Genomic DNA, 72089 nt, shown 5'->3' with positions numbered 1-72089 from the left:
AAATAAGCCATGAAAACACATGGATGACATTTAAACGCATACTAGTAAATGAAAGAAGTCAATCTGAAAAGGCTACACACTCATTATTTCAACTATATGACATTCTGGAAAAGGCAAAACTATGGAGACGGTAAAAGAATCAGTAGTTGCCAAAAGTTTGGGGGAGAAAAGTAGAGCACTGAGGAAATTTTGGGTAGTGAAACTATTCTGGATGAAATTGTTACCAACAAAGCTGCCCCCACCAAAAAAATGGGGTCCTTGCCTGTTTGGTGCCATGAAGCCAATATGCAAAGCCAAAAGTGTCAAGCAGTGCAGGCTTTATTTCATGGCAATGGAATGGAGAAGTGGGAGCTTGGCTCACAAATCAACTGCTCTACTAGTGAAGGGTGAGGAAGTTAAAATATAGTTTCTCTAATGAATAAGTGGGACATTAAAAGCAAGGGAAGGCCGGGCGCAGTGGCTTATGCCTGTAATCTCAGCACTTTGGGAGGCCAAGACAGGTGGATCACTTGAGGTCAGGAGTTTGAGAGCAGTCTGTCCAATGTGGTGAAACCCTGTCTCTACTAAAAATACAAAAATTAGCCAGGCGCGGTGGCACATGCCTGTAGTCCCAGCTACTCAGGAGGTTGAGGTAGGAGAATTGCTTCAACCCAGGAGGCAGAGGTTACAGTGAGCCGAGATCACACCATTGCACTCCAGCCTGGGCAGCAGAGCAAGACTCCGTCTCAAAAGAAAAAAAGCAAGGGAAAAATATTCATGTGTTCTCTGGAAATGGGCAGGGAACTTCCTGGAACCGGAGTGTTGCCATCCTTTCTGTCCTTTTATTACTTCTTCCAATTATTGTCATGGAGACTGTCAACTGTCATGGCACTGGTGGTAGTGTCATTTAGCATGGAAAAGAGATTATAATGAAGCCTGAAGTCTTTTCGAAGCTGTTCAGTCAGCTATCTTGGTTCTAAGCAGTCTCAGTTGGTCTGGTTACAGGGGAACTTTTTATTGCAGGTTTCCTGTTTCTTAAAGACACAGTTACAGCAGGGTAGAAATTTAGTTATTTTACATAGGCATTACACCAGGTAACAATATGACAATTATGAATACATGTCATTATATATTGTTCAAAGACACAGAATGTACAACACCAAGGATGAACCCTAGCAAAAACAATGAACTTTGGGTGATAATGATATGTTAATATAGGTTCATCAATTGTAACTACTGTACCACTTTGCTATGAGATGTCCATAGTGAGAGGTTGTTTGTATGTGGAGACAGGCAGTATATGCAAACTTTCTGAACTTTCTGCTCAATTTTGCTGTGAACCTAAAACTTATCTAAAAACTAAAGTTAATTAAAAAAAAACTGAACCACCCCCAAATGTTGTCAGTCTCACTTCTCTGTGTTAAACATTTGCAACTTCCTTGAAAACTCTCCTATAGCAAATTCTGTTGGCTATAGGACTCTCCTATAGCAAACTCTCCTATAGCAAATTCAACATATATGTTAAACCTGGCTCTCTCTCACTGCTATTGTAACTACCATTCCAGCCCAAGACATAATCATCTGTCATCTGAACTAATACCATGTCTTCCTAATGGGTCTCCCTGCTTCTACGTTATTCTCAATAGTCTATAATTCACACGACATCAATGATACTTTTTAAACAAGTCACATTATGTCCCTTGTTTGCTTAAAATGTTCCAATCTCACTCACTATAAAATCCAAAGTCTTCATCATTGTTCACAGCCCTAAGATTCTGTCTCCCTGCTTCCTCTTCGACTCTCCTTCCGCCTTTCTTTTCCTTATTCAATTCCTTCCTGACATACCAGTTTCTCCACTCTTCTTAGGACCTCCTCAGTCCTCTCCTGCCTTGGGGCTTTGGCACCTGCTCTTCCTTCTGCCTGGAATGTCATACCACCCATAGTCACATGGACTGCTTTCCTCCTTGTGTTCTTCAGGTCTCTGCTCTAGTGTCATCAGAGAAGGTTTCCTTCATGACCTCATAAAAAGAAAGCACCACTGTCACTTCCTATCAACCTTACCCCACTTTACATTCTCCATTGCACTCATCATTACTTCCCCTTTCTTTGTCTGTTAATCTCTTTCACCTAAAAATGTAAGCTTCATGAGAACTGGAGTTTCATATTTGTTTCATTGCTATATCCATAGCTTCATTACAATGCCTGGAACACAGTTGGTATTCAATACTAACATTTGTTGAATCAGCCTCATAGAAAAAAGAAGGAGGGTTGGAGATACTGACTTGAGCCTCAGATATATGGACTCACCAAGGGAGAGGAAGTTTACATTGAAGAAGGCTGAGTGCAGATTATTAAAACCTTTGAGAGGCTGCAGAAAATAGAATAATGAGAATGTAGCAAAGTTTTCTTTAGGTGTGTCTTTCGTAGCATACTTACATGCCAAACTACATACCCAAACAAACATTCTTGAAGGAAAGGAATAACACCTACTAATTCTTTGAATAACTGTTTGGGGAGAAAGAGTCATGGGAACAACTAGTCTCTGTATATATACTATATCCAATTTGAGCCAGCTCTCCAAAACTAGGAGAGAGAAAGAAGAGGGGTGGGGTAAGGCTAGTTACAAAGAAAGCATTTATGTGCCTTTGTTGAAAGGAAGACTCTAGGATTGAAAAATTTGCATGATCGTGGGGATAAAGACTCTATAAATGCAGAAGTCTGTCAAAGTCTGGAGAATAGGTAGCCAGACAATGAAGTGCATTTAGAAGTAAAAGGAGAAGGAAACAGATGTGAGAAGGAATCATGAATACTTGAGCAGTCCAACCTGATAAGAAATTGTGTTGGCTTTGGTGGTGGAAGAGGAAGAGTAAACATGTATTTATATTATAAAAATAAACCTTATCTTTTAAAAATTGTAGATCCAGTGAAAAGTACTTCAAAGGGTCTCTACTAATGTGTGAGATTAAGTCTTCTGATTACCATTTTGTACCTCCAATAATGTTAGTGCAATACATTTTCAAATGCTTTATGCTGCTAAACCCAACAGAGTAGCACTCTTAAATAAAATTTTGTTCCAACCTCCAAACTTTCCTTAGATATATTTATTGACTATTAAAATGTGGCGTCTAGGATCTGCTGAGAGTGAAAAGTAAGAAAGGAAGGCATCACACATTTAAAGCAACAGTTTCCAGAGGTTTATAGTAAGAGGAATTTGATACAGTGATTAATACTATTTGGAAGTTAATGGTTAACCAAATCACTGCCAGCCCCTGAGAGTTAGTTACAAAATGAATTAGAAAAGTCTTCCTGAGCAGTGAAAATTAGGAAACTGACAAAAAATTTATTTTTAAAGAATAGTGAGACAAACTGGAGAAAAATATCATTTTGACTGTGGCTTCAGGAGTGAAGCAAAAAATAAAATAAAATGAAATAACATACACTCAGAGCTGAGTTCACTCCATTATTACTCTGCATTCTTTCCCTAATTCATGTGGTGAGACAGAGCAGAGGCTAAACCCATTTTATTGTCACCACAACCTAAGCATAGAACTAGCCACTGAAGGGAGGCATACAGCTCTGGGACATCTCTGTGCTGATTAGAAATAGTGAGCAAGCTCTATACACACACAGGACCTTCCATAAGACATACACAGGCAAATAGCTAACATTCTATCTCAGGCATTTAGCTTTAAACTTCTTGCAAAGTCTAATAAACTTCTTGCAAAATCTACGTATATGCACAGCAAAACTGAATTAACCACGTATTTGAACTTCTCTTCACCTAAAAATATTATTGCAGTTTTATATGCATTAGCAATGTTAATTTTTCAGGAAGCTCCTGGGATGACCAAATATGTCAATATGTCCATGTGGATCCTGGAATCATCTGTAAAGATTACTGCATAAGTATAATTGAATTTTTCCCTATTTCCAAGTGGACAATAAAATTCCACCCCACCCCCTTCCTCTTTTAAATAAATAAATGTTTTTAAATGAAGTACCTTCTCAGGAAGGTAGACAGGAGAAGAAAAAGAGAAGAGTTTAAATCAGTTTATTTGATTTTCTATTCACAAAACTGGGTTCTCATGAGTTTAAAGGAAAATGGTAAGAGTAGCAACTATGTGTGGGTTTCAGTTACCCACACTATCCCTATTCCTTGCTGTGGCTAATGTTTGATTAGTGATTTATTAAATTAGCTGGGGAATATCAGAAAAGGAGTTCATTCAGCTTCATTTCTGATAATTCTTATCCTTTTATGTAGTTTATTTACTGACATAAAATTTGGCAATTTCCTCCCAACCTGATCCAACACCAGAGTGGGAGGAAGACCCCATCGCCAATGTGACTTCATGCAAAAACCTGACATCTGTGTGCTGTTTCCACAGAACTCCCTGAAAACAGAATAGACCAAATCCCCATGTGACTGAGACATTCCGTAGCCAAAGGACACCCCTCATGAGATGAATTTGGCATACCTTTCACACTGATGTCTCCCAGAAACTTCAAAACCTCCTGGAACATAACCCAGGGAGCATACATGTCAAGCAAAATAGTGTGGCATTTCTATGACCACAATATATATACATTTGGTGGATGAAAGCCTCATGTTGTAGTCCTCTGATCACACATTGGCAGGGCCTGTGTTAGGTGTTTAGAACTGGCTTGACCTTACCTCAGAAAAGTTGTTCTTTCAAGAGATATCCTTTGCTTAAGACCCAATAGAATCTCATGCAACAGGGCGAATAATACCTGTCTGACTATAGTTTCAATCAGTGTCAAATATAATCTTTTTCCCCTATCCCACGTCAGTTATGGAAAAAGAAGGAAAGTCATGTGATTTAGTGCCTAACCAAGCTTTAGAATCATGTGGGAGATTTATTGAAAATATGGATTACTGGTACCCAGAATTACTTAATCAGAATCTCTGAGGGATAGATGAGCCTTGGAATCCATGTGTTTAACCCTTGCCAATGGGTGATGTTGCTAATTACCCAAGTTTGGGGAAGCTCAGTCAAGTAGAAAGCATGTGACACGTCAGTGGAGAGAGCCTTCACAGCATCTTGCCCTCTGGAGGTGTGGCCTTCACCAGGTCTCAACTCTCCAGCCTGTGAAATGGCAATAAGGCTGACTGCCTCCTTTCCGCTTCATCTCACTGAGATGTTGTTTAGACTAAAGAGAGGCAGACCTTAATTTTCTGATCTGTGGATCGGAGAAAGCAGAGGCATGCCCTTCTCATACCTACGCAGGGCTGAGGGTATGCCTCATTTACCCGCATGCAGTGCCCAGCTTGTATGCTGCCACTCTGTTCCCATGTTTCTGGAGTGGCATAGCCTGGGGCAGACAGAGCACAAGGATGAATGAATCTGGCAAGTCTGTGGACAAGCTGATGATACAGTCTTGCTGGGCCTGAATGGTCTGACCCCCATCCTTCCTCCTAAGTCATCCCTCCTGAGAAAATAATAATCTCTACATTATCAGGAGTATAGTGTTATCAGCCACCTGGAGTGGTTGGGGATGAGCTTGGCCCCCTCAGAAAATATTATAAAAGAGACAGCCAGGGAAGTCTTTTTCTGTCTGCATTTTGGAGATGTGGTTGGGTATTCTAAAAGGCAAGAACTGGTTAGATGGAAATAACTAATAATGATTTTTTCTTTCAGAAATCTTTGTGGACGGTAAATGTGCCATCTTTGGATGAAAAGACCCTCTACCTAGTTAAAGTCCAGTTAACACTTTAGAGAGCTCATATGAGAATCCTTGAATATTCAGTGATAATGAGCTGTGGTTTTTAATGCTTACCTATTTCTATTATAGTGCCTGCACAGGTTGGACACATAGTAAGTACTTAATAAATACAAGTTGCCTAACTGATTTTTACGTCTGTCCACAGAGGTGCTGGGATTTCTTCTAGGGATGTAATAAGCCAAATGGACTGTGTTAATAATGCCCCTGTACTTTGGAAACTAGAGAAGGCCTTTTAAATACAAAGAAACCAGATGCCACTAGACCCTTGCATTTTCTTGGTCTCTTAGGCAAGACCCAGAGGGCCATGCTACTGCCATGGATATAGTCCCTAATGAAGTATTTATACTCAGAGACTCCAGTCAGCTAGGAGAATATTTATGCGGCAGTAAAAAACTTTAACAGAAAGCTGTTTGCCTCTAATAGTTTCAGGTATTTCTACACATCTCTGCTCACCATGTGTCATGTTGAATTATATTGTGTCCAGCATGTGACAGCAGCAGCCTATAATGGAATCTATATAATGGAATGGCCTGAGAGATGGAGTGATAGGGTAGCAAAAGAATAGGGGAGGGGAGAGAAGAGAGGTAAGAAAAGAACTTTAAAGAGAAATATTTCTTTTACATTTGGTTGTTTGATTTCCAGATTCAGAAGAAAATGAAGACTGTAGGAAGAAATATATGTGTAATATATATATATATATATATATATATGATGGGAATATATATGGATAAATTGAAGGCAGCGTAGTGTAGTGGACCAAAACACAAATTCTTGAGCCATACTTTCTGAGTGCAAATTCCAGCTTTGTCATGTACTTAGCTCTGTGACCCCAAAGCTACTTAGCTTTTCTGTGCCTCCGTTTTCTTATCTGTAAAATGACAATGACAATAGTAATACTTCATGGAAGTTACTGTGAAAATTAAATGATTCAATATTTAAGTATTTAGAATACCTGACCCATAGTGAATGCTATATAAGTGAGATATATGTGTGTATATGTGTATATATAGTTTTATATGTATACACTTATATATACATTTATATGTATTTATAAGTATATATACAGTTTTTAAGTCAAGCACCCATTGTGTACCCTGAATTGAATGCTGCAGCAGGGGGCACCAGTGTAGAATCTGACTTTGGTAGGTGTCATTCAAACCATAAATGAATATTCTCCAGAGAAAAAAATTCGTTTTAAGCTTGGACATGTAATTTCCCTGGTCATTTCCCTTGGAGAAAAATGGCAAGCCTGTGCAACTCTTACTAATAGATACTTAATACTGAATATGCTGATCACTATAACCAACAATTTTCAAGGATTATCTAATTTCAGCCTCACAACTCTATGAGTTGGAGCATAGTATCCCCAATCCATAACAGACAATAATAATGGATAATAGGCTGCATAAGGAAAAACTGAGACACAAAGCTACGCAGAAACATGCCCAAATAATGGTGAAGCCAGTGTTCAAATCTAGCAGTACAACCCCAGGGCTCATGCTCTGTGAACCACTCTGCAGCCAGTACTCTAGAAGGAAAATATCACAGGAGTCGTAAGTTTAAATATTCAGAGAACTGGTCAAAAAGGGAGCAGAAAATATAAGAAGGAAGAACCCTTCAGTAATTCATAAAGAGAATCACCAGTTCATTGCAGCCATATTTGTACTTCTGGCTTAGGTGGCAGGGAGGACAATATAAAGCTTTCACAGAATACAAGAGAAAAGTCTGAGTACATCTTGCTAGGCTTCATAAACTTTGAACCTGTCATTCTGTGTGAGTCTGAGAAACAGACAGAAAAAGAATAAAAGCAGTACTGCCAGCTGTTATTATGACAGTGCTTCCAGATTGATTAAGCACTTAACACTGCACCTGATCTAAAGTGAAAACGAAGCTACATTTTGAAAGCTTCTCTTGCAGAAACTTTCTGGGTGAATCGCTGGTTGATACTTTGACTTGGGCAGCCTCCTCTGTTTCTTCCTTTCTCTGTCCCACAGAAAGTCATCTTGATTTTTTTAAAGATGATTTGCATTTCACCAGATATAAAAATTTAAATTTCACATGTCCACGTGCAGTTTGCAAAGGAACTTTCCCCTCCACTCAACTAACCCAAAACATCACCATCTTGATTCTTGAAGCAATTTATTTTTTCCCTTTGTGGGCCTGAACAAAGGCAGGGGCTGCTTAGGCAGTAACATAAGGGCATTTACAAAAACAACTCTACTAACTAGAGAACATCTTGTTTAGTACTTAACGCTACATGATGAAGAAAAACTTCATCCTGGAGTGTGCTAGGTCTACTTTCTCCCACCATTTCCATCTGTTATTTGGCTGTGATACCGCCAGCAACTCAGATGGCTAAGTGCTCATCCAGGGCTTCTAGATTAGGGTCCGTCTGTTAACCCATGAGTTTTGATCAGTCACTCATAGACTCCATTTCTTTGATGCCTACAGAAAAGTTTCTTAGGTTGGACGTAGTTAACAAAACAAAGCATTCTTTTTTCTAAGAAAAAGGAAGAAAATTACCATATCTCTCCTTTTCCAGTGACATCTAGGGGTTCATGTTTACCACCACTAAGTCACTACGACCCCTTCCAAAAGTATTCTATCTAAAGTAAGTGTCTTTAACCAGGCAGAGTGGCTCATGCCTGTAATCCTAGCATTTGGGGACACCAAAGTGGGAGGATTGCTTGAGGCCAGGAGTTCGAGACAAGCCTGGACAAAAAAGTGAGACCCTGTCTCTACAAATAATTTTAAAAATTAGCCAGGTGTGGTGGTGCATGCCTGTAGTCCTTGCTACTCAGGAGGCTGAGGTGGGAGGATTGCTTGAGCCCAAGAGGTCAAGGCTGCAGCGAGCCATGATTACACCACTGTACTCCATCCCAGTTAACAGAGCGAGACTCTGTCTAAAAAAAAAAAAAAAAAAAAAATTAAGGCCAGGCGCGGTGGCTCATGCCTGTAATCCTAGCACTTCGGGAGGCCAAGGCAAGTGGATCACCTGAGGTCAGGAGCTTCAGACCAGCTGGGCCAACATGGTGAAACCCCATCTCTACTAAAAATACAAAAAATTAGCTAGCTATGGTGGCAGGCACCTGTAATCCCAGCTACTCGGGAGGCTGAGGCAGGATAATTGCTTGAACGCAGGAGGCAGAGGTTGCAGTGAGCCGATATCGTGCCATTGCACTCCAGCCTGGGCAACAAGAATGAAACTTGTCTCAAAATAATAATAATAATAAATGTATTCATGTAATATGTATAGATTTATAAATATATGGGCTTATTTATAGATCATTATGATACATACACACAGAGCATTGAAAGGCTATTCACCAAAATGTTCACTCTGGTTATTTTTAAATGGTGGGATTATCAGTGTTTTTCTTCATTTTATATAATAATATTTTCTAAGCCTTCTATAATGATTACATATTTCTTATGAAGTAAACAGAAAGGTATTTAAAACTAAAAATTAAATACCTACTGTTTCTCATACTTCTAAGAAAGATACAAAACTGAACAGAGAAACTAAGACATTTTCCCAGGGTACTCCATGACCTTGATAAATTAGAAAGCCAGGTCAAAAGTAGTCTAGTTTTGGTTGAATCCAATCATTTTCTGCTGCCTTCCTGTGAGTGCATGTGTCTTTGAGAATTTCATCTGGCTGTGCTGTCCAATATGGTAACGACTAGCCACAAATTGTATTTAAATTTGATTTAATCAAATTTAAACATAACAAAAATTCAAAATTTAGTTCTTCAGTCTCACAGGCTATATCTTAAGTTCTCAATAGCTACATGTGACTAATGGCTACCAAATGGACAGCACAGAAACATAAAATCACATCATTGCAGTAAGATTTATTGGACACTGCTGGTCTAGGCGCTAAGCTGCTAGCTGAGCACAATGTTACAATCAGCCATGAGCAGCTCTTGAAAGGGAAGGCCTCTACACATTTATTTGAAATAGAAAGCATGACTCTACTTATACCTGTTTCTTTCTCACACTGCATCAAGAGACAGTGACTAGAAGTGTACTCAAGGGACCATGTGCTTAGTACACAGGGTTAGGCCATAGACTTCAATTTGAAGAGTCTCTGGGCAACTATAAAACCTAAATAGAAAATACAGGAGTCACAGAGGTTCCGGTGGAAATCCAGACCATCTGCCAATGTCAAATTATAAGTGGCTTTCCAAACAGCTTAGATACGTCTTAGCAGTGCACAACAGTGGAAGCCCAATCCCATCTCCATGTAGTAAAATGCAGGGAAGTTTTCATGCACAAAGAAAAACATGCAGTACCAGCAATGGGCAAAAGCACAAGGCACATAAACATCCTCAGTGATTGCTATACCACAGAGATGAGAAGAGAATCACTCTTTGAGCATACAGGAGACATACTTTGTACTTAGTAATTAGAGCTCAGCTTATTTTATATCATGTATCCTTGGACTGTCATTTTCATTCTTGCCACACAATATGTGATCCTTGAACCAGCAACATCAGCATCACCTGGAAACTTAGCAATGCAGAATCTCATGCTCTACCCTAGACCTGCGGAGTCAGGAACTCAAACCATCATTCTTAGCAAACTATCACAAGAACAGAAAACCAAACACCGCGTGTTCTCACTCATAGGTGGGAACTGAACAATGAGATCACTTGGACTCGGGAAGGGGAACATCACACACCGGGGCCTATCATGGGGAGGGGGGAGGGGGGAGGGATTGCATTGGGAGTTATACGTGATGTAAATGACAAGTTGATGGGTGCTGACGAGTTGATGGGTGCAGCACACCAACATGGCACAAGTATACATATGTAACAAACCTGCACGTTGTGCACATGTACCCTAGAACTTAAAGTATAATAATAATAATAATAATAGTAATAATAATAATAAAAGTACCTACTAGCAAAGTTAAAAAAAAAAAAAAGAGAGATCCCAGGTGAGTTATGGGCACATTAAAGAATCAGGGTCACTGATTCCTCTTTTTCTTACTTAACTTTCAATTTCTAGATTGAAAGAGAAGACTCAGATCTTCCAACCAAATTTTGTGCAGTACCCTTGATCTGGCGAACAGCATAAGGTTTAATAAACATTTATTGATTAACTGAAAATCTGAGGAATTGACTTTCAGAAAACAACAAACTAGCATACTTTGAATGAGGTGTCAAAAATATCCTTAAGAAATCATGTGAGCATTTTAGTATTTCATTTTGGTTTAAAATGCAAAAAATAGATTATCATATAGTAATACCAATAAGCAAACGAACCATTCACGATTCCTTTGTTCTTTACATTGCTGTCTATAAGGGCAATCATTTTTAAAAGCTTTTATTGGATAGCTTGTGCAGAATCATGCCCTAATTATAGTCTTCCTTTTTATTTGCCATTGAGAGGAAATGCACCAGATGAAGCTGTTTGAGACTCTATGGTTTGTTCAGCTGTATTAAATGCTTCTAACTGCTGACTTTTATCGTTCTTAACAAGTCAAGACCAGACTGAATGTCTTTGAGGATAATTGTTTTTATTCATTTCCCTTCTGTATTGCTAAAATGGAGGCAATATGTAAATTAAGGAAAGAGACTCGGATTCAGTACTGCCCAGACCTCGGCTGGTACTCAGAAAGAAGCAAAAGCAAATCTCCTCTGCTCAGTTTGTTTCATGCCTCCATGGTCAGTGGGTTCTCCTGCAAAATGGACAAAATTTCTTGATTCTTCAAGGTGGTCACCATGCCACTAAGTTGCATAACTGATGTGTGTATGGAGTTCATGCTAAACAATTTTTTTAAAAACTGTGCTGCTGTATGTCAATGCTTCTAACATTTCATTCATATCAGTGTAGTCAATGATGCAATTAGTAGGGTTATAGTATGGCAATTACTAAAGGCCAGGATTCAGACTCTCTGGGTCTTATCCTCAATTCTACCGTTTATCTGTGGGATAACCTTGGGATAAAGAAATAAAAACATTTGGCAATGTCTGGAGACATATTTGATTGTCATGAGTTGAAGCAATGCTGCTGACATCTAGTGCATAGAAGCCAGGAACACTGCTAAATATCCCACAATGAACACCCCACAACAAAGAATCATCTGGTCCCAAATGTCAGTAGTGCTGAGGAAGATCAACCCCATACATAAAGAGCCTATTATCATCACCATCATTCAGCACTGACATGCTCAAACAAAACTCACAGTCTACCAAAACACCAGGGACTTTGAACTATGGAATCCTCAAATCAATAAACAAGGATTCACTGAGTTCTTACTTTATGCTCAGCACTGTTTTAGGTACCGTGGAAAACACAATTTCTTCCAGAAACTTGAAATTAGAATAAACAATTCAGGCCTAATAGGACAATTCCTCATTGATCCATTCCAGTAATTTTTTGCTGCCTCTCGACATGGTGCCCCGTCTAATTACAGGATGACTCCCTATTCCCCTGGGATGCCACTTTTCATTCTCATTCACTTCCTTGTTCTGAAGGAACAGCAATTTGCCACTGAATGGTTATTAGCCTTTTTCCCTTTAAGAGACTAAGAAGGAAAAAAAAGCCCACAGGATAATTTTAAAAGTTGTTGCTCCAGTTTTTCTCCAACTTTAGAAATCTCTGTTGGCTTTTAATTAAGAACTTGCATTTAGACTGTGAGATGAACCAGATTTGAAGGATTGTGGGTTTTTTTCTTTTAATGAAATGACACTCGTTTCCCTAGGAGGGGTTTTCCCCAGATTCTCATTGTTCTACTAAAGATGATTTACATGGGCATCTGTGGAAGTAGCTGAATCTGTGATTGGAGTGGGAGGCCAGGGTAGGCACACTGAGCCTTCCCTCTGAGAAACTAGGAAATAAACACCCTGGGGACACTGAGCCGAAATCCTCACAAACTTCAGTGTGAAATGGCCTGGAGATGGAGTAAGTCAGAGTGGCAGCAGGGACTATATGAAATAAGACTCAAAAATATGCCATGAATGTGACTGAGTGAGTCAGCTGTTTCAGAAACCTGCAATGCACATTTTCAGTCTACTCCCTCTCCTCACTTGACCTTAAGTAATCTTGTGCATATTCAGAAGGAATCACTGCTAAAGTACATTTATACATCCAATTATTGGGGACTCACATTTTGAAGTCCCTAAATGCTTTCTTTATTTCTGAGCCACTTGGCTAAGGATCAGGGTAAACCAATGTTTTTCTGTATTGAAACTAGTAGGAAAAAATATAATAACGACAAGATATTTGCAAATCCTCAAAGTATCTCTCCCAAATATAGTTATTGATTATAAAAGTGAAAAAAGCAACTTAAAAAACAGTAACTTTGGCCGGGCGCGGTGGCTCAAGCCTGTAATCCCAGCACTTTGGGAGGCCGAGACGGGCGGATCACGAGGTCAGGAGATCGAGACTATCCTGGCTAACCAGGTGAAACCCCGTCTCTACCAAAAATACAAAAAAATTAGCCGGGCGTAGTGGCGGGTGCCTGTAGTCCCAGCTACTCGGGAGGCTGAGGCAGGAGAATGGCCTAAACCCGAGAGGCGGAGCTTGCAGTGAGCCAAGATCGCGCCACCGCACTCCAGCCTGGGCGACTGAGCAAGACTCCATCTCAAAAAAAAAAAAAAAGAAAAAGAAAAAAAAATAGTAACTTTATAATGGATAACTTAAGCAGACATTATCTTAAACAAGTGATCAACGTCAACATCATCAGTAATAAGATGTTGTAATAAGATATACCAATATCTTATACCATTCCTATGATGAACTGAGGACACAACATCATTTCTATGTTATGCTGGTCCAAAAATATATAACCCCAGTCTGGGCGCAGTGGCTCACGCCTGCAATCCCAGCACTTTGGGAGGCCAAGGCGGATGGATCACTTGAGATCAGGAGTTTGAGACCAGCCTGGCCAACATGGTAAAACCCCATCTCAAATAAAAATACAAAAAATAGCAGGGCATGGCAGTAGGCACCTGTAATCCCAGTTATCTGGGAGGCTGAGGCATGAGAATCGCTTGAACCCAGGAGGCGGGGGTTGCAGTGATCCGAGGTAGCACCACTGCACTGCGACCTAGGTGACAGAGTGAGGCTCTGTCTCAAAAAAATAAAAATTAAACACACACACACACACACACACACACACAAAATATATAACCTCAATCTTAGCATGAATAAAACATCAGGCAAACTCAAATTGAGGGACATTATACCAAACAACTAACCAGAATCTTCAAAGGTGTCAGAGTCATGAAAGACAGGGAAGACTGAGAAACTGTCACAGATTAGAGCAGACTAAGGACACATAATAGCTAAGCACGATCCTGGACAGAATCATGGATCAAAAAGAGAAGGCATTAGTGGGGAAAAAGTGAAATGTAAATGAGGCTTTTAGACAAATTAACAGTATTCCATTGTGCCAGTGTTAATTTCCTGGTCTTCTTAACTTCTATGATTATATTGTAATAATATTAATGTTAGGGAAAGCTCCATGAATGGTAAACATTTCCTGTACTATTTTGCAAATTTTATCTAACTGAAGGTAAACCTCAGAGAATATGGCAGGTTCAGTTCCAGGCCACTGAAATAAAACAAATTGCAATAAAGCAAGTCACACAAATTTTTTATTTTCCCAGTGCATATAAAATTAAGTTTACACTATACTGTAGTCTATTAAAGTATGCAATAACATTATGTCTGTAAAAACAACGTACATATCTTAATTTTCAAATATTGCTTAAAAGTACTCACAATTATCTGAGCCTTCAGCAAGTCATAATCTTTTTGCTGGTAGAGGGTCCTGCCTCAATGTTGATGGCTGCCAACCGATCAAGGTGATGGCTACAGATGCTTGGGGTGGCTATAGCAATTTCTTAAAATAAGACAACGAAGTTTGCCAGCCACATGGATGGCCTTTTCCTATCATGAAAGATTTCTCTGTAGCATGCAATGCTGTTTTATAGCATTTTACCCACAGTTGAACTTCTTCCAAAACTTAAGTCTATCTTCTCAAATCCTACCACTGCTTATTAACTAAGTTTATGTAATATTCTAAATCTTTTGTTGTCATTTCAACAATGTTTGCTGCATCTTTATCAGTAGATTCTTCATCTCAAGAAACTTACGTATTTTCATCCACAAGAAGCAACTCCTCGTAGTTCAAATTTGATGATTAGATGGCAGCAATTCAGTCACATCTTCAGGCTCCACTTCTAATTCTAGTTCTCTTGCTATTTTCAGCACATGTGTAGTTACTTCCTTCGCTAACGTCTTGAACCACACCAAGTCATCCATAAGGTTGGAATCAACTTCCATCAAACTCCTGTTAAGACTGATCTTTTAACCTTGTCTCATGAATCATAAATGTTCTTGATGGCATCTAGAATGGTGAATTCTTTCCAGAATATTTTCAATTTATTTTGCCCAGATCCATCAGAGGAATCACTAGCTAGGGCAGCTATAGTCTTATAAAATGAATTTCTGAAATAATAAAACTTAAAAAATCAAAATTACTCTTTAATCCATGGGCTACAGAATGGATGTTGTGTTAGCAGGCATAAAAGTAACATGAATCTCCTTGTACATCTCCATCAGGGATTTTGAGTGACCAAGTACATTGTCAGACAGCAACAATACTTCAAAAGGGATCTTTCTTCTAAGCAGTAGGTATCAGTAGTGGGCTTAAAATATTCAGTAAACCATGCTGTAAACAGTTATGCTGTCCTGTAGGCTTTGTTGTTCCATATAGAGAGCACAAGCAGAGTAGACTTAGTGTAATTCTTAAGGGCCCTAGAATTTTTTTTTCTTTTTTTTTTTTTTTTTGACAGAGTCTTGTTCTGTCACCAGGCTGGAGTGCAGTGGCGCAATCGCGGCTCACTGCAACCTCCGACTCCCTGATTCAAGCCATTCTCCTGCCTCAGCCTCCTGAGTATCTGGGATTACAGGCACGCACCACCTTACCCAGCTAATTTTTGTATTTTTAGTATAGGCGGGGTTTCACCATGTTGGCCAAGATGATCTCGATCTCCTGACCTCGCGATCCACCCACCTTGGCCTCCCAAAGTGCTGAGATTACAGGCGTGAACCACTGCGCCCGGCCTGGACATTAGAATTTTTGGAATAGTAAATAAGCATTGGCTTCAACTTCAAGTCACCAGACCCCAAGAGAGTCAACCTGTCCTTTGAAGCTTTGAAGCCAGCTACTGACTTCTCTTCTCTAGCTATGAAAATCCTAGATGGCGTCTTCTTCCAATAGAAGGCTGTTTCATCTGCACTGAAAATCTGTTGTTTAGTGTAGCCACATTAATCAATGATCTTGGCTGGAGAACTTGCTGATGCTTCTACATTAGCACTTGCTGCTTCACCCTGCACTTTTGTGTTGTGAAGATGGATTGCTTCCATAAACTCTATTAACCAACCTCTGCTAGCTTCAAACTGTTTTTTCTACAGTTTCCTCACATTTGTCAGCCTTCATAGAACTGAAGAGAGTTGGGGCCTTGCTGTGGATTAGGCTTTGGCTTAAGGGAGTGTTGCAGCTGGTTTGATCTTCTATCCAGACCACTCAAACTTCCTCTATGTTAGCAATAAGGCTATTTTGCTGTCTTGTCATTTGTGTGGTCACTAGAGTAGCGCATTTAGTCTCCTTAAAGAACCTTACCTTTTCATTTACAGCTTAGCTATGTAAATGTAAGCCTAACTTTTGGGCTGTCTCAGCTTTGGACATGCCTTCCTCACTAAGATTAATCATTTCTCACTTTTGATTTAAAGTGAGAGACATGCAACCCTCCCTTTAACTTGAACACTTAGAGGTCATTGTAGGGTTATTAATTGGCCTAATTTCAATATTGTTGTGTCTCAGGGAAAGGGAAGCTCCATAAGAGGGAGAAAGATGGAGAACGACTGGTTGGTGGAACAGTCAGAACACACACAGCATTCACTGATGATGTTGCTGTCTTACATGGGAATGGTTCTTGGCACCCCAAAACAATTACAATAGTAACATCAAAAATCAGCAATCACAGATCACCACAGCAGATATAATGACAATGAAAAAATTTGAAGGAGTACAAGAATTACCAAATGTGATGCAGAGCCAGGAAGAGAGTACATGCTGGAAAAACAACATGTACTCTCTTGGTACATGTTTGTGGCAACCCAGGATTGCCACAAACCTTCAGGTGTAAATAATACAATAACTACAAAGCACAATAAAATTAAGTATAATTGTATGAAAGTATTTTAAAATAAAATGTTTAAAATAAATAGGCAGAAAACTGCCCTCATTAGTGCTTAATTAATGCAGGGATATAAAGGAATCAGTTGGTCCTTCTACAGAGTTAGAAAATTGGAAGAGCATGTATGCAAGTAAGAGTATGTATGTATGTAATACATACACACATAGAGTAAGTATGAAGAATGGGTCTTATTCAGAGCATGGTGGAGTAAGAAGTAAGGGAACTTAGACTGATGAAAAAATTTACTTCTGAACCAGAAAGAACCAGGGATTTTTTATGTTATTTCAAAGAGTGAAACACAACACACTGAGATACTCTTTCTCCAAATCCAAGCAGATGTTTGCTACAACTCCATGAGCCTTAATGCCCAGTGAACTAGGGTTCTAGGACCCTGAAGGCTTTAGATAAGCACAGCCTCCCACATTTTGCCCAGCCAGCATTTCACAAATGCCAAAACACAGAAAAACACCTGTCCATGATCATAGTTTTTACATGTAGTTACAAACTTATATTTTGTGCTTATTAGCAGCAAACTTTGTTTCCAGTGAAATCTTATGGGGAACTACAATAAGTTAACTAATCTTTACTAAGTAAAATAAGTAAAACACAGAAAAGCCATAAATAATAACAATTATTATGATGGTTAATATTGTCAACTTGATTGGATTGAAGGATGTAAAGTATTGATCCTGGGTGTGTCTGTGAGGGTGTTGCCTAAAGAGATTAACATTTGAGTCAGTGTATTGGGAGAGGCAGACCCACCCTCAGTCTGGGTGGGCAACATCTAATCAGCTGCCAGCATAAAAGCAGTCATGGCAAGAGCCGACCTGCTGAGTCTCCTGGCCCCTGTCTTTCTCCTGTGCTGTATTCTTCCTGCCTTAGAACATCAGACTCCAAGTTCTTCCGTTTTTGGATTCTTGGACTTACACTAGTGATTTGCCAGGGGCTCTCAGATCTTCAGTTACAGACTGAAGGCTGCCCTATCGGCTTCACTACTTTTGAGCTTTTGGGGCTCGGACTGGCTTCCTGGATCTTCAGCTTGCAGACGGCCTATTGTGGGACTTCACCTTGTGATCATGTGAGTCAACTTCTCTAATAAACTCCTCTACATATATACACCTATTCTATTCTGTCCCTGTAGAGAACCCTGACTGATACAATAACTAATATGATTATTAATATAATAATAATGGCTCACGCCTGTAATCCCAGCACTTTGGGAGGCTGAGGTGGGCGGATCACGAGGTCAGAAGATTGAGACCATCCTGGCTAACACAGTGAAACCCCATCTCTACTAAAAATACAAAAAATTAGCCTGGCATGGTGGTGGGTGCCTGTAGTCCCAGCTACTTGGGAGGCTGAGGCAGGAGAATGGTGTAAACTCGGGAGGTGGAGCCTGCAGTGTTTTATTATCAGGTCTACATTACAGATGAGGAAACTGAAGCAGGGAGATATAATTCCCTCCTCCTGCTGCCCCCAGTATATTTTAAGATAGGTTTATTGAGTACAATTACATAAAGACTACTCTTTTTCAGTACACAGTTAAATAAATTTTTAAACGCATACATGTATATAGTCCTATAACTACTACCACAAAGATATAGACTATTATCTTATCCCCTGAAAAAAATTCCTTTTGGGCTCTTTGTAGTCAATCTCTCTCCCACCCTAGACTCTGGAAACCACTGATCTGTACTCTGTTCCTCTACTCTTGCTTTTTCTAGAATTTTACATAGATGAAGTCACACAGTATATAATATTTTGTGTCTGACTTCTTTCACTTAGCATAGTGCTTTTGAGGTTTATCAAGGTTGTTGCATTTATTGATTGCTTATTTTTTCATGTTGCTGAGTAGTGTTCCATTGCGTGGATTTACTACAACCTGTTTAGCTATTCACCAGCTGATGGACATCTGGGTTGTTTCCAGTGTGGAGTTACTGTGAATGATGCTGCTATCATCAACATTCACATATGTAGCTTTTTGTGAACATATGTTTTAATTTATCTTACCTAAATAATAGTTTGATGCAAAAGTAATTGTGGTCTTTGCCATTAAAAGTGTGGCATGTGCTTGTAATCCCAGCTACCTGGAAGTCTGAGACAGGAGAATTGCTTGAACTCGGGAGGAAGAGGCTGCAGTGAGCCGAGATCACACCACTGCACTCCAGCCTGGGCGCAACAGAGCAAGACTCCGTCTCAAAAAAAAAAAGAAAAAAAAAGTATTGTATTGAAAGTAATGCCATTAAAAGTAATGGAAAAAACCGCAATTAGTTTTGCACCAACCTACCTAACCTAAGAGTGAGGTTGCTGGGTCTTACAGCAAGTCAATTCTATGTTTAAGTCCATAAGAAACTGATAAACTATTTTTCAAAGTCACTGTACCATTTTGCATTCCTACCAGCAATGTGTGAGACTTCTAGTTGCTTTACATCCTTGTCAGTACCTGGAACTCTCTATCCTTCTAATTTCAGCTTTTTTAGTGGGTGTGTAGGCATATCTCAATGTTAAGGGTTTTAATTTGCATTTCCCTGATGACTAATAATGTTAAGCATTTTTTTGTGTGTGTTTTCTGACCATTCATACATTTTGTCTATTGAATTGTCTATTGATTTTTTTATCTAGGATTTGTCTTCTTACTACTGAGTTGTAAGAGTTCTCTATATATTCTGGATATAAGTCCTTTATTAAATACGCATTTTATAAATAGTTCTTCCCATTCTATAGCTTATCTTTTCATGTTTTTAACAGTGTTGTTCAAAGGGTAAAATTTTTATAACTTTGAGGAAGTATAACATCAATTTTTTTCTTTCATATTTTTGTATCCTATCTAAGAATGCTTTATCTAACTCAGAGTCACAAAGATTGTCTCTGATATCTTGTTCTAGGTACTTTAAAGTTTTAGCTCTTACATTTAATTATATATTCTGTTGTAAGTTAATATTTATGAACATGTAAGGTAATGGTTGAGTTTTTTTAATATACAAATAGCCAATTGTCATTTGTTGAAAAGACTGCCCTTCCCTCAGTTTTCTTATTTCTAAATATTTTATTTTTATGCTATTGTAAGTGAACTATCCAATTCGATTTCCATTTGTTTGTTGCTAATATATGCAAGTAAGACTGCGGTTTAGAAAACAGACTGCAGCCTACAAAAAACGCTATTGGAACTAAAAAGTTATTTTAGCAAAGCTCTAGTCTATTTTCCAAACTCAACCAATTATTTATTAGAGTTTTGGATTTAAAAGATAATATAAGCTAATTATGAAAGATCAAGAATTAGAAAAGTGAATAAAGAAAATATTAATGACCTTTTTCTGTCTCATCCTTAATCCCTCCTCCTTGAAGCAACCAGTCTTTATACACATTTCTTACATTCCCACATTCAAGCAGGTATCCAGTTAACTTTTCAAAATCTGTGGCGGAGGAGAGGTGCGATGTGCTCAGTAAAAGAAGAAAAAGCAGAATTAGCCTGCCAGACTTTCTGTCCCTGTTTCTAAAATCTGTCCCATGGGAGAACAAACCGAGTTGTCAAAGAAAGGAAAAGTGCAAAGGGGAATTACAGAAACAAGCAGAGCGTCTAGAAAGAAGCAAAGGAGAAGGTTGTCTTTATAAACAAGAAAAAGCATTTCCCACTGAATTAGAGAGGGGAGACAGGTCTCTAAGTCCTAGAGGAGCAAAGAACAAGGGGTGTAAGACCTTTGAGAAAAATAGTATCTTTGGAAATTTACAGATGACACTATTGGAAACCTTGTAAAGATTGTTATGTCTCAACTGTGGTATGAAAACAACAATGATCCTCAAACCTAAAGTCACAATGGAAAAAGAACAAATACACAATGAGATGCAGCCTGCTTGAAAAAAAAGCTAATGATCAGAGAGGACCACCAGCCGAGGCATTGTAACTACCTTTGATTACTCAAGACCCAACAGGGGCCTACAAGAATGATAAAGCTAGAATATTTCACCAGGGAGTATGGCCAAATCAAATTACTTTATAAAGAATGGAATGCAACATTTTGTACCTCATGAATCTATTTTGAAGGACTTAGAAATAAAATTTTCTACAGCTTAAAGACTACAGCCTATTTACTGAAACTCCTAGATGGATGGTGGATTATGAATGTTTGAATAGTCCTAAAGTTCAGGAAGTCTGAATTCTAGTCTTGTCTGTGCTTGAAATATGATGTGTGGCTTTGAGCAAATGTCTTCTTCAAATTCTCCACATGTGAAAATTAGATGTCTTAAAATATGCCTTCTAAATAAACCTGAATTTTTGAAGTTCTGTTACAAACTACCAGAATATTGTGATATAACCAAAACACAGAATAAATACTAAATAATAAAATGCAGAGTAAAAATACAAAGAACTCATCCAGATAGCATTATCTAGCAACTTCATCTCTCAAATCATTGCAAAGACCTTGTAAGAGCAAGAAACTCCTCAATGAATGATCTAACGCTCCATCTTTTGTTCTTTGGAAAGCCAGCCCCTCAGACATTAGTTCATTTGCTCTTGGCTTACATACCATTCTCATAAGTTGCTTCTCCCAAGTCCATTAGATTAGAAGCAGCAAACTAAAGGTAGAGGAAGGCGATATGAAGTTCAAGAACAAAAATAAGGATAATATCACAAACAACTGAAGAGAACAAACCTCAATAACAGATATAATCACTCCCAATCATACTCTACTGAAACTAGTACTGTGGCATATATCAATTCATGATGACTAAATCTATAGGTTTGGAAATGGAAGGGATTTGGAATTTATCCAATGAAACTTGCTAAATGTAATGAAGTAAATCAAGCCAAAGCCTAGGGAGATGATTGAGGGGATCTCTCAATTAAGGTAATCTCCCCATACACACACACACACACACACACACACACACACACACACACCCCTACTTAATCATTGAGTTGAAATAAGAATCTTAGTCCTACTTTATTACTCTAACAATTGATTTTGAATTAAGCAAAGATTACATTTCTTAAGGTATACTCTATATCAGTCTTGTCCAACACGTGGCTGAGGGCTGCCTTTGAATGTGGTTTGAATGTGGCCCAACATAAATTCATAAACTTCCTTAAATCGTTATGAGATTTTTTTGGCTGTTTTTTTGAGTTCATCAACTATCGTTAGTGTTAGTGTATTTTATGTGTGGCCCAAGACAATTCTTCTTCCAATGTGGTCCAGGGAAGCCAAAAGATTAGACACCCCTGCTCTATATTGTCAGCAAGGAATTTGATCATCTATTTTAGCAAGAGAAGACTCCAGTGTGGTAAAAATTTTAAGTATCTCTGGATGTATCAATAAAAACATATTGTTGAACATATCATCTCTCAATACAGTTGTATAAATTATAAATGACAGTGTGTGCATGTCTGTGCACATGTACATGTGTCTCTATGTTTGTGTGTGTATATATGTTAAGAAGCACCCAATGGTGTGCTGCAGTCAACTCATACAACCTCTCAAGAGCCATTTTGTATATCTTTGCTTAACACCACATTAGAGACATCTCACAGATAGTTTGAAATCAGCCATGGTGGGAATATTTACATGACCAAAGTTGGCCAAAGAGTCTCAACAAATTGAGACTTTTTTTTCAGGAGATCTGATTGCTAAACATTTACCAGCATACCGTCTGATAAGGTGTATTACCACATACACATGTTTCTTGAAAAAAAATACAGCTTTAAAAAATACATTCAGATTATTGAATACATACAGGGTAAATAACATTATCTGTAATTTTGTACTGTTGATACTTTAAGCGTTTCACTTGTTCTTATAAACATTGAAACTGAGAATCATTTTTCTTTAAATATAAGAAGGAAAGAAGCAAGGTCTTTTTCTATTACTGACACCTTATTGCACAATTAATAAGATGAATAGGAGAGAGAAAATATACACCTGTTCAAACTTGCCAAGCAGTACTTTAACATGTTGTGAGCAAAAACCAGCATCCCAGTTCTGTAGTTTGCTGTGTGATGAGATGCAGAGTATATCGCCAACCACATCCCATGTTCCATATGCAGTCCCAACAGCTTAACAACAATTTTTTAACGTCTCTTTATGAATTTGAGAGGTCTGGAAGAATGGAGTACAAGTGAAGTGCCACATGACAAGAGTCCAGAAGTTTCAGACCTAATTCATCAAGTATATATAATATTTACAAGTCCTATATATATTATTGCCAATTACTTTTGCTTTTACAAATCCTTCTGAAATGAATGTGGTTCTTTCGCGATTGGCTCCAGTCGGATTTTTCATGGTTAAAAGGGGTCTCTTTTACATAGTGACCAAAAGCATTGCTGGTATATTATATGTGATAATAAGATAGTTCCCCTAGCTCTATATACCCACCTTGTAAAATGGAATATAAGTCATACTAAATCTTTATTAAAAGAGACCAAAGATTAACTAACATAATACAAGTAAAGGTTTTAAAACTGATAATATAAAGTGGTTCAGTTTTATATACTGGTACTGTGAATGCAGGCAACATTCTTCTTATTTAAAAACAGTTTTATTGAGATGTAGTTCACATACCATATATTTCATTCATTTAAAATGTAGAATTCAATGACTTTGAGTATATTTACACAGTTGTGCACCATCACCACAATCAATTTTATAATATTTTCATTCCCCCAAGAAAACCTTATACCCCTTAGCCATCACCCTCCAATCTCTTCAATTCCTCCTTCCCCCACCAGCCCTAGGCAACCACTATTCTACTTTCTGCCTCTAAGTATAAGTTTTCCTATTTTGGACATTTTATATAAATGGAGTCATATCATATGGGGTACATTGTGACTGGCTTCTTTCACTTAGCATAATGTTTTCAATGTTCATCCATGTTATAGTATTACATTTCTTTATATTGCCAAATAATATTCTATTATATGGATATACCACATTTTGTTTATCCATTCATCAACCTGTGGGCATTTTTGTTGTTTTTACTTTTTGTCTGCTATGCATAATACTGTTAAGAATATTATGTACACGTTTTTGCATGAACATATGTTTTCATCTCTCTTGGGTATATACCTAGGAGTAGAGTTGCTGCGTAGCTCTAGGTTTAGCCATTTGCGGAACTGCCAGATTGTTTTCTAAAGCAACTGCACCATTACATTCCCACCACAGGTGTCATTCTTATTCAGCCAAAATACCTAGGGAAACTATGGAATCCCACTTAAAACCCCAACAATCCAGTCAATTAATATTTTCTTTCCTTTATTCTGCCCATTTATTTTAATTCAATAGCTGCTCACTATATAGACAAGTCGGCGACTACTAACATGACTATTCTATTCTAACGCTGTTGGCTTTCTTTTCAAAACACCCAACATTTTAAAGCAGTTTTTATCTTAAATTTTAATGAAGGAAAATTCGGTGGTGGTAATTAACGTAAGGTTTGGTGTTACTAAGACAAACTCAAACACAATGGCTGTAGCCAGGTCAAGAGGCCTTATTTAGAAGGTTTCTTCCTCAACACCCACATGTAGAGGACACAAAAAAAATGTGGTTCTAATTTTTTACAGGATTACAGTCAATTAAACTTGCATAATGTTCGTCTCTTCTGGATCCATTTTCAGTGAGTGAATTTGAGAAAGTCATACTGTAAGAGATGGCTCAACAAACCAAAACTCACATTAAACAAAAGAAAGACTTTGATACGTCAATATTCTCCCCTTCTGTTTTGGAAAAAGTGACCACTGCACTAATGACTACACATTACATTGAAGCAGCAGCATCTTACATTATCTTTCCAGTCCATCCAATTATTCACCTCTACATGTTTATGTACCACTATCAGCAATTGTTCATGGAAAGAATTTATGCACAAATCACCAAAAAATTCCAAAAGAGTCTTGGAAAAGAAGAAATGGCTTTTATTTTAGGGAGGAAAGGGAGCCAAATGCACCTATTAATATTTTCTTCTTTCAAATATTATAGAACCAAAGTGAATGATTGGTTTAGAGAACAGTAAAATTGCTAAACAGTAAAAATGTCCTCATGGACCCCCATAGAACACTGTTGAGGTAACCTTATAGATGCACCTGTTTACATCTGCCTAACTCCCCTATCACACTGAAGCTCCTTGAGAACAGCACTTTGTTTTCTCTTCTTGTAGCATCCCCATAATGACTCGCATCCAATGAGAGTTTCATAAGTGTTTTCTAAAAGGCATTAATAAGATAAAGAGGAATATGATAAGACTAAAAACACAGGTCATCTATAATTTGCACCAGGGGCAACACTGCTGCCCAGTTGGTAGTTATTATCAGTAACGCACACTAATCCTGCTTCTGCCAAAAGCCTAGCTGGCACCTCTGAAATGATGACACATTCACAGAACAACAGGCCAGTGCTACATGTAATTGCCAAGTATAGTGGTTGAACAGGAAATAAGGAATATTTGATGCCACTGAATTGGTAGGAGATGAATTCGGGTGCCTTGAAAAAAAATTCCACTTATTTTTTCAGCTTCTAGATACCAACATACTTATATGTCAAAATTTGTGGGAAAGTTTCAGTGGCCCAGAATGTTAAAAAATCAGTTTTTTTTCCCCATCGGGAATCCTCTTACATCAGTTGGATAAAAAGAAACCACAGAAGTACTTTTCATAATGTCTTAGCTTACCATGAAGTGCCACTTGAAGCACATTCTCTCTAATCCCCCAAATCCTTGAACAATGCAGAGCACTGAGAGATCAAACTCAATCCTGTGATATTCCAAATTAATTTCAGAAGAAGTCTTTGCACATGTCTTCAGTATACTTTTTAACATGAATCTCATCCTACAAGGACAAGACTAGGCATGTGAAGTTTTGAATTCTAATTCCAGTTTATCTACTGGGATCCTCAATGAATTACTTAATATCATTCAGCTTGTTTTTAGATTTTTACCTCAATCAATTTTACCTAATATCCGGGTTACAGAGTTGTTGTCAAGATCAGATGAGTTATGCTGGTGAACCTGCCATGTATATGGGAAAGCACTTCACAAATACACATTAGTGTAGTCAACATCCTGTGTGCTTTAGCCAAAGATGTTATTTTTATTTTTGTTAGGGAGATAAATTTCCTATTTAAGTAGTAGATACTTCGAAGATATTAATACATCATTTTGGACTGCCACTGGATTGCAATGATTTTCAAAATCCGTAAGAAATATAATAAACATATAAATAATATGTGGTGGAATGTAAAAAAATTGCCTCTGAAGCAAAGAAAATGGTTTTCTTTAAATCAAATTATGTGGTCTTAATTTTAATTCCATCTTAGACTCAGTTCCTTTAGTTGTGAAAAATAATTATCACTTCCCATTTTGGGGGGTGGTATTGAGAAATAAATAAGATATGTCATAAAGGATCTGGCATGTAACAGATACCAAATTAAATATAGTTTCTCTTCCCTCACCATTCATTGGTTACAACACTATAAGCCATAGATCATAAAATCAATGTTTGCATTAAGAGGATTATACAAGGGACTAGGGCTGCTCTACAAAGTCACTTACATAAGTTTATACATGAAGTTGAGCATAAACAGGAACCAAAGCAAAAACTCCAAAATCACCCAAACTCTTCACACCTTCCCCAAACACATCACGTTCTCTCGTCATATTTTGTAGTGAAAGAAAAGGAAAAAAATCAAGTCTTCTTCACTCATGCTGTTGATGTTCTAAATTACCACCGGTGACTTTCAGTGTTCCACTTCTGCAGGATTTAGTCTGCAAACTCCACCCCCTGGTAAATCCTGCTGTGACAATAGATTTGATGTTGCCCCTTTCTATTGAACAGAGTAGAGTTTTAGAGACTGTCCCATCATTTTCAGGTCCAGTCACAGGACCTGAATTCAACTTGAAGAGGTCTCTGCTTGTCACACTTTCTTTCAGTTCCCATCTCTTTTCCTCCTTCCCTCCTTCCCTACCTTCCCTTTCTCTGGTCCACAATTAATAGACTCTGGAGTGACAAGTCCCACTTCTTAATCATTCTCTAGGCCATGACATCACCAAGTGTTCCAACATGACACTTCCAGGGTGCTAATGTTGCCATTCTCCAAACAAACTGCTTGGAACCTTCTGTCCAGAGTTTTGTTTTTGGTTTTTTGGTTTTTGTAAGAGACAGTGTCTTATTTTGTTGCCCAGGCTGGTCTCAAACTCCTGGGCTCAAATGATCCTCCAGCCTCAATCTCCCAAGTAGGTGAGACTACAGGCATGAGCCACCAGGCCTGACTTAGAGCTTTGCTATCTGAGCCCCCTGAAAACCAGTATACTTGGGAGCACAGGTACGGGATATCTAGCTCAGTGTACTATCAAAGACTTCCTGGGGCATGGGATGAAATACTTTTTGAGGAGAGGGAGGAGATGCTGGAGAGAGAGACAATAAGGAATCCCAGCCAATTAGGTTTTGTTATGTATAACTCTCAAGGCAGATATATGTTTCCGTGATGTGCACTATACGTGATATAGGGGGAATATCCAATGCTAACATAGATTGAAAGTCCAGCGAGTGAACAAAGTAAGAAAAGAAAAAGCATAAAGTTATATTCTACTTTGCAAAGTAATATTAATTGCACATACTTAAAAAATCTTATTCTTTTTGCTTAATCACCACTGAGATTGATAATTAATATATAAATTATTAAATGTTTTAAGTTAATTTGTATAAATATTGCTGGACTAGTATGTGTATGTCAGCCTTCTTAGAATCTTGCTCTTATAGCATGTTCATCTGCCATAAACTTATCTGCTCACAACTTTTAAAAGTATAAAGTAAGATCTTATATAACTAGGTACATGTTTCATGAGACATTAATAATTGAAATGACCAATTGCTTGATTACATAAGTTAATTAGTTAATGTCTCAATATTTATTTTAATTCCTCTACTAGAACTACATATTTATTGACTTTTCTTTACATATGTTCTTATAATATGAAAAGAAATGTAAATGAAACAGAAATACAAATAAACACATCTGTCTTAAATGCACTAAATTACACCAAAAGAAGTGGATACAAAATTTGTTAAGCTCTTATTGCAGTTCTATTTTATTTTTACTTTTAGACACAGCGTCTCACTCTGTTGCCCAGACTGGGGTACAGTGCTGCAATGTTGTCCAAAATATCTGGAACTCCTGGTCTCAAGCAGTCCTCCAGTCTTAGCCTCCCAAAACTCTGGGATTACAGGAGGGAGCCACCATGCTCAGCCCTGTAGTTATATTTAAGTACATCGATGGTACTTACGTTTGGCACTGAATTGTTCTGTCATTATGATTTGCATGAAGGAGAAGAAAAATCTCCTTGAACACAAGGTTAAATTGGTAAATTTGAAAAGATAATATGGAGTTGCAAGCACTCTACTGATAACTACTTATCCATGTTTTACCAGCTATTTCCATGACTCTGCTACCTTCTTTTTCCAAGTCAATTTCTTAAATGACCAGAATATCATATATCATAATCCCCATATACACATATAAGAAATAAAGGTTCTTTTAGGGTATGGGTGGAGTGAATTTTGATTCTTTAAGCAAGGGTGAAAAATCTTGCTTTTATCCCTATTATACACGCAGGAAAGCAAGAAGATATTTTAGCCGTACTACTGTGTTCTATTTTTACCTTGGAATGTACGTCTTTCTATGCTCCCCTCCCATCCCACATTAATTCTCCAGCAGCTCATACATATGGCTGTATAAGTCAGGGCCTTCATTTCTAATAATTTTCAACCAAAAGACATACTTTATTTTTTAACTGGAGCATAGCTAATAATGCAGATGAAATCTGGGCCTGGTAACATTTGATCTGGCCTCAGATGAGAGAAGCTAGGTGGCATCAGCCTTTTCTGATCTAATCTGCAGCCAAGGAGTGGCACCAGTGTACAAGTGACATGCATATCACATGTATCAGAGAGGAAGCTCAATCTGTAAGGCAGTAAGACTTTCTCACATCCCAGCATGGGTGCTGGCCCTGAGCTGCAGTTCCAGTAATTGACATAGTTGCCCAATGCTACAAAACAAACTCAGAAACTATTCTCATTAGACATCCCCCTGCTTTGTGACTCTGTTATTGTAAAACCCAAACACTGAGCCCCATACCAGCGTGGCTCTGTTTTTAATTAGTTCTGATGGCATTGGGCTGTAAGCCAAAGAAAAAATGAACTTCCTGTGACTGAGGCTTGTTGCTCAGTATGTTGCTTCCTTCTTAGAGAGATTGTTTTCACAACATTTTATGAAAAGGACTACTGACAGAAATAATATAAGTTTTTACTGCTTTTGATATTTTTTTTCAGGCCTATAAAAAGCAGCCAAAAGTCAGATTTGTACAGTTACAATGCCATTATTTAGTCTTTTTTGCGACCCAGTTGATTTGTCTTTTGATTAAAGACATCCTATACGATTCATTTTTTTAATGGAGAAAACACAGGCTTCTGTTAAAATTTTAAGACCATGAATGTTTTAGTGTTTCCACTAAATTAATTTGGTGATATATTTTTTACTGCCTGGGTCACTGCCAGCATAATGTTAGAATTGAGATGCTGGTGAGGTCACCTTCGGAAAACAAGGAAGTAAAGGGCAGATGGGAATTTCAGACAGATGAAGAAAAATTTAGACAAATGCTGGAATCCTATACAAGATGAGACTTCCCTGGTCACTGATTTTTTTAACCTATTCAGGACCTTTTGAAAATCCTTTCAATTTCTGAGTCTCTCCTCCTGAAGTTAGAAGCTGGGCATTTGCTTGCCCACATCCTCTTGTAATTTGTTATGACATGTGACTTAGGCTCTGCCAATTAGACCCATCCACTTCCAACTTCAATTTGGAAGAAAGTGAAAGGAGAAAGGAGACACCGCATAGAACTCCTTCCTTCTGGCAAGAGAGGCATAGGGCTATCTAGCAGCCAGGAGCCGCAGTGGCCCAGGTCTTACTGGCACCTTGAATCAGTGTCAACAGCACCCTGTGCAAAGCTTTGTACAAAAGTGGCAATCATGGGGTCTCTATCAAATCAGTGCAGCAGTGGGATTGGGTACCCTATCTGGATGCATAGCCTTCAAGTTTGACTCCTGGCTCTCCTAAAGATTCAGTGAGATGGTCAATCACCTTTAACAATTTACTTTTCTACTTATCTTAGCTAGAGTGACATTTGTTTTTGGCAAACAGGAACTCTAGTACAACCATATTGACTCTATCCTATGCTTCCAGTAAACAGGTAAGAAGACGGTGTTAAGCAGCAGTGAAGAAAAGAGTCTTTGGAGTCAGTAGGACATGGTTTGGAATCCTAATTCTTCCACTTAATGGTTGTGTGAACTCAAGACAATTGCTTAACTCTACTGAGCATTCCTTCACCTGAAAAATGAGAATGTGCAATCCACAATTTATTAATTTCTTCAAAAATTTTAGTAAAATACGGTTGTAGTTATTATAAGTACCACTAAGATGGGCATTTATGTGATTTTTTTCAACTCCTTTTAGGTATGGATATAAATTTTATTTTAAATAAGTAGATATTTACTTTATTTGGGTTCAGGCTTAGAGAATCACTGAATTATAGTCTCAATTTATCTAGACATTGCCTCAGTCATGCCTATGCCTCTAAAAGGGTAATTGTCTGCATTTTTCTCTAAAAGACCAGCGGAGATGTCACTGATTATTTTTTATTCAAAGCTATTCATACATACGAGTACTTTTTGATCAAATGAAATAATTCCTACAATGTTTATGCATCTGTTCCTTTTGAACACTTTTAGTAGCCTGTCAAATTTCTATGCATCCTTCAAAGCACACTGTAAATTCCACCTCCTCTCTGAAACCTTTTCCTGCCTCTTTTGGTCAAATAGGAGTTTGCCTTCTTTGAACACTGATTACATTGTCTCTTGTGACAGTTAATACATTCTTGCTTACTGAAAGTTATTTGTATACATGCCTTAAGTCCCCTCACTGGCATAAACTAGGCTTCTTAAGATGAGGATTCATCTCTGTATCTCCTGTAGCCTTTTGCCAAGTGTTCTGTACATGCCATTCCTGTAAAACATATTATAATCTATAGTACTGTAATATTTTCTCTTAGCTCTGTAACTATATTGGAAGTTCCTTGAAGACACAAGTATTTCTTCCTCATCCTTATATTATCCTTGGTGTCTAATATTCTCCTTCGTGTCTAGCACATATTTGTAGAATTGCATTAATAAACATTAAACTGAAATTTTCTCTATATGTTCACATTTTATTCTTTTTTTTTTTTTTTTTTTTTTTTGAGAGGAGTTTCACTCTGTCTCCCAGGCTAAAGTGCAGTGGCACAATCTTGGCTCACTGCAACCTCTGCCTCCTGGGTTCAAGTGATTCTTTTGTCTCAGCCTCCCCAGTAGCTGGGATTACAGGCATGCAAAAATTTACTTTTGGAAATGAACAACGCAGAGAAAGAAAGCTGCTACTTTATAATGTTAAAAATAATACCTGTTGGCTGGGTGTAATGCTGTCACAAGGAGAGGCATTTGGTAAGGAAATGTAATATATTTCATTGAGGAGTTATGGTTTCATTTACACTGATATAGGGCAAGCAGGTAAGCATGTAAGCAAGAAAATTAAACCATCCACAATCATGGTGAGAGTGGGATATCAGATGCAAATACGATACCTATGTTAAGATTGTGTATTATTTTGTAGTAAAATTCCCATGTGCAAATATGAAATTGCAATATTAATAAATTTACTTAAAATAGTTCTGCTGTTTTAATATATTAACTTGGAAGACCAAAGAGAATTTGAAGTAAGAAAAACATTGTATACAACCTGCAAAATTAACTCCAGAGCTTTAACTTCTAAACCACATCACTTTAAATGTTTTCTAAAGTGATTGTCCTTAGTCTGTGTAAATATATAATATAAAATTACATTGTGTAAACATGAATATACATATGCATATCTGTCTCTGGGTGTGTGTTCTTTGTGTATGTGCATTCTTAAAATTGTTCTTGAAATACTCAAAATAATATTAATTGGAATTACCTTTGCAGCAAGTAAAACACAGTGTTTAGGGAATGAAGAAGTCACTAACTTTCACATTATGCCTTGCTTTAGTATTTGAATTTGTACCATGGGAATTTATTATGTTATGTTTGTGATGTTAATGCAATTTTTGTTTGTTTGTTTTTGGAGATGGAGTTTCGCTCTTGTTGCCCAAGCTAGAGTGTAATGGCATGATCTCGGCTCACCTCAACCTCCACCTCCCTGGTTCAAGCGATTCTCCTGCCTCAGCCTCTTGAGTAGCTGGGATTACAGGCACCTGCCACCACGCCCGGCTAATTTTGTATTTTTAGAAGAGATGGGGTTTCTCCATGTTGGCCAGGCTGGTCTCGAACTCCTGACTTCAGGTGATCCACCCGCCTCGGCTTCCCAAAGTGCTGGGATAACAGGCGTGAGCCACTATGCCCAGCCTAATGTGTTCATTTTTAAACTAGACTACAATAGGGAGTAGACAACGAGTATATCCTTCAACTAATAAATTCTTCCTTTTAACTTTCTGTTTTCAAGAAATATGTGCACTTGATTAAAAGGTCAACCTATAAGGAAGCACCATTATCTAAAAACAAAAATTTGGCTGGGTTTCCTAACTCATGCCTGTAATCCCAATGCTTTGGGAGACTGAGGCAAGAGGATTGTTTGAGGCCAGGAATTTGAGACCAGCCTGGGGAAGATAACATAGAGAGACCCCCATCTCTACCAAAATTAAAACAATTAGCTGGACATGGTGCCATGCATCTGTAGTCCTAGCTACTTTGGAGGCTGAAGTGGACAGATCACTTAAGCCCACAAAGTCAAGGCTTCAGTGAGCCATGATTTCATCACTGCACTCCAGCTGGGCGACAGAGCAACCATCTCTAAAAACAAACAAATAAATGAATGAAATTTATTTTTTATTGTACACTATATATTATTGTAATACACATTTCCTTTATGAAATGTAGATTATAAATAAATAGTATATAAAAATATTCCATAGAAAGCTAAAAAAGATAATCTCATAGAAGCAGAGGATAGAATAGTGGTTACTACAGGCTGAGAAGGGAAGGGGTAGGGTAGATAGGTAGAGTTGGGTTAATGGATACAAAATTGCAGCTAGATAGGAGGAATAAGCTCTACTGTTCTATAGCACTGCAGGGTGATGATACCTAACAATTTGCTGCATGTTTTCAGATAGCTAGAGGAGATGGTTTTGAATGTTCCCAGCACAAATAAACGATAAATGTTTGAGGTGATGGTAATCCCAATTACCCTTATTTGATTATTATACATTGTATACATATATCAAAATACCACACTGTATCCCGTAAACATATAGCATTATTATGGGTCTATTAAATATATTTTTAAAAATATTCCACAGAAGTGTCTATGAAAATATTTTATGGAATAGATATATTCTATGGAATACTATGTAACAAATAAAAAGAAAGAAGTAGGAGAGTGGCATGGAAGGCCCCCCAAGACCTGTCAATAAATAAAAACAAGTCAGGCATGGTGGCTCACGCCTGTAATCCCAGCACTTTGGGAGGCCAAGGCAGGTGGATCATGAGGTCAGGAGATCGAGACCATCCTGGCCAACATGGTGAAACCCCATGTCTACTAAAAATACAAAAATTAGCTGGGCATGGTGGTGCATGCCTGTAGTCCCATCTACTCGAGAGGCTGAGGCAGGAGAATCACTTGAACCTGGGAGGTGGAGGTGGCAGTGAGCCGAGATCACGCCACTGCACTCCAGCCTGGTGACAGTGAGACTCCATATCAAAAAAATAAAATAAATAAAAATATAATAAAAATGGCAAGTTGTAGGACATGACTCACAGTATGATCTGTCACTTTATGTGTGTAAGTGTACAGATATATGTAGGTTATAAAATAACAGAGATCTAAAAAGATGCATACCAAATCGTGATTAGTGCTCCTGGAGAGTCAAATAGTTATTACAAGGAAAGACAATAAAGAAATTTCACTTTTTAGTCTTATAACTCTGTTTGAATGTTTTAAAGTTAAAATATTGTAATATATTTTCTATATAAAAATTTATTTAAATAGGCAAATAAAGTCAACTTTTCTGGAAGTTGGAAAAAGCATTTAATTACTGTGGTAACACTGATTATTCAGTGCTAGGGGTCCAGATAAATAAGCACATTTGAAAACTAAAAAAGGAAATTTCTGGAACACTGAGTTTTCTTGCAATAAAACTATAAGGATGCAGTCTGTTACCATGAAATTTGGATATTGTGCTGAACAACAAACAGGAACACAGAAAAAAGCAATTTGACTATATGTATACACACAATGTTATCACTAAAAATGTAACACCTTGTTCCAAAAACTGTTCTTCTCAATTTATTTTGAGATTGTCACCCAAAATTATTTGTTTTGCTTTATTTCTTGTTTCAAGATTTGAAAGAACAACTGTTAGATATGTCTCAAAGCATGAAGGTAAAAAACAGAAACTGTTTAAAAGAAAACCTTATTAAACATTTTTGTATTGATAAATTCACAAGTAGCTGTCCTTGCTCAGTTGCCAAGTCGCTGTCTTTTGAAGACAAAGTAAAATACTATCTACCAAATCATCATAATGAGAGGCGCAGGCTGGCTTGCCTTCATGCCTCCCCATAAAGACACTTGCTATCCACGTGCTCTCTGTTCCCTTCTAAACATCTGTCAGCATAGCCCTTTACAGGGATACTGGTATGTGGATTGATTTTACAGATATGAAAAATTTCACTTATGAATTTCCCTGGGCAACCAATCCTTCACAGTTGCCACATTATTACAACTGGGTGAATAGACTTAAATCCATAAACTAAGTCCACAAAAACAACAAGGAAGCCGTCTCCAACCTCTGCCCTCCCCGATTCTCCCTCAGACCTCACCTCCTACTGGTCTCTCTCTTGTCCACTCCACTCCTTGCTCTCACTTTGCCAGGCAAACTCCTGGAATCAGGACCTGTTTCTTAATGGGTCTGTGTGCCAGGGAGACTTTTCACTCCATACTTCCTTCTGGCCTCTGCTCAAATACCACCATCTCAACGAAAGCCTTCTGTTCTTTATTTTTCTCAATAACACTTACTACCATCCAACATACCACACACTTTATTTTTTCTTGTTCCACAGCTTTATTTATAATAACTAAACAACTAAAATCAACTTAGAGGCTCAAAAATGGGAGAGCTGGTAAGTCCACTAAGACACTGACCCCTGGAACACTGCTGAGCAATACAAATGAAGAAATGTTGGATACGCACAATTGTAGTAGTTTTCTATTGGCACCATAACAACTTGTTACCAACTTGGCTGCTTAAATTTATCACATAGTTCTTTTTCTATGTATTTTATTTATTTTTTACTTTTATTTTATTATTTGTCCCATCCTATCCCAATAGAATGCAAGCTCTTTCAAGGTATGTATTTTTGCCTGTGTTTTTCACTCTTTTATCTTCAGAGATAGAACAGTATCTGACACATGACTGATGCTAAACAAATAACCCCACAATTATAAGACATCTCATATCAATGATTTTTTTCCCTAAATGTTTGATGCACACAGAAACTACATCTTTAAATGAAGGGGTCAAAGCCACTTTTCTGAAAAACTGATTTTCTAGAGCAGAAAAGCTATAGTACTGAGTTTAGATTAGTAGGTTAACTGAAACAAGTACTGGGTTCTCAACTCCCTGTGGGAGTAAATCCATAACAGCACCATCAAAATGCTAATGCCCACAGAGCAGATAGAAGGGTTTTGACAGCATCAATGCTCAGTCACCACTCTCCCAATCACAATGGAGTTATCAATCACTCAAGAAGTCTCGGGAAGTTCCTTGGCCTAACCCAATAGCTGGAAGAGAACATACAAATGGGGCAAAGTTCTACCAATGAGAGAACGTACAAAAACGAGTTAAAAGGGCTCAAACACTACTAAATCTGTCTTATGTCACCTTGGCAATAGAGTAGATAAAGCCTTACATTAAAATACATAGCCGTGGAATTCCCAAAACATTGTAGATTCTAGTGGACTGAAAAACTGAATCATGCTTGGCCTGGTAGTGAAACGTGTGATTATAGGAACAGCTGCCAACCCCTCTGATAAAGTCTCAAAAATGTGTAGCAACAGCAATGACAGCAGGGCTGGAGCAGACACTTTAGAGATGAAAGCACACAAAACAGACCAAAGGACACTTGAAAAAAAGGTCCAAAAATGTCTTCAAATGGTGTCATCATCATAGCTTCTCTGCTCGAGCTCAGAAGTAGTAGTTTAGAAATAAGCCACAGTATGGCACCGACCACCACAACCTCAGAACCCAAAAGGTATTTGCTAACTCATTCCTTTGTCAGAAGGTTGAACTAACCCAGCCACAGCACAGCCAATTTTAGCACTTTGACTTATTAGCAGGGTGGCCTCCATTGATGAATTTTGAATCCAGTGATATCGTATAGTATTAATCACTAAACTACTATGCAACCACCCTTTTCTACCTATCTACATAGCACAAAAATAATCACTAATGGATGCCACAGCTATCCACATGCATTCATTTTCACAATGAGAGAAGTGTGTCCAGGTAGCCTAAGAAAAAAGGTATCAGGTTTTTGTGTTATTTTTTCACGGGAGAAATGTGATCCCTCGTCTAGGGCCCTCGAAGCCACTTTCAGTATGTCTTTGTTTTGCATTATGTTATCCAAATCTGTGCCAAGTACTTAGTAGGCCTCATTCAAGTAAATTACTATCTCTGATTATGATGAAATAGATCTAATGCACTGATTAGAGTCTCTTCCTAAACTGCCTGCCAAGCTTCTTGCTGAGTTTCTCTTGTTAATATTCTCCTTTACCTTTCATGGCTCCTTCCTAATTGGGCATCGTTTAGATTTAGTAATGATGCTTCATATTATGGTGGCAATCTTTTCCCAAGTAACATAAATGGAAATATTCAACTAGAAAAAAAAAAAGAGAGAGAGAGCACTCATTTGTTGAAACCCAAGTGTACATCTGCATTCTATAATCCCAGGTCCAGTTGATCAGATGATGTTCATAAAAATCAAGTAGTAGCCTCCTTTAATGAAATATTTTATTGTTTACAATAAAAATCAACAGAGATGTACAGAGCACTATTACAGTTTTTTTCAGCAAATGATCTGCATCTGCCATTCTGTAGACACAGCTAAAGTTAGCCATTATATCTGTTCCAGTGAATTCAACTAAATCATCATAACAAGCATGGTTATTGTGCTAAAAGACATTAACAGTCACCATTTTTCATTTCCATCAGGGGGTAAAAACTGTTCTGTCTTTACTTCTAATAGATGGAAATTGAACTAAAACTGGAAATAGCTCCAAATGGCAATGCTAATAGTAAACATGACATCTAAATAATTATCCTAAAATAAATAAATGGAGGAAGATATAAAAAGCCCTCTTCTTCATTTTGTTTCCTAGAACAGAAAAGAGTTATGAAACTTTATATCTTTTAAAATAAATTCAGGTTCAGATCAAAACAACAATTGGACTGGTTCTCCAGACTCTACTACAGGTTCAAATCAACAACCCTGTTCCTAACACAGTCGTTTGTTTCTATTTCAAGAAGAACTTTATTACTCATCTATCTGTGAGAGAAAAAGATAACAATCAGTGAACTTATAGAACTTCTCACCACTATATATCTATACCAATATCAAGTAAAACTAGAATTTATACTATTGATTATCATTTCAGTAAGTCCTAGCAGTTGATCATATAAACCTAGTAAGCTCACCAGCATTTACTTAAAGAGTAAAAGCAGATCAACCTTATATTGCTCTTGAGTTAAATATAAGAATAATAATAATCTTCTATATTTTATATTGGTGCCTTGCATCACAAATCACTATCTTGTTATGATATATTATACTTACTGACAATAAGGATTTGAGTTTTTTGGTCTGGAATGACCTGACTGCAAAAAGGATTTTTTTTTCTAGTGGGTCTGTTTCCTTCACTTAATTCCAGGCATGGTGGCTGGCTGTGTAATTTATCCGGGAAAATATTTCTGGAAATACAGATATTAATATAAAGATATAGATATAGTCTACTTTCTGGAATATACATATTTCATGTGAAGCAACGAAATATGGAGATCACTAGACAAATTCTACACAGACCAGAGTGTAAAGAAATCCACTGATAACCCTGGACTGTGTGGTGAGGATGAATCAAACTCAGTCAAACAGCTGAAAGAACTGACTTTGGCTCTGCCATCCAAATTCTCTACATAGTTGCCTGGCTTTGTGACAAAAACTAAATGACTGGTGCAGGTCAAGTGGTTTGAGCTACAGTGCTGCACTGACAAAGTCAAACAAAGAAAAAAGGAAAATTATTGAAGTAAAAAGTGAGGTATTGCCTCAATTATCTTCATGATTACCTCATATTTTAATTTCCGTATATACACACAGAATCCTTTATCTAGATTCAAGTAATTTCTTTAAAAAATATGACTGTGGGCAATGTTGATTCAGATTTGGGGACTGTCTTAATGAGCAATTTGTGGAATCAGACACTAGTCAATCAACAAATATTGAGGCACACTGTATGCTTATTCCCTATCTGGAAGACAACAGGGAACCAGAAGTATGTGGCATGACCTCATCCTTCATGTACATAAAAAGTAGCCAGGGAGCTAGATCTGCAGCAAAGACAGGCAGCGTCACATGGTGATTAAACACACAGGTCCTAGTGCCCAATGACTGGGGTTTGAATCCCAACTCTGACATTTACTTCTGATGCCTTAGATCAGTCCCTGTCTGTCAAATCAACATGACAACAGTATCTATCTCTTGTTGTGTAGATTAAAAGATTGGATCAAAGAAGGTACACTGTCTATATTTTTTAATTGCATGAACAAATGAATAAAATTTTACACACAGTTATAAAGTACAGTGGTCCAAAATGTAAGAATCCTTTTTTTTTTTTTTTTTTTTTTGAGACAAGTCTGTTCCTGATACCCAGGCTGGCGTGCCATGGCACCATCATAGCTCACTGTAGCCCTAAATGAGTAGCTGGGATTACAGGCTCCAGACACCATGCCTGGATTCGAATTCTAATTCAGACTCTACGACTAGCACCTTGTGTGAGCCTGAGCTAGTAATCAACTTCCCGGACTTTAATTTCTCCTACCTAAACATAAAGGTTTATTTCGCCCAGATGGTTTCAACACAATATTATGGCACTGGCTATCATTCTATAATTACACATTATTAGATAAATAGAGATAGGGGGTATCAGTGAGGGCTGGAGTCATGGAAGTTTTCATTAAGGAAGTTAAGGTGATCTACCTAAGGGAAAAGTGAGAAATAAATTTGCGGGGTCAGGGTCAGAAACAAACGTATGAGAAGACACTGAGAAGGGGTGGGACAGACTAGGGGAACCAACAAGACAATGTTCTGACCTATCTGAAGCCTTCACATAAGAAAGTAAAAGGAAGTGGGCTTTTATATGAAGGATGAGAACTATGTGGGTAGAGATTTGAAAGAAAGTAAACGGATTCCCTTGTAAGCTGATAAAAACTCAGACTTCCTAAACTTTTTCTGAGAAAGGGGAATGACAGCGTGAAAGCAGTGATTAAGGAAGATTAATTTGATAAAGTTATGTAGGAGAATTGGAGGAACATAGATAACAGATCCAATTACTCTTTCTAAAATTGACTATTAATGCTCAGAGAAAAAAAAATGCAATGGTTGCAATAGCTGCCTCAGAACAAGTTTTATTAGTCTACAGCTAAAATTCAAATTTTAACCATAGGTAGTATGTAAGGAATTTAGTAAATCATTTGACATAATTAAAAATTAAATACATATAGGTGTGCGTATGTATATGTATATAGGTATTTAGATTAAGTACCACATGGTACATGCAAATAATGTATTTAAATATGATTGCTCTGTCTACATATCTCTCCTTAAAGATAAATATGGTGTGAATCAAGTGAAATCTTACAGATTAGAACCTGTAATTTCTGGATAATCCCAATCCCGCCACATGATATTAAAGCCATGCATAATAAAATAATTTTTAAACACTTGCAAACTATCATTTAGCACAAGAGAAAAGGAAGGCAGATGTTAGGGGTCAAAAACTGTACTATTCAATGAGCCTCACTTGTATTTCTCTACTATTCACATTAACAGCATAAGATTAAGCAATTCTTAGCAATTAGACAAATCTTAGCAATAGAAGCAGATGATTTATTTGCCCTTGGACACTCAGAAGAAAAAGATGTTTGGGCAGTTTTCAACAGTGTGGCATTGTTTAATCTTCATGTTTTGAGAACAGAGTGAATTGAATTTGGAATCACAGAACTAATTTAACAAACTCAATGAGTATTTTCTCCACACTATCATAAGCAAAGAGAAGCGAGAAGAGACACAAAAATATAGATACATTAAATACCAACTATATACTCAACACCATGCTGGACACAACTTAAGTGTTATCTTTTATTTCTATTAAGAAAGCTCTGGTATTTTCCTAGTTTTAATGATAAAAAATTTAAAGTTCAAAGTACTAAAGAAATGTATCTAAGGTCTGACAGCAACTAAATGACTGAGCCATTCAAACCAATTGTGCCTAAACTTTCGTTTATACCTCTATGGAATAACAGGAGAAAATTTTACTCTCCTGCTTGAAACAACCAAAATATAAAATATGTAAAATAGGTTTTCAAAATATATAAAACAAAATATTCAAAACACTTAACATTATACCATGAGGAACAGCGAGAAAAAATGTTTCCTGAGAAGCAGGAAACAAACAAGTGAGCGCTGCAATTTCCCCCAATTCAGTCATTGAGAGGGTTTTCCAGCTCCCGCACAAGAATATGGAACCCAGGTGAAGCCCAGAAGACCCCCTAAGTTGAGGAGACAGTGCTGAGAGTCTGAAGAGATCAAGGCAGCCAGAATTTGCAGGACAAATTCCTAAAGAGGAGAGAACTGCACATGGAGAGAACTCCTTAAAGATCTACAGAAGATGCCCTTCAGTGTTCAGCTGAGTACAAGTAACACATGTATGTGAGGAAATAACAGGGAAAGAATCACAGGCAGTATCTAGCAATATCAGTGCCTGACACTCACATAGGGTCAGCTATAGTACCTAGCAAACCTCAGAATTCAAGGGGCATAGGTAGAGTACGTAGGATGCTCTTGCCTCAGTAATGGAGAATCCATTCCTACTCATTAAATCTTTAAAAAGACCTGAAAAGATCAAAATAATGTCACGTAACTTAACTGCATCCCAAGAATAAAGCTCAAGAATATCCATAGAAATAGAAAATTCTCCAGTAACCAACAAGGTACAATTCACTGTCTGACATAACAATAAAAGATTACTAAGCAGGAAAATAGGACTCACAATAAGAAAAAGAAGAAAGATCAAGCATTCAAAACTGACCCAGAGCTGATACATTTTTTAGATTTAGTAGGCAAGCACATTGAAATGGTTGATAACTAAATTAAACAGGTTCAAAAAATGAAGTAGAGACATGGAAGATTTTTTTTAAAGGCCCAAATTGAACTTTCAGAGATAAAAACTACAACATTCAAGAAGAAAAATATACCAGTTGAGATTAATGACAGATTAGGCATTGCAGAAGGAAAGATAAGTGAACTTAAAGACATAACAATAGAAACTATCCAAAATGAGTCACAGAGTAAGCAGAGAATGAAAATAAAGAAAAGAAAAAGAAAGCAAGAAAAAAGCAAAGAATTAATATTGTTAAAATATCCATACTACCCAAAGAAATTTACAGATTCCATGCAATCCTTATCAAAATCCCAATGGCATTCTTCACAAAAATAGGGGAAAAAATCTTAAAATTCAAACGGTACCCCAAAAGACCCCAAATAGCCAAAGCAGTTCTAAGAAAGAAAAAACAACATTGAGCCAGGTGCAGTGGCTCACACCTATAATCCCAGTACTTTGTGAGTCTGAGGTGGGTGGATCGCTTGAGGTCAGGACCATTTTGGCCAACATGATGAAACCCCATCTATATTAAAAATATAAAAATTAGGAGGGTGTGGTGGTGAGTGCCTGTAATCCCAGTTACTTGAGAGGCTGAGGCAGGAGAATTGCTTGAACCCAGGAGGTGGAGGTTGCAGTGAGCCCAGATCACCCCACTGTACTCCAGCCTGGGTGGCAAAACAACAATCCACCCCCTCCCTAACGACAACAAAAAAAATTGGAGGCATCACACTTCCTTATTTTAAATTATATTACAAAGCTATAGGAATCAAAACAGCATGGTTCTGGCATTAAAGCAGACATAAATCAGTGGAATAGAAATAGAGAACCCAAAAATAAATCCAAATATATATGGTCACCAACAGGACACAATAAGAAAAATTGTCTTTTTGATAAGTGGCAATAGGAAAACTGAATTCCCACATGCAAAAAATAAAATTGGACCCATATCTTACATCATACACAAATTCAACTCAAAATAGACAAAAGGCCTAAATGTAAGACCTGACACCATAAGACTCCTAGAAGAAAACACAGGAGAAAACTCTTTGACATTGACCTTGGCAATGATTTTTCTGGATAACACATCAAAAGCTCAGGCTACCCTGGCCAGGTGAAGTCGCTGATGCCTGTAATCCCAGAACTTTGGGAGGTGGAGCCAGGCAAATTGCTTGAGCTCAGGAGTTCAAGATGAGCCTGGGCAACATGGCAAAATCCTGTATCTACCAAAAAAAAAAGAAAGAGAAAGAAAGCTGGGTGTGGTGCTCTGTGCAAAGGAAGCAATCAGTAAAATGAAAAGCAACCTATGGATTAGAAAAAAAGAAACACTTGCAAGCCATATATCTGAAAAGGGGTTAATATCCAGAAGGTATAAAGAACTCATAGAACTCAATAGCATAAAACTACCATTTAAAAAAGACAAGAAATAACAAGTGTTGATGAGGGTACAGAGAAAAATGGAATCCTTGTACACTGTTGGTGGAAGTGGAGATTGGTTCAGCCATTACTGGAAACAGTATAGAGGTTCCTACATAAATTACAAATAGAACCATGATATGACCCAGCAATCCCTTTTCTGGGTACATATCCAAAGGAAATGAAATCATCACCTTGTGAAGATATCTGTATTCCCATGTTCATTACCTATTCAAAATAGCCAAACAATCTACATGTCCATCAATGGAAAAATGGGTAAAGAAACTGTGGGGCGTGTGTGTGTGTGTGTGTGCGCGCGTGTGTGTAAAATGGAATGTTATTCAACCTTTAAAAAGAAGATCTTGCCATTTGCCTCACCATGGTTGAATCTGGAGGACATGTGCTAAGTGAAATAAGGCAGACAGAGAAAGATAAATATTGCATGATCTCATTACATGTGGAATCTAAGAAAAGAAGAGAAAAAGAAAAGTCAAATATACAAAAATAGGGAATAAAAAAGCTGTTATCGGGGCACAGGTTAGAGAAGAAATTGAGAGATGTAGGTCAAAGGATACAAAGTAGCAGATATGTAAGATGAGGGTCTAGAGATCTAATGTATAATATAAGGACTATAGTTGATAATATAATATTCAGGATTTTTGTTAATTGAGTAAATTTTAGCTGCTCTTGCTACATAAAGAAAATGGTTATGCAAGCTGAAATATATGTTAATTGGCTTTACTATAGTAACCATTTTACTATCTACACATATCCCATTATACCATGTTGTATGCCTTAAATATACACAATACAATTTATTTTAAAAGAAAAAAGCAATGGTGAGCTGGGAGACATTAGCAGTCTAATATACATGTGACTGGAGTTCTTGAACTGGGAATGAGGTAAGTCAGAAAAGTTGAAGAAATATTGAGCTAAAATTATTCCTATTTGATGAAAATTATAAATCCAAAAACCTAAGAAGTCCAATGAGAACAAAACATTAAAAAATCTGAGGAAAACTAAAGTGCATTGTAACCAAACACTTTAAACCAGTCATGAAAAAAAGTTTCAAAAGCAGCAAGAATGAAAAACACCTTATGTGCAGAGAATCAAAAATAAGATGACAGCAGATTGCACATCATAAACAATCAAACAATGCAAGCAAGATAGAAAAGCAATCTCTTTAAAGTAATGGGGGCAAAGGGTCAAACTAGAACTATTCTCATTGAAAACAGCTTTTAAAAATCAAAGTAAAATCAAGACTTTTTAGAAATATTAAAGCTGAACAAATTCATCTCCAGCAGACTCATACTAAAAGAACTATAGAAGGCAGTCTTTCAGGCAGAAGGAAAATTATACCAGATGGAAATATGTATCTACACAAAAGAATAAAGAACATAAGAAAAGGTAACTACATCAGTAAATATATTGCTTTTTTCTTGTTATTTAAATGCTTTAAAAGAGAATTGACTGTTTAAATAAAAATATCAATGTAGGCTGCGTGCAGTGGCTCATACCTATAATCCCAGCACTTTGGGAGGCTGAGGTGGGTGGATCACTTGAGGTCAGGAGTTCAAGACCAGCCTGGCCAACATGGTAATCCTTGTCTCTATTCAAAAATACAAAAATTAGCCAGGTGTGGTGGCAGGTGCCTGTAATCCCAGCTACTCTCAAGGCTGAGGAAAGAGAATCACTTGAATCCAGGAGGGAGAGGCTGCAGTGAGCTGAAATTACTCCACTGCACTCCAGCCTAGGCAACAGAGTAAGAATCTGTCTCAAAAATAAAAATAAACCAATGTAGTATCAGACTTATAATATATGTAGAAATTAAATATTTGACAAAATAACATAAAATTGGAAGGAAATTAAATTTATTATTTTAAGATTCTTAAACAACATACAAACTAGTATATTATCAGTTGAAGATAGTCTGCAATAATTTAAAGCTATATACTATAAACACTAAAGCAACCATTAATATAGCAAAATTAAAAAAGGACAACAAAGGAGATAAAATGTAATTTTAAGAAATATACAAATAATTCCAAAAAGACAGGATAATAGTAAAACAGAATGAACAGATGAAACAATTATAAAACAAACACTAAGCTGAGAGACTTAAACCTAATCACACAATAATCATATTAAATGTAAATGGTCCAAATACCCCCATTAAAAAGGAGAGACTGTCAAATAGATAATGAAAAAATTCAAGACCTAACTACAAAAAACACACTTAGAATATAAAGTCACAGATATGGTAAAAGTAAAAGAATGACAAAAGATAGCACATGTGAATACAAATAAAAATAAGCTATAGTGGCTATATTCATATCAGACAAAGTAAATTTCAGAGTACAGAATATTACCAGTGATAAAGATGATTATTTCATAGTGATAAAGGGGTCAATTCATGAAAAAGACATAATCCTAAACCTAATTACACAGTTCAAAATAAATGCAGCAAAAACTGGAAGGAGAAATAAACAGATCTCCAATTATAGTCAGAGATTTCAATCCTCTTTCTCAATAAATGACAGACTAATTAGATAGGAATCAGTAAGGGTATAGAAAATTTGAACAGTATCAATCAGTTTGACCCAGACCCTTCACCCTTCACCGAAAAACAGCTTCCTGTGAAGTGCACACTGAACATTTACCAAGATGGAACATACTCTGGATCACAAGTAAGTATCAACAAATTTGAAAGCATTCAGATCACACAAAGTATATTCTCTGAATAAAAAGAATTAAATTAGAAATCAACTAAAAATTTTAAAAAATAAATCTGATAACTACCATTCTACTCTCTACTTCTAAGAAATCAATATTTTTAGGTTCCACATACATACAATTTTATCTGTCAAGTTTTTAAAATAAAAATAAGTAAATCTGGCAGTTCTATTAAAAAATAAATCAACAACATAAAGATATCTGAAAAATTCCTCCAAATAATAGGAAACTAAATAACATACTTCTAAAAATAAAGAAGAGTTACTGAAAAGCATTTGGAACTGAATGAAATTTTTTAAAGAACAAGTTAAATGTATGTGATGCCACTAAAGTAGCATCGATGAAGAAATTTATAGCACTAAATGCCTATAATGGAAAAGAAATTTCTTAAATCAGTTATCTCAGCTTCAGACTTAAGAAACTAGAAAAAGAAGAGCAAATAAAATCCAAAGCCACTAGAATAAATGATATAATTTTTAAAGAGCAGAAATCAATGAAAACAAAGTAGAAAAGAAAACAACAAAAAAAAATTATTTGAATAAATGAATAAAATTGAAAGTCTTTGTTCAGATTGATCAAGAAAAAAAGAGTGAAGATACTAACCTTTTATGCTAGATTGGATATTTACTTAAAATTTTTCTCAGAAAATTTGGAACTAGATGGATTCACTGATGAATTCTACTAAACATCTAAGGGAAAAAAATACCATTCTATGCAAATTCTTCCAGAAAATTTAAAACGGAGGAAAATGTTCCATCTCATTATTGGAGGCCGTTATCATGCTATTACCAAATCCAGACAAAGTTATTATCAGAATAGGAAACTACTGGCCAACATCCTTCATTAACACGGATGTAAAAATTCTAAACAATATTTTAGCAAATCAAATCCAATAATGTATAAAAAAGATGAGGCATCATGACAAAGTGACATTTATACAAAGAATGTCAGATTGGTTTAACATTTTCAAATAATTGATGTAATTCACTATACTAACAATCAAAAAAAAAAAAAGAAAAAGAAAAACCATATGATCATTTCAATAGACATACAAACAAAGCACTTGACAAAATCCCGTATCCATTTCTGATAAAGTATCAACAAACTTCAACTTGATAAAGGGCATTTACAAAGAACCTACAACAAACATTATATTTATAATATTTATTAGTGAAAGACTGAAAACTTTCCTCCAAACATCGGAAACAAGACAGAGATAGATATCTGCTACTACCACTTTTATTCAACATTGAACTGGAATTTCTATCCAGAGAGAGAGAAAGACAGAAAAAGGCATAAGAAACAAGTAAAACTGTATTTGCAAAAAACATGGTTCCCAAAGGAATAACTAGAAATCAGATAATATCTACCAAGAGAAAAAAAATTACAGAATTTATCACTGAATTTAGGAATGTCTCAGGATACAAAATCAAAATACAAAAATCAATTGTATTTCTCTATATTATTGATAAACAATCAGGATTTAAAACTTCAAAATAACATTATTTGCAGTAGCATCAGAAACAATAAAGTGAGGAGAGATAAATTTGACAAACATGGAAGTTCTGTACACTGAAAACGTCAAAATGTCACTGAAAGAAGCCCTAAATAAATAGATACACCATCTTCTTGAGTCAAATGACTAAATATTGCTAAGATATCAAGTCTAAAAAGCGATTTACAAATATTATGAATTTTCATTTATAATCCCAGCAAGGTTTTTTGGTAGAAAATGATGAACTGATTCTTAATTTATAGAAAAATAAAAAGACCTAGAATAGCCAAAAACACCTTTGAAAAAGAGTAAATTTAGAGAGTTAACATTACTTGATGTTAAAGCTCATTATGAATCTGCGTGTGTGGTGTTGGCATAAAGATGAATTCATCATTGGTACAGAATATAGATCCCCAAAATACACGCGCACACACACACACACACGTATATGTGTGTGTGTGTGTGTGTGTGTGTATATATATAGGAAACTGGTTTTTGACAAAATTGCAAAGGCATTTCTGTGGAAATAGAATAATCTTTTCAAAAAATCAGAAAATAATTAGATATCCATATGCAAAAAAAAAGCCAACATCAATCCATACTTCAACATTATATACAAAATTTACCCCAAAATAGATCATAGATCTAAATGCAAAACCTAAAATTACAAAACTTCCAGGAAAAATAGGTATCGGCACAAACTTACTGGCTGCAATACCTAAGTACAATCCATGACAGAGAAAATTGATAAACTGAACTTCATTGAAATTAAAATTTTCTGTCACAGTGCCTTCAGAAGATAGTTAATGGAACGAAAAGGAAAACCACAGGCTGTGATAAAGTATTTGCAAGTCACATATCTGTTAAAAGACTTATACCCAGAACATATAAAGAACTCTCAAAACTCAGTAATAAGAAAAAAAAATCCAACAGAAGTATGAAATTACAGACAAAAGACCTAAACAGACATTTCCCCAAAGAAGATAAATGATGGCAAATAAGCACATAAAAAGAGGTTGAATCTCATTAGTCATTGTAGAAATGTACCACAATGAGGTACTATTACACATCTGTTAGAGTGACTGATTTTTTTTTAATTGACCATGCCAGACAGGGAAAAGTAGTGAAAAATCTGGAACTTTCATACACTACTGAGGAAAATAGAAAATGCCACAAACTTTGGAAAACAGATTAGCAATATCTTTAAAATTAAACACATACCCATCATATAATCCAGCCATTCCTCTCCTAGGTATTTATCCAAGAAAAATGAAAGCATAAGTCCACATAAATACTTGTACATAAAGGTTCCTAGCATCTTTATTTGTAATAGTCAAAACTTTAAATGACCAAATGCCCATCAACAAATTGATAAACAAGATAAGGCACATCCATATAATGGAATACTATTTAGCAATAAAATGGAATGAACAATATTGGTACACACTCTATATGGATGATTCCATTTACATAACTTTCTAAAAAAGCAAACTAATATAGAGTGAGAAAGAGTAAATGACTGGTTGCTTAGATAGGAGGAGAATACAAAAGAACACAAGGTAACTTTTGATTATATAATCTTCATTATTTTGCATATGGCGATGTTTTTACAAGTGTCTATAAGTTTGAAAATCTATCAAATTTTATAACTTAAATATATGCAGCTTACTGTGTATCAGTTATATCTCAACAAACCTTTTTTTTTTAAAGTAATCAGACTTCAAATACCAATCTTTTCTCCACTGTCCTCCCACATCTGACATGCAAGTATTCAATTAAATGAGTATTTATTGACCCTACTATGTTCCAGATCCTGCAATTGGCATTAAGAATACAAAGAAAAATAAGTGAGCTTTTGGAAAGCCTATTTTAAAAAAATAAGTTTATATGTAGATAAAATGGTAAGCACTGCTAAATCCCTTTTCTGGTTCCACTTTATGGCTCTGTCCTTGTTTCTTTCTTATGCTATATGATTATATTTTCTATATTCTTGGATTCTCTTTGAATTATTTCTGAAACAAGATGAGATATAAGTAAATATAAGTAATTATTCAAATGGCTAAAACATGAGATTTGTCCTTGATAAATCTGCAGCAAAGAACAGTCTGGCTTTCTCTTCAGGTACTTTGCATCCTAGTGGAGAGAGTAGACATGTACACTAATAATTATGCTGCAAGTTTTGATTTGTTAATACCATGAAGATAGTAATACATTTAATATGTAAATGTGTACAAATTTTATAGGAGGGAGTACTGGAATGTGCAGAGAAACATGATTCTATGAAACTTAGTTTACAGAGAAGAGAGAACTTTCCATTGAGTTTTGAAGGTTCTGCAGATTTTCAATGGGCAGAGGTGAAGGAACAGTCTGAGCAGAGAGAACATCATAAACAAAGAAATGAATGTGAGAAAGGTCAGCATATGTTCTTAGGCTAAAGAATAGTTTAATCAGATGAGATAGACACCCAACACTAGCACTAGCCTCATGGCATTTGGGGATTATTTAACCTCTTTAGTTTCCAGTGCCTTTAACTATGAAGTGGGAATATTTACACTATTACATCTACCTAAAGAGTTTCTTAAAAGGCCTAAAAAAGAAGTGATGAACCTAAACCACTTAGCCTTGTGCACAGACCAAATGCTTACAAAACCAGTAGCAGTTATTATTAGCATGAGGTTAGAATCCAAGGGAGAAAAAGGAAGAGAGAAACTTATCTCGGGCATATTTTTAAAGTGACAAGTTGTTATCCCTAGTAGCTTCATGAATGCATACATTCAATTATACAATGACATCATTCTTTCTAAAACAAAGTTCTGACTTCACCTGGTCTGCTAAAAGAAAAAAAAAAGTATTAATGTGAGGGGTGGGAAGGGGAAGCACAGATGGCAATTTCATGCTTGAGAATTCAATCCTTCTCATTTGGGTTGAAAAGATAAAACAGACCTTATGGATCTCTTCCTCTATTAGTGTATCTTTGGCTATAAAAAATATATATAATAATCTCACCATAATTTACAACTGCATAATTCTAAATAATTCTTTTTCTTTAAGTTTCATAGAATCATGTTTCTTAAAAGGATCATCTTTTCCAGCATCACATTTTTAGGCCAATAATAGAATAAACAAAAATTCCTTGAATAAAACCTACCAACAAACAAATAAAAGCTCATTTGCAACTTGCTGCATACTACACTGTGATTTCATTTACAAGAGTCTCAGGCAAAGAAGATCACCATAACTCTCAAAACGGTTGTGTCATTGACAATTAAACATAAGTTAAGAATGGCCGCAACAAAAACCTGAATAGACATTCACGTGTCTGGTATGATGAAGTATAATCCAGCCTGAAGGGAAAGAGATTGAGTAGATCAGAAAAAGTAACAAGATTTATTTGCTCTAAGACTAACTATATGACTAGTAAGGCAGTGGTATACTGTTTAAGATTTACATGATTGCAAAATTAGGAGTTATCGTAACCATATTAATTTTCCTTAATTTTTCTCTCCCAGTTCCACCCTTGCATTTCTATCCCCAGTCTATATGATCTCTGGAAACATTGTTGATCAAATATGCTAAGAGTGCCCATCCAGAGACCAGTAGTTCTTGCTCAAGCAATTTTTTTCTTATAAGAACAATGAATGACATAAATTCTTTTTAATTCATGAACAGAGGCATTCGATCTTAAATATGACAAATTTTATAGATGTAGATAAAATGCTTGAAAATTTAGAGTTATTGAGAGGCCGGCAAACATGTAAAAAGAAAGTACATTAATAAACTAGCAAACTGATTATCATGGTTAGGTTTTAAAAACCTAGAATATTCCACAAGAAAACAAGGAATGGGGTTCTAAACATAAGCAAAGGCCTTGCTTCCAATGACATTCTTTTTTCCAACATGGAACACCTATACAGATAGATGAGATAGAGATGCAGATTTTTATCCTATCCAGGAAGTTTAAGAAATGCCTCTGGGACTTTCCATATTGGCAGATAAGCTGAGAGCTTGAAAAATTTAGTGGGGCGAAGAAAATTCCTATAACCCCTTTAACGCAGGATCTATTTCAGTAAAGACTTGAAAAGTAAGAGAGATACAGGTTTCATTCCACGTTTTATAAATACGTATATTCCAAACAGAAGAGGTGAGATAACCAGAACGGTATTTTATTAAACAACACATAGCATTTAATTTGTACCAGAAACACATACAATCATTTTACAAGTACTATCATTTAAATGAATCTTTTGGACAACCTTAAAATGAAGTTTCCATTATTATCTCCAATTAACAGATGAGAAAACCAAGATACAGAATGGTTGGGGAAAAAAAAAAAAAAAAAAAAAAAAAAAAACTTGTCCAAGCTCACATGGCTATTAAATGGCAGAACTGAGTTTTGAACCCAGACCATTTGTCTGCAAAATCCGTATTTGTAATCACTTCATTGTTGCTTATTTTTCTTTAGAAGAGCTTCTGATTGGAGATAAAGTTTAATCTTTGAACACTTCTGCCTGTTCTACAGAACCCCAAAAGAAATTTTATTCATACGGTAGAGACTATTCTACATGCAAAATCAATATTCCTATGGGAAAATTTCCCTAGCAACTAGTTTAAAATGCCTTTTTAGGCCAGATGTGGTGGCTCACACCTATAATCCCAGCACCTGAGGAGGCCAAGGCGGGCAGATCACCTGAGGTCAGGAGTTTGAGAGCAGCCTAGCCAACATGGTGAAACCCCATGTCTACTAAAAATACAAAAATTAGCCTAGCATGGTGGTGCATGCCTGTAATCCCTGCTACTCTGGAGGCCGAGACAGGAGAATTGCTTGAGCCTGGGAGATGGAGGTTACAGTGAGCCAAGATCATGCCACTGCACTCCAGCCTGGGCAACAGAGTGAGACTATGTCAAAAAAAAAAAAAAAAGGGGGTCTTTTTTAAAATTACTAATCACTTCAGAATGACTGCTCAAGGGGACACCTCCCTTTAGGAGGGAGAGAGGTGATAAACAAGTTATGTGAGCTCATCGATTTTCTAAACATTTCTGGGAGGCAGGTGGTATGCTTGCTTTTCAGGTGAAAACAGAGGCAAGGAGCCATTCAGGGACTACTCCATGGCACACAGATTCTTTAGAGACAGATCCTTCACAAGGTACTATAAGCACAGAATAACCTTATGTGGCAGCTGTGAAGTCTTCTCCTCATCTATCCTATTACAGAAAAAGGAAACCTGGTACAGTCTATGACTCTTCACAAACGAGACTTCCTGCAGTAGAGGAATCATAAACGAAAGGCCCATGAGCAACAAGAAAGAAGAAAAATAAGCTTTCTTAAAGAAAGCAGGCCCAGACAGCACAATGACTGATTGTAGACTAGATAGTGCTGAATGTAATCGGCTCCTTCTTCTTGATAAAGGTCAAAGTCATCTTCAAAATGACTGCCCTATTCAAGTTTTTCATAATAGATTGGAAAATATGACTCAGACAAACACCCAGGAAGGCCTGGTTCCTAATTTGTCAGGTTTTTGAATGGATAATTCTTAAACTTCCTACAAGAAAATACTCTAGCATTTCCCAATGTGGTTTCCTTTTTCTCTTTCTACCCAAGAGAACAATATAAGCTTGAGAAACCATGTTGTGTGTGCATGCCTGCAGATTTGTGTAGTGATCCCCTACTTTTCAGACATCAAAAACCCACTAAAAACAAAAGCCAACCAGAATGGAGCACATAAGATTCCACTCAAATACCACTGCACCCTGAGGTGAAGGTGAAGCTTAGCAGTCCTTCCTGATTGCTCGTCTTTATACTAATACCCCTAACTGAATGAACATCCAAAGAATGGTGCTTACTCAGGATTTCACTTCAGATTTTTGCACTGAGGTATCCACATAAAGCATGAGTAGTGGTTATTGCCCTAGGCTTACCATTTCTAATTGTATTGTTTTGCTGTTCTGCTTGGTTCAGTTAGCTCATGCGTTAATTGTGTAATGGCATAGAGAATAAAATATAAAAAACATGTTTGTTTAAGCAGTGGCATCCTGGCTGCCTTCTTTAAATATCACCAAGGCTAGCAGTCAGTTGGAATAAGTAGCAAACATCATTTGATTTCCAGCAAGGTGAGGGGTGCCTTCTCCCAGTTTCATTTATCCTGCTTTCATCACTACAGAGTAAACCCTGGAATGCTGTCATCCTTTTCAGGCTTCAGTTCCCATCAGAGTATTGGCTTCACTTTGACTGTGGAAGATTTAGTTGAAGCAGTATTCAAAAGTGTAGAACTTGTCAAGCTACCTATCCAGCGAGAAGTCTTGAAATAAATGGAATTTCATTACTTTCAGAGTAAGAGAAATTGCCAAAAAAGTCATACAAGGCTCTTAATACTGTGGCCACTGAATAGTTGTTCAGCCTCAACATTAACCATACCTTCTTCTCCCTAAACTCATCCCAACCTCAAATAAATACATAATCATTATTCTATCTGGAAAAAATTATATGACCTCTTTGATTCCCCGTGCCTTCTGTAGCCATAATACATTTGCACATGCCATTTGTATTGGTAATGATAGGCTAACTGACATAACAAATAACCTCAACATTTTGTCACTTAATGCATTAAGGCTTATTTCTCACTCAAGTCACTATCCAATTCAAGTAAGCAGTGGTTCTCTCTCCTCTACTCTGTCATCAAAAGAATCCAAGCCCCTTCCACTCAGTATCTCCAGTATCCTCTAGGACAGTCCTCAATCAGAATTCCACGAAAGACTTTTAACCTGTAATTTCCATAGAAATTTACTGCATGTGAGGAATTAGCCATCTCCTACACATCTGTAATGATGCTAACTAAGTACTAGCCTTGCATGAATTGAGAAAATAGTCATTAAATCATTTTCCATAGAGCTTATTTCTCTATGAACCCTTTGAGGAAGGCTGCTCCAGGGCATGGTCTTCAACACTGGCTGCATATTAGAATTACCCAGAAGCTAAAGCTAAGAGCCACTAATCTGAGAGCTCAGCATTTTTAGTTAAATCAACTGCCTGCATCCCAAACAAGGAAGAGAAAGAGGGTAAAAAAGAATGCATGGAAAATCATCCGGGAGGTCTTCATGTGGATTCAGCATGGAAATGGTATAAATCACTCTGCTCACATTCCATTGGCCGGAACAGTCACATGGCCCCATATAACTGCAACCTGGCAGGAAATGTAGTTTCCTCTCACGTATCAGAAGGAAAAGGAAGTGGAACTTCCTCTAGCAGTATCTGCCATACTCTTCCCTTTACCTGAAGAGACATTGCCTTTCCCTTCCCCCACCTCTCTCCAATTGTTCCTCTTGGTTAGGTCCTCTTGTCCTCTGAAACGGTAGTTACCTGCTCTAGAAAACCTTCTCTCTCCATCCTCCAAAGCTCCTGGGGTACACCTTTATCAGTGCACCTATCACACAGAACAATTCTGGCTAGTTTCTCTGTCTCCTCTGGTTCCAACTGTGTATTCCTAGTTCCTGTTGATGCTAAAGATACACAATAGGTCCTCCATATGTTTCAAAAATTAACGAATGAAAGTGACAAAATGTACTTTGCATACATATATACCACAGTTAAAGACTTAGCATTATCCCTATGTCTTAAATTTAAGAAACTTAGAAGCCTTAGAAGTAAAAGACGTATTCAACACCACAAGATACAAGAGATAAACAGGAATAGTCTTATACTTGAATAAATAATCTATTGCTTAATTGTTCCTATCTTTTACTCTTTCTGTTCAATCTTAAAAATAGGGTGACAAATTTATAGGGAAGCACACTATGCTCTCCCTTATAGGTCTCCAAAAGCTTTTCTTGCTGAAAACAGCATACAAAATACTTTCCCTCTTCAAAGCCCAAAGCAATACTGGAAAAGCAATGGAAAAGAAAGTAGTCAGTATTTTTCCCCACTAAAAGTTGTACTGCAATGCTTGAACACAATTGGAGGAGCCCTAGGTTTATCAAAAGTATCTGCCATTTCTAAAAGAATGTAAGTTTATTGCTTACATCAGATATAACCAAAAATAATCAAGTTTCATCATGTCTTATATGGGATTTTTGAAGTTCCTTCCTTCCTTCCTCCCTCCCTCCCTTCCTTCCTTCCTCTCTTCCTTCTTCCCTCCCGTCCTTCCTTCCTTCCTTCCTCTCTTCCTTCCTCCCTCCCTTCCTTCCTTCCTCTCTTCCTTCCTCCCTCCCTTCTTTCCTTCCTTCCTCCCTTCCTCTCTTCCTTCCTCCCTTCTTTCTTTCCTTCCTTCCTTCCTCCCTTCCTTCCTTCCTCCCTCCCTTCTTTCCTTCCTTCCTTCCTTCCTCTATTCCTTCCTCCCTCCCTCCCTTCTTTCCTTACTTTCTTCCTTCCTCCTTCCCTCCCTCTCTTCCTCCCTCCTTCCCTCCCTCCCTCCCTCCCTCCCTCCTTTCCTTCCTTCCTTCCTTCCTTCAACAGCTAAAATGAAATCACCTGTAGCAAGTGGCTAACACTGTTATGTATTTCTCAGTTTCCAAATTCAGAAATCCTATGGAGCTTCTGTTTCAGTAAAAAGGTTCCTATTAAAATAAATAAATTAAAACAAAGTAAATATTAATCCAAAATACAGAAGCAAACATTCTAAAGATCAGGAAAAGAGGACAAAAATTTTAAAAATGCGTTATTCAAATGCTTACTGACTGTTGCTTTCCCACAACCATCATTTGTTTGGAAACTTGTAAGTATGGGTAGCTAAAAAAAAAAAAAAATGCTTTTTCTTAAATTAGATATGAGAGGTGGCAAAATTCCCAAAATCAAACAAAACCTTTTCTATATTCAAAGTGTCAAGTTTGAAACCAAGCTTTGAACATGGAAAGATAAATTAATTCACTTAGGGCAAACTTCTTCTAAGAAAAATAACATGCTGGAGGTTTATAGACTCCTAAATGGCCATTTCCAAGCATACTAATGGTTCAAATATGTAAGTCAAAGGGTTATCAATTAAATATCTTATAAAATATACATTGATTTAGAATTGCCTAGGAAGATAAAAGATTTTGACTTGTAGACAAAATATAAACTATTTGATACCTTAAAATAGGCTTCATCCAGGCACAGTGGCTCATGCCTGTAATCCCAACACTTTGGGAGGCCGAGGCAGGTGGATCACTTGAGGCCAGGAGTTCGAGACCAGCTTGGCCAACATGATGAAACCACATACCTACTAAAAATACAAAAATTAGCTGGGCATGGTGGCGTGCCTGTGAATCCCAGCTACTCAAGGGGCTGAGACCCAAGAATCACCTGAACCCGGCAGGTGGAGGCTGCAGTGAGCTGAGACCATGCCACTGCACTCCAGCCTGAGTGACAGAGCAAGACACAATTCAAAAGAAAAGAAAAGAAAAATTGGCCTCAAAATTTCTAATATGTTGCATCTAGAAATAGAAACTTGTCTACATAAAGAAACACAAAAGGATTAAGGCACTGCCATACTGTGGTGGTAAAGGTGGGTCACAGATATGCAATAGGAATACCCAAACCAGGATCAGATCACAAATCAATACCAGAAAAGCAGTGGAAAAAGTCAGATTCTGGCCTGTAAGAAAGAGGAAAGAAGCAAAGTGAAGGTCTAGAATTAAGGTCAGGATTTAAAAAAAAAAAAAAAAGAACTGAGTGAAAAGGATTTCAGAATTCAAAATCAAGAAAATGGAGTAATAGGAACCAAATTTAGACAATTCCAAAGGTGAACAAGTTAGCGAAAAATGACATGAGGAGGAAATAGCTATTCTACAACAGCACCAAACCAAATCTTACTCTATTGGGGACATTATGAAAGAGACATTATACACCTTCTTGAAGGAATTGTGGAACATTTAAAGGTGTAGTCGCGGCATCTGACATCAATAATTTTAGATTTTTAATTTATGGTAGTAGGAAAATTCATGACTTAATTCATGGCTCACAAAATGAGCTAAAATTAGTAATCATGAAAATTGATTGATTTTCAATTTTCAATTAAATGAGGATAACCTACCTCATTTAATTGTTGAGTTAGATATGGTATGTATATATTGGCACTCAGCACTTTTTCCCACCTTCTTCTATGGTTTCTCATTTTATTACAGACACTGGAAAGTTTAAAAGTATATTCCCAGAATTTCTTTGCAACTAACAAAACACATTAGGTTTACAAAGTAGATTTCACCAATTAAAAGCACTCCCCTGAAATCTGGAAAGCAGAAGTAAATGGAGATCACATACCTGTGGCTTTCAGCATATTTTCTGATGACAAGCAAGGCTATGAAGAAGTCAATGCCCACAGCTTTATAGATATTGATAAGGAATTGGAGAAATAGCACCTGGGCTCAGTTTCCCAATCCTCAGGCAGTTATAGATGTAGCAGTGGGAGTGGTGGTAACAGAGGTTATGACAAGCTCCCAAATCCTAAATTTTAGTGAGCTATTAACACATGGTTCCAGTGGCAGCCTTTTGACTCCCACATTCTCATATGTGGCAGAGGCAGTAACTCTCTTGGGAAGCCAATTGAATAGTTTTGTTTTCAGAGGATAGCCTCGCGGTCCAGCCTGGTGCTTGCTTTTTAGCTCTTCCAACAATTTCATGAGCACATAATTAACCTGTATTAAATATCTTACTGTTTAAAATACCTGAAGTGGTTTTAAAGAATTGAATGTTAATTGACATAAACTTCAATATAATCCTGTGGATTATATTATTATACCTTTTTTTTTTTCCAACGAGAAAACTAAGGCCCTGAAAAGTTAAGTAAAAAGTAAATGGAAACAGAGGCTACAGACTGAGAGGACCTAAATGCAAAACATGTATCTGATAAAAGAGTTGTATCTAAAACATATTTTTTAAAAAATTTAAATCCCAATATGGAAACAAGCCAATTTTAAAATGGGCAAATTTCTGAAGCGGACAACTTATGAAAGATATACACGTGGCAGATGAACCCATAAAAAGATGTTCGACATCATGTGTTACCTTTTTCATCAATTGACAGTCTAATCATAAAATTCATGTGGAAATGTAGGGGTCCAAAGTAGCCAAAACACACGGACTACTAGACATGTCCAGGCAATATGCATCCCCTCCTTTCAGCTCCTAGAACAGCAGAATGGTCTCCAGAATCACCCTGACACTGTAGATGACATGTTTAGCCTGGATAGCCACCAGGTTTATTTAGTATAGCCCTGTTACCTTGCTGAAGAGCCAAGTAATCACCCTTATCTCACAGTGGGCCATTGCCTCTACTACCCTGGACCACTGAGATGTCAACTGTAGTGTCATGAGTTTCCCACCATCCATACAGGGGTAACCAATGATCATGGCAAAGACTTTGATTTACACAAGATCTGATTGGGCAGGTGATGAACCAGCTTAGACAGTAACTTGTCAGCCAGTTGCTCCACACATGCTGCTTTTGTCTCCTCCCCAACGTACCCTACCAGATGTGGCCAAAGTGCTCTAGGAGGTCATGCAGGTTGAAAGTCCAATATTTTTGTCAATGGTTAGATAATTCCTTGAAAGGATTCCCAAAGGAGACAACCATGGGAGCCCAGCACCATGACACACAAACAACTTACAGACTTCCATGAGCAAGTCACTAGTGCAAAGGAATGTAAGCAATTTGCTGGACCTTGCAAGACTTCACCAGGTTGTTTCAATAGCTCACACTCCTGCACTGTTCCTGTCTTTTAAATTAGAAGACAGGAAGAAAACAAAAAACCAGACTGTGTCCCACAATCAGAAACCTCCAATGTGACAGAGAGGGCTTCACCACCAGCAGGATGTACAACCAGTCACAGAGAGACTCCAGCTTTCTGAGGCCATCCTGAGGAGATCCTGTTTGGGGGTGTGAGGGAAAATCAGGGCAGTTTGAAAAAAAGATGACTGAAGCCTGCCCAGTGTGGCAGGAGGAGAGCTGTTTTCCTGGTAAAGTTGTTTCTAAAAGGAAAAATAATTTTAAGAAACTTTTTTAAAAAGGGCCTGGCACAGAGGCTCATGCCTGTAATCTAAGCACTTTGGGAGGCCAAAGCAGGTGGATCACTTGAGGTCAGGAGTTCGAGACCAGCCTGGCCAACATGGTGAAACCCCATGTCTACTAAAAATACAAAAATTAGGTGGGCATGGTGTCATGCACCTGTGATCCCAGCTACTTGGGAGGCTGAGGCAGGAGAATTGCTTGATCCCAGGAGGCAAAGGTTGCAGTGAACTGAGGTTACAGATTACAGCATTGCACTCCAGCCTGGGTGACAAGAACAAGACTGCGTCTAGGAAGGAAGGAAGGAAGGAAGGAAGGAAGGGAAGGAAACTTTAAAAAAAAGAAAACTAAATGTGAAAAAAAATAGTCTTGAAAAACAAAGTTGGAAAATTCACACTTTCCAATTTCAAAATTTAGTACACTGCTACGGTAATCAAATCAATGTAGTATTGGCCTAACAGTAACTATATTGATCAATGTAATAGAATTGAGAGCTCAGAAACACACTCTTAACATTTATAGCTAATCAATTTTCAACAAGGTTGATTTCCCCAATTTAATGAGGAAAGAAATGTCTTCTCAGCAATTGGTACTGGAACAGGTAATATTCATGGACAAAAGATTAAAATTGTACCCGTTTCATACACAATATAAAAAATGAACTCAAAACAGATGATAGGCCTAAGTATAAGAACTGTAATTATAAAATTTATATTAGTTTCCTATGACTGCTGTAACAAACTATCACAAATTGGATAGTTTATACCAACACAAATTTTTTCTCTTACAAGTCTGTAGGCCAGAAGCCCAAATCTGGAAATCTACAGAGGTCTATTCCAGTCTTTGGCTGTGTACCAATCTATGCATGTATGAGAAACCAGGAATCAAATCACTAGAAAATAGAATGCTGTGCATATTCTTGGAGCCAATGTAGGACTGAAAAATGTTGATTTTCCACCAGATAAAATTTCCTAAATCATGCATCATTGATTAGAATCCTCAGAGTGGTATCATCTTAGTAGTAGAACTATATTAACCTTATAGTAAAAGCTCTTCTAGACTCACCTTAATAAAATGTGAAAGCCGGCTGGGCATGGTGGCTCAATGCCTGTAATCCCAACACTTTGGGAGGCCGAGGCAGGTGGCTCACCTGAGGTCAGGCATTTTAGACCACCTGGGTCAACATGGCGAAACCCTGTCTCTACTAAAAATGCAAAAATTAGCCAGGTGTGGTGGCACGCACCTGTAATCCAAGCTACTCAGGAGGCTGAGGCAGGAGAATAGCTTGAACCCAGAAAGCAAAGGTTGCAGTGAGCTGAGCTGGCACCACTGCACTCCAGCCTAGGTGACAAGAGTGAAACTCTGTCTCAAAAAAATAAAAAATAAAAATAAAATGTAAAGGCCAACATCAAACAGAATGAACTATTTCCAAGTAATATAGCCACATGCCAGAAAAAAAGTCCAACTTTATTTAAAGGAATACAAAAAATTACAGTACACCAAAATATGAAATGCACAATACACAATATCCAATGAAAAGTTACCAAACAAAGGAACAGGAAAAGATGAAACATAAATTAGAGAATAATCAATTAAGAGAAATAGACTTAGAGATTACAGAGATAGTAGAATTATCAGGAAAAGATGTTACAGTGAATATATATATATATAAAAAAAATATATAATTAAGTTATACGTGTATATATATATTCTAAAATATATGTTTTAAAAATATGTATGTTCTAAAAAGTATTAAGTATTAAGTATAAAGAGTAATGCAAAATATTTTTTAAAAACCCAATGGCACTTACAGAACTGAAAAATATAATCTCTGAAGGGAAAAATACACTGGAAGATATCATCAGCTGATTAAACACTGCAGAAGTATAAATTAATGAACTTGAAAATATGGAACTAGAAATTTCAAAGACAAAAAATAAAGAGTGAAAAACAATAAATGAAGCACTGGAAGAATTGGACAACCTGAACAGAGTATGAGTGACCTATCGCATGACAACAAGTTTTCTAACATACAAGTAATTAGGGTTCCAAAAAAGAAGACAGAGAAGAGACAAAAATACATATAATTTTCCAAATTTTCCAAATCTATAAACCTATAAATCTAAGAATTTCAACAAACCCCAAGTAGAATAAACAAAAAGGAAACCACACCAAGACTTTTGTGTTCAATTTGCTGAACATCAGTGACAAATAGAAAACTTAAGAGCAATCAGAGAAAAAAACCCACATTATTTCCAAGAAGAAATTATATCAAAGAAGAAAACACAATAAGAACTAGAAAATGTTTTAAAGACAAGGAAAATAAAAACATCATTTAAAATTTTGTTATATGCAGCCAAAGAAGAGCTTAGAGAGAAATTGAGAGCTTTAAAATGATTATATTAGAAAAAGGGGTTCTCAAGTTAATATCTAAATTCATTATCAAAAGCAATCTTTAGAAATTTTTTAAAAAGAGAAAATTTAATCTAAAATAATTGAAAAAAGAAAATGATAAAAATAAGAGGAGAAAACAAAAAAAGAAAAGATAATAGGAAAAAAATTGATATACCAAAAATCAGTTTCTTCAAAAAAATAAATAAATTTTATAAAATTTTAGCCAGATTCATATTTCTAGAAGAAAAATAAATTATCAATATCAAAAATAAAATACCACTAAATGTTCTATAGACATTAAAATAACAATAAATGATCACTATGAATAATTTTAGGCCAAACTATGAACAATTCAGATTAAATGAAAAATACAAAGTACCAAAATGTACTCAAGAAGAAATCGGTAATGGGAATAGCCCTATTTTTGAGAAAGAGTAAAAGATTGTATATAGTAAATAGAACCTCTTAATCTGATCTCATGTATTTTAATTTTAGGCCCCAAATCAAGAAACTAGCACTAATTCTGAATATTGACAACAAGGGTTTATGTGAATTGAAAAGGAAGCAATCATGGACATTTAGATTCAGGCTAATACAACCACATCTATGTAAACGTAGACCTGTAAATCCACAAATAGCAAACCATTCAACCTTTTTCCAGGATTCCCAAATTCTCTCCAACCTTCCTATTCCCTACGCTCTCAAGCAAAATTCAGACCAGGCTGTAAACCAAAGCCAATCCTGGCAGTACCATGTTAATATAATTTCAAGAAATCTGCCTATGTATCTGAGTCCTTTACTATGGAGTCTAAGAGAACTTCTAGAGAAGAGATTTAAAATGCAAATAGACCTAGTGGTAGCATATACATTAATAAAGTTTCGATAAGATTTAAATGACGAATTTGAAGTATCATTTTTCAAACAAACTTTTGGGAAGGGTGAGATATAAATGTCTGAAGAAGCAAAAGGACAGCAAATAAAGGAGAATCCAGTATATACATGGGAAGTTGATGCCGAAACAAATTTCATTTACTTCAGTTTGACAAAGGTTAGTATTACCATTGTGTAGGTGTCTGGCAAACTACTCTAACACCATGACCTTCCCTAGGGCCCAGGAATTAAGGGACTATTAGGTAACTCTTTAGGATAACACTTCACACACACCTACTCCTCTTTTACAATTCAATAATGCAGAATCCCAATACCAATGCTGGCCATGTTATTTACTTAAATGAAGTCATTTCATTCTTATGTCAAAATCTAGGTTTTTAAAAATTCTTTTTTAATTTTAATGAAAATTGATACACCCAATCCACAATAACTTTGTTGGTATATTACTATCTGTACCCCTATCATGTAGGTGAAATAATTACTCTATGATTTTCCCCACCCCAGCCCCTCATTCACATTAATAAATGTGTACGTCACTTCTCTTTAAAAATGAAATAAAATAACCCTTTTTCTTCTTTTTTCAAAATTAGGCACATGATAATGTTTTGAAACAAAATATTAATTAAATTAAATTTAAAAGGTTTTATGTGTTCTTTTTCTTAGAAACAACAAGACATATATTTTCCCTACCAAATGTGTTTGCCTCTGAAAACACAAGTATTTAATTAATAATACTAGTCCTCTGGATTAATTTTGACAGTTTATGTAGAGTCGAAGACATATCTGACATTTTTAAAATTTACAACGATGTACACAGAATGCTAACAAAATAGTTTAAACTACTTAATTACAGGTGCTGTAAATCTCCCTTAAGTAATTCACTACCTGTATCACTTATAAATACAGAGTTTGCTTATTCTCCTTTTATGGGAGACTAATAGAAGGCCATTATCCTTTTGGAGTGAAGAGATTTACGGATGTATCTTCCATTAGCATTAATAAGGGTGCATGTAAATCACTAGGCACCAATAGAGGAAGAGAACTCCTCCATCTATTGGGTAATTGGCTATTTTAGTTAAAAGATAATTTTGGGACAAGGGGAAAAAGTAACATTATTAATATAATTGTCTGAGGTTAAGGCTACATTAAAACAACGTGGTAAGAAAAAATGGGTGACCTGACACTTTATTTGACTTTTATTTTCCCTACTTCCTAAGTTAATCATAAGCATAACAATAACAAAGTAAACATAAAGGTGAATAAGAGTGACTGCTTTTGAAAAGACAGAAGAGTGCATTACATGATATCTAAGCACATTGACATAGATCATTAAATTAACAGAATTGAGTCACAATAAAAGCATGTTGTTTCCTTTATGACAAATGTTTGCTGCACTTGTACCTTAGACTAACATAGGATTTGCTTAACATTTTAATTGCATTATTTCAAGTAGCACAATGTCTTCCAAATGTTCTATTAATCTGCATATTTTTTTTAATTCTATATTGCTGTTCATGCATATGGGCTTCTCAGAGTCCCTGGCACAATTTTATGTACCTCTAAATATCATGTGCAGATGCTTACATTTTAGTTTTTCATTCTGCACATAGAAGAACTTTCATGTGCTTAATGTAAAGCCAGGCCTAGCATGTCAGGTTGTCTTGTGTGACAAATAGTTCCATATAAATAAATTCACTGGATACACTTTAAAACAAAACAGAACTGTTTAACTTCTCTGAAACAGGGTAACAGAAATCCAGGAGTCTTTCTATATTTGGCAGATGATTTTGTAAGACTCGGGTTCACTACTGGCAAAGTAAGTTATATCTTCATGGTTTCGACAGACAAATACCACATAATCTCTGCTCAAATTTAAAATGCATGCCTGTGTAATATACATTTGCAAATCTGTCCTAGAAATGTTCTGCCACAGATCAGATGCTTTGTTATTGAGAAATCAAACAGTTCTTTAAATAGAGGTTGAAAATGCGGCAAAAGCTAATTTTTGCAGTACAAAACTAATTGTGTGTTTTATTTTCATTTAACAGATTAAATATAGTCCTACCCTTTGCTTTGATTCCTCTTCTGTTTCTTACAAATGTGACAGTGTCAGAGTATATGCAGGGATTCCACTTAATTAAAAAAAGCACAGTCATGAAGAAAAAAAGGAACAACAATAAAAACAAAACAATTTATAGGGTTCTAGTTACTAGCATTTAACAAAAGGCATTTGAGGGAATTTTAGGGAGCTCTTTTATGGTTCTCACAGTGGATGTTACATATTTATTTATTTTTATCCTGTATTAATTATAAAATCAAACATATAGAAGGGAACCTATAAAGAAAGAAATCAGAAAAGAAGAGAAATGGATGACTGCCTCTTTGTGACATATTTTCTCCCTCAGCCTTGCATATTTGCATTAAAGTGATTGTGAATAATGTACATTTGACCAGTGCTGTCTGCAGAACTAATGCCTATAAAAGGGATGGGAAGTAGCATATGTTGTGCCTAGGGCAGAGAAAGTCCAATCACCCCCACTGTGAGAGTCTCCAACTAAAACGCAGGACAGCCTGGGATTCAGCCTAAATGAACCCAGCAGGGAGAAACAGGACACAGTCCCTCGGTCCACATTTAAGCTTCTGAACTAAGATTTCTGGAGTTTGCTTCGAAAAGAACCCATAATCTCTATCATGTCCTTTGCACAGAGCGTTGAAATTTTTTTCTTCTTTGTCTTACCTACCTATTCACATATTTTCAAGGAAAACCATTACGGCAAGAAATTAAACACGAGAAATCAGTTGTTTCAGAATCAAGATGTACACTCTTTATTGCCATTTTAGCAACTCTCTCCTCTGCTTGAGCTATTCCCCAGCATTATCTGACAAGGCACAGTTTTGTCAGTAATTGCAAAATGTTTTAGGCTTGTGGTTTCACTTTTATGTTTTTGAACTCTCCTGGAAATGCTCTGCTATTAAATACTTTGCAGAGGTTCTCAGTCCTGTTACATAATCTTCCTGTGACCTCTAGCACCAGGTTCAGATTCAAACTAGCTTTCCTTCTACCTATATTAACTTGATAGTTGAAAAATAGCAATTATAAAAATGTATGAGAATAACAAAATCGGCTGAACTAGGGAAATAAAAGTTGCCAAATTGCTGTGTTTGAATCAGTAGGATTGCCTTTTGCCTCATTAGCTGCAGTATTAAAGTGGAAAAAACAGAGTAGGGCTAGAAAATATGTATTCATTTTGATATTTATGTAATCCAAAGGGGGAGGGCAGTAAAAATAAAATAAAATTGAAAACTTGTAAGTTTTATCACAGCATGATATGAAAGAGCCTGTGCAATGCTGAAAATAATACAGAATTGATAGGATATAGCTTATCTTTTCTTCTACTGTCTTAGTGTTTAATTCCTATTCAAATTACTGTGAAGATGCTGTAATGTTTCAGAATGAAAGAAAGCTCCAAACCATTGATTTCAGTTTATTGGCCTATTCCTTGGATGGGGTAGGAGGGTGGTAAGGATTGCCCTGTTTGGATACTTCAAAGGACTTCATTCTTTGAATGATTAGCTATTATGGAGGGTTACACACTGTCATGAAAATTAAGTTTTGGGTGTTTAATTTTATTTCTTTGGGATCATAGCCTGAGTTGTGTAGATCAAAGACCTTACCCTACCCTACTCTTCACTACCCTCTCCCCACTTCACTTTCCTGATGTACTAGAGTCCCATGATTATATGTTTTGGCAAGCTGGGCATCCTTCATTTTTTTTCCCATAATTTCAGTCTTTTCTGTCATCACCCAACAAGGAGGCCCTCATAGTGTGTAATCATTTTAGTTTCTGAGATTAACCAAACTCACCTTGATGAAATTTCATTTGAGGGCATGATTCAGTGTCTCAGACTTAGGAGATGTCAATTCCCTGTTAGGATTATAGAGCAGCTTCTATCTGCTCCGTAGTATTATAAGCACCTGTAAATCTTGGCAAAAGGAGTTAATGGAGTGGGAGCCTCCAAAACATTCTACCAGAAAAAGTAACATAAAAATTGCTTAACATTAGTTTATCAGATGCTCAAAAATACTGGTTGTTTGACTAATTAATTGAAACAGATAATTCTTCATCTTATATATCATCATGTCAGTATTTTCTATCTTAATCTTACCTTTAGGGCTATTTTTAAACTACAGACTGGGGAGAAGGAAGTGTCATTCATTCATTTATTATTTCAGCAAATATTTAGCAGGCACCAGATGAAATTAGCGGCCACTGAACTTAAAGCCCCATGCTGGAGATAGACAAGTAACTAGCAATTTACAATGCACTGTGATTATGCTATGATAAACTGAGATTCTATAGGAGAGTAAAGTAGAGCATGCAAAAATATATATATATATAATTAAATTATTTTCTTAGAAGAGCTTTTAAACTTGTTATCAAACATGCAAATTGTTTTATTGTCCAGTTCACATGAAGGTTGCCCTTATTATTGTTTTACCAATAATAATATATTATGTTTTACTCCTTTCTTATTCACTGAGGGTTAATATTGCAAATAAATTGGGAGTTAGTGAAAGCTAGATCACTCTGGAGGAAACTTCATATCAGACATTCTTCCCCTTGTGCTTAATTTTACAGACTTTGGTCATCTCACATACTGCTTCTGGGGCTGAAAGAAGTTTGTGTTGTGATGTATTACATTTGTCATCATGTGCCCCCAAAGCCCCTCCTCTTCTTACGTTGCTTTATTGCAGTATAAAGTCTAAAATCCATGAATCTTGCTGTCTTCCAATAGCCCCCTTCCATAACACGGTGACCTGTGCAGAATTAGAGCTAATAATTCAAACCAAAAAGGATAAAAAGCATAAAGCAACTGGCTTGCTTCCAGATTCCACCATGACATTTTTAAAGCCCAAATCAAATATTTTAAGCAGTGCCCTTTCTGAGTCAGAATTTTAAGCAGCACCCTTTCTGAGGCTGTATGTGGCTCTGTCAGGAGCCCTGGGTTCTAGCTTTGCTTCTGTTAAATATAGAAGGCAAATCATGAGTTTCCTCATCTTTAATTGAAAGAGGCAGAGACTACAAGATCCCTAACATCAATGTCAACTCCAATATTCTAAAAGTGAATTTTAAAATAAATTAGATAAATTTTTTGTTATTTTAATGTTCAAACCTTTAACCTACCCAGTCTTTAAAGAACATTTTTAGATAAGACTTCCTACATCATTCTAACATACGCAAGTGGCTAAGAAATGGCATACTCTCCACGATTCTGAAATAAAAATTCTGAAGCCGAGAGAGATTTAGTGATTTTTCCAATAGCATGCAGTGGCTTAGCAGAGGAATATGGAACCCAATCCCTATCTTTTCAAAATTTACATAAAAAACACAAAATATTCCATAGGGAAAAAGACAATTTTTTTTTTTTCCCCCTAGACAGAGTCTCACTCTGTCACCCAGGCTGCAGTGCAGTGGCATGATCTCGGCTCACTGCAAGCTCCGCCTCCCAGGTTCACATCATTCTCCTGCCTCAGCCTCCCCAGTAGCTGGGACTATAGGCGCCCGCCACCACGCCCGGCTAGTTTTTTGTATTTTTAGTAGCGACGGGGTTTCACAATGTTAGCCAGGATGGTCTCGATTTCCTGACCTTGTGAGACAATTTTTAATAATTGTGTCTGATTCAGTTAATAATCTGACCCCCAGTATGAATTGGTAAAACATTAAATATATTTGGCTGTCTGACAGATAAAGTAGTTGCCAAAATTCATACTTAAAGGAATCGAGTGTTCATTGGAGCACCAAATGGACCACAGAGAAAGCACAGATTAATGCTCCAATGTCTCTATATTTGATAGTGATAGTCACCACTGGCAGGCAGGAAATCTAGGCCAGAAGTATCTCAATATTAGCTTCCTTCTCTTCCCCTCTGAATGCTAAATATCCTGACATTACCATTTGATCTGTATATCTGGAAGTCTCCCTGGACTGGTTAGCAAACTAAAAGCATATCTCCTAAAAGTGAATATGTGTACTTCTTAACTTGGAGTGTCTCTAGCCCTCAATGCACTGAAAAAAAAAACTCAGGCTATTTTAAATGATATGACACGATGACCACAGAATACAGGAGCCTGGATTCCAAAGAGGTAACATAGGTAATTCAGCCCAGACAATGTCCAGGTCCTTTGCCCCCATCTTGTCTATCTTCTGCACATTTTCTAAAATGTATACAATCTAAATCTGCACCAGGAAGAGATTCTGAATAAATGCTATTGCTAGACTGTGTGTGCGAGAAGAAGGTTGGAAATAATATATTTCTTGGTATCTTGCCCAGGTATTAACTCAGTCCTTTCAGTCACTTCTTTCCCGAGTTGAAATTCAGTCATCTAGAAAATGTGACTGCCTAACACATAGAAATTCAAGTTTTTTAAAACATATATTTCAGTGGAGATATCATGTCAATTATGTCAATGTAACCATTTTGTATATAGTTCAAACTTCAGAGACTATTTTATCTTTTGTGATTCAATGTTGTCCAGTACTTTTGCTCTTGCCAAATCCCTACCTCCTAATCCTTACTCAGTAAAATTAAAGATTGGTACTCATCACTGTGATGCTTGTCTACAAGTAGACAGGTGATAAACAAACCTAAACAATAAACTCTCTGCCCCAATTTTTCTCAGGCAAATGAAACAGTAAGACATACTGATAATCAAATATTTTAATTATTTTATGTTGAAAGCATACAGGGTCTTCATTTGAAGTCTGGTTCTATCTTACTTTCACTCTAAGAACAGAAAATAAATGAAATTTTGAGATTAGTTTGTATGAAGGAGATTTTTCAATATATTTTTAGGGACAGATCATTTTATGTAATTATTTAACCAATATTATATAGAACTTACTGTGTGCCAGATGGTATTCTAAGTGCTTTACGAAATTTAACTTATTTAATACTCATAACAGTCCCATGTGTTTCTACGATTATCCCCATCTTACAGGGAAGGAGAGTAAGAAACAGGTTAAGTAACTCTCTGAAGGTCACCAGCCAATAAGTGGAGGAGTTGCGATGCAAATCCCAGCAACATGACTCTAGCGTCTATATTCTCACATCTCAACAAGATGATTTAAATGTCAATAAGATAATATGAAAAGTGGAAAACATTTCATTTCCAATGAAAACTAGAAGCATCACCTAATTTCCTGAACCTGATCTCAGTCCTGGAATCATGCTTTCTCATGACTTTTTCAAATATTTACAGAGCATTCTGAGAAAAGTGCTATTGTTTCTCAAAAATAATTTTCATAGGCTTCTCTAAATCTATGATAAGTATTTGTACAACTTTTACCAGACTGATTTTTGGAAATGAGAATAATGATGGAAGTTCTAGAAAGAGAAAATGGAGGAGATATTCCTATTGTTTTCATCTTAATTCACATAGATGCAATAAAGAAAAATAAGGAACTGCCTGGGTTTGATTCCCAGAGAACCAGGCCATTGGAGATACAAATCCTTTAACTCAAAAGGAAATCCTAAGTCCACCATTCTGGGACTCTGTGCTATTTGGCCATGCAGTTTTAATTTTCTTTTGTAAAATATGGTGAAAATACCTGCCTCACAGGGTTGTTGTAGGAACTAATTGAAATAATATAAAGTTCTTAGCAAAGTTCCTGGCATAGACAAGCCCTCCATAGATACCCAAATCCTTTCCTCTTGCTGCAGAAATAAGGGTTTTCCAGTTTTTAAATATAGAGGGGGAATTATTAAGCTTTCAAAAATGCAGCTGGAGAAAACACTTTGACTCAATCATTTAACAAATATTTTTCAAGTGCTTATTATGTTCCAGGCACTATTATTTCAAACACAACAGACTAGAATTCCAGAAGGCTGAAAAGTCCCACAGATACTTGTTTCAATGTTTCTAATTTCATTAGAAGCAAATGTGCAAATGAGTGATTTCCACCACTTTTGATTGTTGTTCCTTTGAAAAACCACACTATTTAGTTCAACAAGAACAGAATATTCTGTGATTACTTTGTCTATTACTTGACTTGGTAGGAAAATCATTTCTGAATAACCACACATTTGAAAAGGCATATGACGCTTGGTCTTAGGGAGCAACCGCAAAGCATTCAGAAACAACAAGCTACATGAAGACCAATACCATTCCATTTCTGGTCATTTCGAGGAAGCCTGTTCCTAGTGATCTACAACATCCAAGCCCTTTTGCAATGATCAATGTCTAATTGGATCATTGCTATTAAGACAGTGCCTTTCAGGTTTGGTCTATTTTGCTAGAAATCCAAGAACATGTATCTTCTTTTAAAAAATTATCCAGGTTTGTTACTTGAGTCTCTGGTACAAATATTAATGAATTTTCAGCTCCAAAAGAAGAGGAGAGCAAATGACCTCAAACTTTAACGGTTTCTTCTAGCTTTCTGACTCGCCCATCAGGTGGGAGGCAGCTACTGCCTGTATCAGCTACCTGTATGGCACAAAGACACACTTTAATTCTTCTCAGGTTGGCTCTTCACTAACATACTTGTTTGGTTCATAGCCACTGCGTCTGTTCACAGAGCCTAACATTAACAACTCAGCCCTTCTCCTCACTGTCTTTCCACTTCCCTCTTAATTCTCACTGCTGCAGGTCAAGACATATGGCCCCCTTGATTGATTTCCAGTAGTCATTCACATCATCACTCCACAAGTAGCTATTGGGCACCTAGTATGTGCTGCGTGCTAAGTACCGTGGGAGTGTACTACAACTATGCCTCAAACAAAAGCATTTATTCTGGTTGGAATATAGAACTTAGATTAAGTTTCTCCTAACTATTCAAGAGGGTACATAATTAACAACCATTGCACACGTGTGCTGCCTGATTCATGGTTCTACACTGCCCTCCTCCAAAGTCCCTAGCAGAGATTTCAAAGAGCACTCCCCTGTGACACTGAGCACTCTTCACTATATCTTCCTAACAGCTCCTCTGCACAGGAGATGCTGCTTTGCAATACTTTATATTCTATCCAAATTCCTTTAATAATATAATCTCTCTCAGAGTTGCCCCAGGGTTTTCAATGTCTTCATCTGAACTCCAAGATGAACCCCTAGAATTTATTCCTGCTGCTAAATCTGTCAGTATTTCCACAGATTCCTTAGAGGGTTATACTTTGGCTGTACAATTTCACTTTAGGATAAGAAGATCTTAACAGGAAGACACCACACACACACACACACACACACACACACACACACGAATAAATGATCTTTGGTTGTCTATTTGATGAAGAGAAAATTTAAATCACAAAATCCAAGATTTTTAGGCAGAAAGGGTCCCGTAAAATTATCTAGAATTTTAAAAAATTATCAGTCCTACAGAAGAGGTTCTAAGGCTCAAAGAGAATGAGTCTTGTCCCAGTTTATAAATTTCTAGAATGTTTAAGTATATTTATCTTCTTTTATTTACCCTATGAACATACTTCATTCTCTAAAGAATTTTTCACTATTTATAGTTAACGTAGACTTATAAAATTAAAACAATTCAGGCATAGTTTTCATCAACCTACTTTTTGTTCTCTGTTTCATAACCATTTTACTGCTGCTTCTCTCCAAAAATGAAAATATTGGTTCCTGACACCACTTCTGAATTCAAGTAAATTCAATTAAGCCAATATTTAATGAATAATTATGCTCAGCCTTAGAAATTCTCATTCTATAGATTTA

At 36.6% G+C, this 72089-nt stretch overlaps 1 pseudogene; it reads left to right on the top strand.

Moving 5' to 3' along the window:
* The first annotated feature begins 36181 nt into the window (after nt 1-36181).
* LOC112622582 lies at nt 36182-58800 on the top strand (annotated as a pseudogene).
* The last annotated feature ends 13289 nt before the right edge of the window (nt 58801-72089 follow it).

The sequence above is a fragment of the Theropithecus gelada genome, chromosome 4 (genome assembly GCF_003255815.1).
Source record: "Theropithecus gelada isolate Dixy chromosome 4, Tgel_1.0, whole genome shotgun sequence".
Lineage (NCBI taxonomy): Eukaryota > Metazoa > Chordata > Mammalia > Primates > Cercopithecidae > Theropithecus > Theropithecus gelada.
The sequence above is the reverse complement of the archived record's forward strand: the minus strand, read 5'-3'. Positions and strand labels throughout refer to the sequence as shown.